Source organism: Neopelma chrysocephalum, unplaced genomic scaffold (genome assembly GCF_003984885.1).
Source record: "Neopelma chrysocephalum unplaced genomic scaffold, ASM398488v2 Primary Assembly neopelma1_75, whole genome shotgun sequence".
Taxonomy (NCBI): domain Eukaryota; kingdom Metazoa; phylum Chordata; class Aves; order Passeriformes; family Pipridae; genus Neopelma; species Neopelma chrysocephalum.
This window is the reverse complement of record NW_020897736.1, coordinates 14,546,556-14,615,851: the sequence shown is the minus strand read 5'-3', so window position 1 is coordinate 14,615,851 and position 69,296 is coordinate 14,546,556. Positions and strand designations below refer to the sequence as shown.

Here is a 69,296-nt window from a genome sequence, read left to right as displayed (position 1 = left end):
TTCTGGGCCACCCTGGGGCTGGCAGAGACACTGCCATAAAGCCACGGGCTGGTGTCACCTGAGACTGGAGCTGCCTGTCCCCACGTCGGAGCCCTCAGTGCACCGGGGACGTTGAGGTGAGGCTGGGAGGCTCGGTGGGAAGGCTGCCTGTGGCTCAGAGTGTCTCCATGCTGTCCCAGGTGGTTTGTGCCAGCAGCTGAATGCCCAGATGGGCATCAGCTGGGATGGGGCAGAGGCTGGTGGTGGCCCGGGAGGGGCAGCTGGTGGCCAAGGCCCCCTGGCAGAGGGGCACAGGAGGATGGATGTGCTGTCAGTGTGTGCTCCGGGAGCAAACACACCGGCTGGTCCCTGACTGGGGCCAGGTCCTGGCAAAGCTGCTGTTTTGAGGGTATTTTGCATTTGTTGCTGCTGGGTGTTGTTACTGTTGCTGTCGAGCCTGAGGCTCTCAGGCTGCAGCACAATCAGACTTGTGCTCATCAGGAGCACTGAGCTGGAGTCTGGGATGGAACACGGCCCCTTTCCTCCCTGCCTTCCTCTTGCTGTGGTTTCTCCGTGCATTGGCCCCAGTGTGGCTTTCCCAGCTCCCGGCACAGCACGTCTGGGTCCATGGCACGGGCACACCTGAACCCAGGAAACCCTTCCTGGGAGATGGTGCAGTGCCCCTGCCTTGGCTCCTGCCTTGGCTCCTGGCCCTGGGACAGCCCTCGAGAGCACCTGAGGTAAGGGGAACGTGCCTGTGTCCCAGAGATCCCGGTGTGTGCCGCTCCAGGGCCGGGACAGGCTCCCTGTGGAGCTGCAGCCGCAGTCACAGCCTTTGTTTTGGAATTGGGTGGGGAGTGGAAACCCAGCATCCCCTTTCCGTACAAACAAGAGGGATTCCTTATCCAGGCCCCTAGAGCTCTGAATCTCACTAATGAAGCTCCCACCCCTCTCTCCATCTCTTCTCATCTCCATTGAGCTCTCCATGGAAACGGGGTGAGCATTGTCCTGTGAGCCCCACAGCCACGCTGGCGTTGTCAGGGGTGGGACAGACCTGGGGGCTCTGAGTTGGCACCAAAACAGCTGTTCCCTCCCTGGACTGAGAGGATGTTCCGATCCCTGCCCCTTCCCTGCTCCGATCCCTATATCCCCTTCCCGGACTGGGAGTATGTTCCCACCCCTGTCCTCTCCCCGGACTTAGAGGATGCTCTGTCCTTAAGGGCCAGGTTGTCCCTTCACCTGTGGGTGCTATAAAGCAGCAGGGTGGGTTCCTGGTGCCCTCCCTGCCCAGCACTGCTGCTCCAGTGCCCTCTGACATCTGAGGGACACCAGGACAGAGCAGGAGAGCTGCAGGGCAGGGACTGCACTGTGCTGATTCCCACTTCTCCCTGCTCGCTCCCCGGATTGCTCAGTACATGAGTGATGGCGTGGGACCCCTGGGGACCCTGGGAGTGAGGAATCCAGGGCTGGCTGAGCTCCTCCTGCTGCTGGCAGCCCCCACCAGCCCAGGGCAGGTACTACTCCCTGTGCTGGAGCCCTGACCGAGCACCTCCTGAGCCCCTGCTGGAACCCACCACGGGTGAGGTGAGGATCCTGCTCCAGGAGGGATAATCACTGACTTGGGCCATCCTCGCGTGCTTCTTGGTCCAGTGCACTCAGCAATTAGCCCTTGGGAGTGGCTGGGGAGGAGCTCCTCGTGCTCCTTCTTTCTCACGGGACTTTCCCAGCAGAAGCTGTGAAAGACACCCCGTGATGTGCTCAGAAGTGTCTCTTGCCCCAGCTGAACCTGGGCAGCCTCACCTGCTGCAGGTTGAGGGGAATAAAGTGCTGCTCCCTCTGGAAAGTCAACATCACAGTGGGCTCTAATTTTACCTTGCAAACAGATGCAGTCACACGTTAGTGATATTTTTTTCACCCTGGAAGAATTAATGACACAGAAAAGTTAATTTTGATTAAGAACTGGTGTGTCACGAAGTGGGATTTCATTATTAAACAAGAGAAAACCCAGTTAGCCTAGAATGATCCCAAGCTGGTGCTTGAGCTAGTCCTTGGAGGAGATGGAATCAGCGCTGCAGGAGCAGGGGAAATGGAGGTAGGAGGAGGTGGAGGAGAACGTGCAGTAGGACTGAGCTCATGTCCCGGGGAGCTGCCAGCGGTCAGTGTGGGGACCTTCTCGTCCCTGCTCAGCCAAGCTCGGCTCCTGCACCCCCACCCCAAGACTCCTGCATCCCCATCACAGGGCTCCTGCCTCCCTCACCCCAAGGCTCCTGCACCCCCACTCCAAGGCTCCTGCCTCCCTTATCCCGGGGCTCCTGCCTCCTCCATCCCAAGGCTCCTGCCTCCCCCATCCCAGGGCTCCTGCCTCCCCCATCCCAGGGCTCCTGCCTCCCTCCCCACGGTGCCGGATGCCGGGAGCAGGTGGAGCTGGGGCGGGAGCGCAGCGGGTTGGCCCGGCAGAGCCGGTGTTTGACACAGGGGACTGGAAGTTTCGGTGGTTGACCTTCAGAGCCTGGGCACCTTCCTGTGCCACGCAACAACCCCTGCCCTCGCGAGTGGCAGCCGGGGCTGCCCGAGTGCTGTAACCAAACTCGGGAGGTGCCCGAGCGGTGCCTGGAATGTTCCCGCCGCCCCGAGTGGAAACAGGCTGGAGTGCTGGGATCAGAGTGCTGCATCCATTGGCATGTTTCTACTTTTAACATGTCAAAGATCATGTCTGTAACCTGCTCTAATTTTAGCCGTTGGTCTATCCGTGCCGGGTTCCCTGCAGGGAGGAATGAGTGCAGGTGTAAAATTAGCCGGATTATTTATGGGCTGGCGGTTACCAGTGCTCCAGCCCCAAAATGTCCCTCTCATGTCCTCACTCCTGCCTCCCAATCACCCACTGCCCTGTTCCCACCCCAGGATTAGCCTGCAATCAAAATCTTGTTATCCAGGCAGAGGTTTAGAGGGAAAGGACGCCATTCCTGAGTTTAGGAATTGATCCATGTTAGGAGCAGTTAAACACAGCAGCCTTTCATTCCCAGTGGTTTGGCTGGGAAGAGCCTGGGAAGCAGAGACTGAACAAGGATAAATGATGTGTTTCCAGTCTGTGCCATAGCTGGAGAAAAGATTATGTGAAATAACTAACATGGAAATGTTAATCAGCATTAGCCATACTCCAAATTCCATTAGCAGGAATGCTAAATACAGAGGAGGAAAGGGCTGGGATTAGGGTGGCTTGGCAACAGGCTCTCCTCCCTGATGTTTGGGTCTCGTGCTCCAGGATTTAAGCTGTAATTTAAAATCCAAGTAATTTTCTTTCCCTCATCAGTGCAAACACCAGACACATCAGAGCCCAGAGCAGCTGTAACTCAGCACACAGGGTGTGCAGGAGCCTGGAACGCTCTGCTGAGGACACAGGGATGTGCAGGAGCCTGGAATGTTCTGCTGAGGACACAGGAAAGCAGCAGCTCATTAGTGAGAGCACAAACATCCCTGCCAACCTCTGCTCCCGGGACTCCCTGAGCCAGGGACTGGTGTCAGGGAGGGGCAGGCACCGAGCGGGGCTGCAGGGGCAGGGCAGCCTGGGGGGGCGGGTGGGGCTCCAGAAGGACCTTGTGTGGATTTTTGGCTTTTTGTGCCCGAATGGGATCTCCTGGGTTTTTGGGTTTAACATAATATTACCTTGTATCAGGCCATTCAGTTCCTGGTTTCAGTGCTTTTCCTGCTTGCTTAATCCTGACCCTTGTTTATGAAGTTTTTATAGATAATATTTCTGAAGTAACTCAAGCTTCTCCTGTTTTCCTCTGGAGCCAGGCTGGGACAGCTGAGGGTGTTCACCTGGAGAAATGAAGGCTCCCGGGAGATTTGAGAGTCCCTTCCAGGGCCTAAAGGGGCTCCAGGAGAGCTGGAGAGAAACTTGGGATGAGGGGTGGAGGGACAGGACACAGGGAATGGCTTCCCACTGCCAGAGGACAGGGATAGATGGGATATGCTGTGGAGTGTGACATGGGGGAAATCCCCATGGCAGAGTTCACCCCACTCCAGCAGAACTGGAACTGGTTTGGATTTAGCTGTGCTTCTTCCCCCACTTCCACACTCCTGGACGGCTGCCTGGGCCCTGCAGGGGCTGGGGAGGGAGCAGAGCTGTGCAATCACACACACGCTGGGATCACTGCTCTACAGCTGATTGTTCAAGAGGCTCTTGCAGCACAGACCACTCTGGAATGCCTCCCAGATTGGATGCAAGGAGGAATTTGAGCGTGGAAGCTGTTCTGTAGCAGGACAGAGAGTATTTTGTGGACAGAGTTGCCACGCAGATTGGTCACTGCACTTGAGCAAACAAGTGTGTTCAAATAACAGAGCGATGGAGACAGACACTGCTCAGCAGGGCTGGAGCCTCACCAGCTAAAACAAGCCCTGAATTTAGGACAGGAGCTGCCCATGCAGCCAGGGAAGCCAGCTCCCAGAGATCCCAGGTGGGATGCCCGGGGGCACACGTCCTCTCCAGGGGCAGACGCGCCATCCCGGGACAGAGTCTGGTGTCTGCTCCCAGTGCTGCCCCCGGGCACTCCAAAAGGGCAGAGCAAAGGGCTCTCCTGGAGTAGTTCCCAGGCTTTGGATGCTATGACCCACGGGTATTTTTTCCCCTCTCCCTTGAAATGACAAGACTTTGAGAAAACCTGTCCTTGGATAGCCCTGGCAGTGCAGATCCACAGGGAACCGACTCACATTTCCCAGCAGGTGATCCTGGAGCCTGACTGCCTGGGTCCAGCACTCTGCAGGGGCAGGGGGAGTAGGACACAGCCTGCCCCTTCTTCCAGGACCGCTCCAAGGGCTGAGGCCTCTGCTCCACAGCTCCATCAGCTCCCGGATCTGGGCACAGATTGCTGCCCAGCACGAGCCAAAGCTGCTCTCCAGAACCCAATCCCATTCACAGGAAATTCAGACCCCGCTTGCCATCGGCCAGCATCCAAGAGGGAGCAGGGGAGGCAGGCACAGGATTTGTTTTGCAGGAATACCACGGACTCAGGGGTGCAGTAACTGGTGTGAGCTGACAGTCGTGTACCAGCCTCAGGTGACCCCAGGAACCCTGTTCTCCCTGTGCTTCCCTGGGGGTTGTTCATCCCCCAGCCTCCTCCTCCTCCTCTGCTGCAGCTCGTTCTGGCTCCTCCTGTGAGCCCCGGGCTGGTTTGGCTGCTGCAGGTCCAGCTGCTCCCTCAGCAGCAGGCAGGGCTTCAAACCCCACTGGTTTCCCACTGCTCAGAGCAGATGGAGAGCAGGGAAAGCACGGCCAAGATAACAAAAATTTGTGAGGCCTGGAGAGCTGTGTGGTGTTCCTGTGGCTGCAGGAGACTCTGCTGGTTGGGGTTACTGTGGGAGACGCTGTGGTTGCTAATATTGCAAATCCTGCATGCCTGGATGGTTGCTAACCTGGGACCCTGCTTGCTTTGCCCCTCATCAACCTAAAAATGAATGCAGCCTCTCTCCGGTGCCGACAGGAGTGCCCAAGAAGAGACAGAGGGTGAGGGAGCTACTGAAGGTCAAGGGGCTCTGGTTTCACTGTTGATCCATTTGAGCTTAAACAAGGCTCCAAGCTGTTGATGGTCCAACTCCAGACATCACACACAAGGATAAGAAGCTTAAGAAGAGCTTTGCCTTTGCTATTGACTCTAAAGCTTTGTAAAGTGCGGCCGGGGTTGCCTGGGAGCTCTGGTTTCCAGTGCAGCCAGCCAGCCCATCCATGAGGATGGACAGGGACGTGCTGATGGCAGCAGCTATTTGAGATGTTTTCTGGGCTGGCTCCCCACAGACAAAGCATGGTCCCTCTGAAGACCTGTCTGCAGCTCTGCCACTGTTCTGATGCATTTGCACACTGTTCCCACAGAGACACATTTCTCTCTCTTGCTGCAAGTGAAACAGTTAAACTGGAGCATGGTCACTCCCTGGCTGGTCTGCTCTGTGCAGGAAGGCATTCAGCTCTGGTTAAGCTCCTTTTGATCCTCACATTCCTTTAGGCTCCTTATCACTTCTCCTTATCCCTTCTGTTTGTCTGTCCTCCCATTGACCATATTCACGGTAAGGCTTTATCTCTGTGACCAAGTCAGTCCATGGGAGATGAGGGTTTCTCCTGCCATTGCTCTGTCACTTGGTGCAGCCCCAGAAGCCCTGGCCCGAGGTTCCCTTTGCCTCTGCTCCCATGTTCCAGGAGCTGCATGATCTGATTGAAACTCCTTCCTGCTCCTGCTGGGAAACAAAGGCAGCAGCAAAGCCCACTTTTTTTTTGTGGTGTGGGGAACCAGAATTTAATGGCAACGATTTCCTGATGGGAATGTGAGAAGTTTTTGGTATGTTCCTTGCACCCACTTCTGTTTCTAATTCTCCTTCCCACCCTCGGGTACGACCACAGCACGTGTTACAGAGTTCAGGCTCCGCAGTCTGTGTGGGACACGCTGCCTTTGGTTCACTTGGAATTCAGCTCCCTTGTACTTGTTGGAATGTGTTGCTTAATTAATATCATTTATCACACAGATGCTGTGACCACAGTGCTACAGCACAGGTTTTCTGGCTGGCTCTCACTGCTGTTGCCTCAGCACAACAACTTCACTCCTCTGAAAGTGTATTTGCTGCCTCTCAGCAGCCGAGGTGCTCGGCGAGGCTCAGAGCCCCAGGACAGGATGCCTTCACTGTACATCTTCCCTAGTGGCATTCCAGAACTTTCCCCTCACATCTGCACTAGAGTCCACTGAAAATTAAATTCACCGTTTCCCTGAAAACACGTGCGAGAGGGGAAAAACTGAGCAGCTGTTTTCAGTCTTCATCCACAACCTGAGTTTTCCCCTCTCTTGCTGCCAAACCAGATTCCCTTCCTTTGGGGTGTTTTCTTCCTTTGGGGTGTGATTCAATCCGTGATACACAGGACAGCCTGTTCTGTGGGCTGTCTTGGCAGCAGGCACCAGCCCTACTTTCTACACCCACTTGTGACCTGACATACGGCTTTGGAAAGTCGTGTCCCACCTGTTCCCATTCCCATCGCTGCACACTGGCAGCTCCCGTGAGCCTGTGCCAGGCCTGGTCTGGGCACTGCGCTCCGGGCGCAGGGCTGGGCGCTCCCTGTGCCTGCTGGGCACTGCTCCGGAGCGGCCGTGAGGAGCCAGGGAGAGCAGCCAAGTTGGCAGCACAGCCCTGGCTGAGTTCAGCTCCCAGGAGACTGGCACACGCTTTGTTTGTGCCCGGCTTGGCGCCAGGCCAGGCAGGCCCAGGAGCACAGTGTGCAAACACTGCTTGCATGGACACTGAGCCTCAATGTGCTTCCTGCCTTCGCCCTTTCTGGGAACTCAGACTAAAATTGGGGTGAAAGGCATCAAGTGAAAGGAGGTTGGAGTGAGGTGGGGGGTCAGGCCCTTCTCCCCAGGAACAGGCGACAGGACGAGAGGAAATGGCCTCAAGTTGTGCCAAGGGAGGTTTAGGTTGGACATTATGAAAAAGTGTTATTCCTGGCACAGGCTGCTCAGGGCAGTGCTGGAATCACCGTCCCTGGAAGTGCTCAAAAAACGTGTGGATGTGGCGCCTGAGGCCAAGGTTTGGTGTGAACGTGGTGGTGGTGCTGGGTTGACTGTTGGAACTGATGATCTCAGAGGTCTTTTCCAACCTCAGCAATTCTGTAATTCCATCATTCTATACAGCTTGGACAGCGGATTGCTTTGGCTATGAGCTGTTAAAGCCTTCCCCCCACCTGTTTGTAGGTCCCTGCAGCCGTGTCCCTCCCTGTCCCAGCACAGGGGCAGGAGATGAGTGGGCAGGTTTGTGCGGTCCTGGCTGGTGCTCCTGGGGATGGGGAGGAGCTGCCCTAGGGAAGGAGGGAGCCAGCCAGGGGCTGGGGGTGGGACAGTGGCTGTGTGTGTGCTCCGTGTGGGCATCGCTGCTCCCGGGAGTGCCTGGTGTGATCCTGGGAGTTGGGTCAGGGAGGCACCGGGCAGAGATGTGTCCCTGCCAGGGGCACTGCCCCCAGTGGGACCTCGGGCACAGGTGGGGGGTCAGACACCCCAAGAGAACAAGGCCTTACTATATCCTTGTAATGAAGACTGTGACTCTTCATGGGTCTAAGAGCAAAGGGAGATAAAATTATATCTTCCTCTGTGTGTGTGACTGGCATGGGGATTAATTTATCCAGATGATTAAGGCAGCCAGTGATGCAGGAGGTGGCTGGGTAATTTAATGACCCCGGTGGAAATGGAAGGCGAAGAGTGTGTTTCCCTTTCAGTCGTGTTGAGGTTTGATGTTTATGGCCCATTATGAACTGATTGATAAGTGGAACCCCTTGAAAAGTGGAATATATTCACGCTGATCCGCTTCTCTGTTGTATAAAACTGCTGAGAACCAAAGCTTGTTAAGACTTATTGGAGACAGATGTTGCCACGGGGTGATTTGTCTGGAGATTGCTTCCCAGCCAGCTCCTGTGTGGCTGCAGGATGTTTGTGAATCTGACTCAAATATTTCTTGAGCTCTGACTGGGGTAAGAGAATGGCACAAATGGTGCTCTTCCAATGGAGCAGAAACTTGGGCTGCAGCACTGTGACTGTGAAAACCCCCACCGTGCTGCAGCGAGTCCTCCCTCCTGTCTCGCTGTACAGTTTGGCTCCAATTAGTTGGTCTCGACTGCTACATGTGCAGGCCAACACTGCTTCTATTTCAGGGGGACTTGCCAGAGATTAATTAGATCCCAGGCCTGCAGAGGACCAGCCAGCAAATTTCGTGTGCCATTAACTCGGCACTTATCACGCAAACACTGCCGGGATAAGCAGCCCCTTTGTTGTGCTGCTGCAAGCGAAGGTTGTCACAAAAATGAACCGTGTGAGCAGACAGAGGGTGATCGTTTGGGAGCTGCATAAGCTGCTTGCTGAGATAGATCCCAGCTCTGGTTGCTGGGACGGCACTAAGTGTGTGTCAGTGCAGGCAGCCGTGCCCAGAGCTCCCACCATCCCCACGGACACGGCTGCTGGGATCACAGAATCGCCGAGGCATGAGCAGCCACCGCACCCTGAGTCTGCACCAGGAAATGTGCAGCGTCAGCCACTGCTCCAAGGACACTCGTGGGTTGAAGGAGAAAATCGAGAGAAGGAAATCATGAAGTTGAGGAGGCTGGGGAACAAATCTCCAGCAGGAGCTCCAGGTGTCTGTTTGGGAAGTGTGAAGTGACCTTATCTCACCACCCTCAGGTTGCGCTCCGGTCTTTGTGCCCACGCACAGCAAACATGAGCCACGGCACGTTGGCTTGTATTGGCTTGTCTCACTTCCAAGAGAGCTGGGAGAACGTCTGGGCAGACAATGAGGGGACAGGAGCCAAGAACCAGGGATGGAGCGATGGCGAGAGCACGCTGCGGAACAAACACAGGGACCAGGCTGGATGGGGCCTGGAGCAACCTGGGATAGTGGAAGGTGTCCCTGCCCACGGCAGCAGGGGGGACTGGATGAGCTTGAAGGTCCCTTCCAACCCCAACCAGTCTGTGATTCCATGGTTCTATATTTCTAGCTTACAGGCGAAAGGAATGGGATGTGGAGAGGGGTGATGTAGTGGGAACTACATGCCAACAGTCTGAGCAGCAGCAGCCTGAATTTATTTGGAGAGCAAAGTGAGAAGTGTGGATAAAGAGCCTGTAGGAGATGTGTCCAGGATGAGGGAATAGTTCTGGCACCGTGGTCAGGGAAGGGCCAGACAGGGACATCTGTCCAGACTGCACTGGTCTGGCCTGGGCTGGAGAGTTGGAGGTGGAGCTCCAGGAGGGTTATCTGTGCTCCCTGAGGCTGCAGGGCCGGGGTGCCACTCACACAGACCAGGCAGGCTCCGGGAATTTAATGTGAAATACCTTGTTCTTGTGCTGACAGGTAGGGCTGGAAGATGGTGTTCAGATAGGGAACTTCCAGCTTTGACAGCAGGAAAAACATGGGAATGCTCTGCTCCAGCTGAGCTGGCCGATGGCTCTACCCTGGCTGGAGATGGCCAGTGGGGACATGCTTCCCTCAGGATTGACTCTGTTGGAAGGGAGCTGGATCACAAGGCAGATACCACCCTCTTACTGCACAGAGACCCAGCTGGCTGGGGCAAACACATGGATGTGTGTGATTATCTGGGGACAGGGATAATGGAATTGGCTCTGGAATTGGCCGAGCACTTGGAACTGCTGTGTGCAATTCTCGGCACTGACTCGAGAGCAAGGAGTTATTTTTAAGATTCTGCTTTCCCAGTAGGGGGGTGACTCAGAAGGAGCTTCCTTTAAACAGCACAAATTTGGTGGGAAGAGGAGAAAGCCACTGCTGTGAGTTTGAGCCTGAGAATCAGACAACATGTTGTTAAGCTGAGACTTTTGTAATAAAAGCTTATTTTTAATGAACCAACTATTTTCTGTGACAACTCGGCAGACAATGGTTCCGATCCAAACAACTCAAACCAGTTCATCTGCCCCAGGTTAGGCTGGTGCTGGGGTTGGGCTTTTCCCATGGATTCCTGAGTGGATGTGAACGTTGCTGTCTCGTGTTTGTGCACATCCCCGGGCAAACACCCCTGTGACGTGCTGTGCCTCGGGTGCGCTCGAGGAATTCGCTTGTCCAATACCTTTGGAAATAGGAAGGAAAGAACAAAGGAAACCACTTGTGTCGTCAGGGTAGAAAACAACCAGGGAATCCTGATCTCCACTGCTGCTGCTGTGGCTTTGCTCTGTGCCAGGCAGCTCAGATTGTCTGTGCCAGGGTGGCAGTGCCAGCCCGGAGCAGTGGGAATTGGGGTTCCCAGGGGACTGACAGCTGCGAGAGCCATGTGGGACTGCCCGGCTGAGGGACAGGGGTGTCCGGAGCTGTCGGAGCTGCTCCGAGGAGGTGCTGGAGGTTCTGTCGGTGCCTGGGAAGCACAGAGGGATCCCTGGGGGAATGGAATGGAGATGGCTCCTGAAGGGACAGAGGCCGCCTGAAACACGGCTCTTTAGGGAGAAAAACACCAAAAACTTTAAATGGCATTCAGGGCATGAATGTGCCTCCCAAGAGCCCAGATCTGGGATTAATCCCTTCAGATGAGTTTAGGCTGGAGTCAGATCCTCTGAGAAGGGTTTAATTTCGGAGCACGCTGGTGCTCCCCAGCCACCCTGATGTGCGCAAAATGAGAGTTTGTGTTCAAAGACACCACTCTCTTTCCCTCTAAACAAGCCACCAATAGAGAAACCGAAGTGTTTGAGCATGGTTTGATTAAAAAGCAGTGACATTTATCTCCACACTGACTTATATTGGAGATACACTGGTGGAACAGCCCCGTTCCAGCTGTAATAAGCAAGGTTTTAAACACAGCCCGTGGGCTGGAATTAAGTAAGTCTCAAGTAAGTCTAAAAACCTTGAGTGGCCAGTGCTGCATGACAGGGCTGTGAGTAAAATGGGGTGAGAAAGTGATGGTAAATGAGACTTGGGATGAACAAAAGTGAATGGAAACTTCCACTTTGGACACGCTGAGGCTGGGAGTGAATGGCGATGTTTAATATGCTGCCTCTGCTCAGCTCTGGTGCGATCCCTTTATTCTCTTGCACATCAGTGCCGTTAAGGGGGATGAGGGCTCCAAACCCTCCTGCAGATATCGGGAGCTCTGTTCTCGGACGGATGGAGGCGGGGTCTTCCCGGGGCCAGGTCCACCGGGCCCCGACCGTTCCGGGTCGTTATCCCGGCGGTTATCCCGGTGGTTATCCCGGTCCTTTTGCCCCGCTCCCTCACGACTCCCCGCCCGCCCTCTCCGTGGTGCCCTGAGGGGCCGCCCCGGCCCAGAGCACCGCCCCTCCCTCCGCGCGCCCCCTGCCGGCCGGGCGGCTCCGTGCCGGGCCACGCCCCCACCGCTCCCCTTTCAAGCGAGGAAGTCCCTCCCCGCCCGCCCCGCTCGCTGATTGGCCGTGGGGCCCGCGCGGGTGGGCGGCGATTGGCTGGGCCCGGCGCGGGGCGGGGCAGCGCGGGGGTGGGCGGGGCCGCGGTCCGGCCGTGGCGGCGGCGGGAGCGGGAGCGGAGCCGAGCGGGGCCCCCGGCCCGACATGAAGAGCCTCAAGTCCCGCCTCAAGAAGCACGAAGCCGTCATTGGGGGCAGCGCGGTGGGTGCAGGGAGGGGGCGGCGGGACACCCGGGGGGCTGCGGAGGGGTTCCGGGTCGGGGTGAGCAGAGCACGGGGCGAGCTGAGCACGGGGCTCCCGGTTCTTGGAGGGGCAGAGCTCGGGGGGTCCCGGTTCTTAGAGGGGCACAGCACGGGGGTCGTGTCTCCCCGGGAGGGTCCCGGCTCCTCGGGGAGGAGGTGCTGGTGTCCCGGCTCCTGGCGGGGCAAAGCAGGAGGTTCCCGGTTCATGGAAAGGCACAGCCGGAGGGTCCCGGCTCCCCGGCATCGGGGGCTCCGCTGTGCGCAGGGAGCGTGGGGGGCAGAGCCCCCCGGATCCGTGGGTAGCGGGGTTTGGTGGGCTGGGATCGCTGGAGGATCCCAGGGGCCGCGGGGGTTGGGGGGCAGGGACCCGCGGTGGGCTGGGCCAGGGCAGGGGGCACAGCAGCCAGGGGATGGATGACATTCCCTGCCCCCGGCTCTCGTTCCGGCCGCCCGGCGTGACCCCCGGCTCGGAACACGGGCGTGCGAGCGCACTTAGCGCTGCCTTGGGCTCTGCTGCCCGGCCCCGGCAGGAATTAACACCTCTCTTTTCCATGGGAGCCCCTGGAGCCGGTGCAGCCCCGGCTGGCAGCCAGCCCGGGGGCTCCCGTGTGTGCTCGGCACGGGCAGCGGCTCCGCGGGAAACCGGAGCGTTTGGGAAGCAGGATTTGCTTAGAAAGTGGGCAAAAAGCTCTCAGGGCAGCTGGTCACTGCACAGCAGTGATTCCTGATCATCCGGGCTGGAATGCTGGGCCTGGGCGAGGCAGAACCTCTGGAAATGCACCTTTGCGATGGTGCAGTTGTCTGTGCCTTGTTCTCTATGTCTTCCCAAATGCAGGCTGCTGTTAACTGGCTTTGCTGGGCTTTATTTTTACTTCGCTCACCCCTGCTGATGACTTTTGGTGGGGGAGGTCTTTGTAACCGGAGAAAGCTGTGCTGGGAAATCGCTTTGTGTGGTAAATCACCTTTAATTGTGACTGTTCAGTGGATTCCTCCCCGGGCATCCGCCGTGGCAGTTGCGCTGCAGAGCTCGTCCCTGCCTTCCTTTGCCCAACTTGCCGCTGGCACCGTGGGATAGCGGGAAAAGGGCAGGAGAACGCGGGACGCTGCCTTTTTTATCAGCTGTCCTTTGAAATATTGGCCGTCTTTAAAATCCTCCTGCGCATCTGCCTCGGATCCGAAGCTGTTACCTGCGAATAATAACTCGTTGGAAAGAGGTGTGGATGCTGAGGTTTGGGAAGCGCTGAGTGCGGTCCCTGCCAGGGACGGCTCCGGAGCATTCCCGGAGCACGGCAGTGATTCACGAGGCAGTTATGATGATTTGTCATGTGTAGGCTGGCGCTGGCTTGTGCTCATCAGTTGTCCTGTACTTTTAGAGCTGTTTGTCATTCTCAAATTAGCCCACGATAATTAAGTCTCAACAAAGACCGACAGCACCCGTATTTGTTTTGAGTAGGCATGGAGATTTTTCACTTCCATAGGTGAGGGCTCAACAAACCTTGTCTTCAAAGGAGGTTTGAGTAGTTTTAATTCTTTTAAGAGCTGGAGTTATTCTGAAATATGTGAAGGGAAATAGCTTTCAGCGAGATCCTTTAAAAACTGGGCTTTGTATCCATGATAAACTCATTTCCCCTGTTTATTACATAGTTTGGTTACATGATCACTCCACCAGCTCATCAAATACCAACCTATAACCTTCTATGTGGGGGGAAAGAATCCATCCCCGCGGATGGGGGTGTTAACAGTGAGGCCGAAGGGGGATGAAGGGATGAAGCCGGGTCTCTGTTCTGCTGCTGGGGAAGGAGGGAAGTGGGTGGGAATCCTGCCAGCGGGAGCTTTACAGATCCTGCTCAAAGGGGAGTAAAAGAGTTGCCTGTTTGAGAAACTTCATCCCTCTCTCCTCTCCCCACCCAGTGCTATTTCCTGGGGGGTGGAGAGAAACCTAATCCATGCTGCTTTTGGAAATCTTCCTCCAGGTTAAGGGAGTAATTACGTGCCTTCTGATGGAGATCTGTTGGAAATGGCTTTATTACTGGGCTCCTGATGGAGGGAAGCCACAAAAAGCAAAAGCAATAGTTATTAACAATTCCACAATTATCCCGAACGTTTTGCCTGAAATGAAATTACCTGGTTTTGCCAACTCCAGCTGGCTGATGGTGCTTGGAAAATCATCTGAGCAGCCTGTTCAGTGCTCTGAATAGTGAGACAAATGCTTGTCTTTAGCAGGAGTGTAGGCTGGAAGCTTTAATGTGAGACTCTGTGGAGCACAAAGCCATGAGGTCAGAGGTGATGCCTCTTTCACCAGCAGTTACAGAAAAGACTTTAATTAATGTAGTCAGTCCCACTGGGTGCCCACAGCAGCACACACTGCCCGTGTTTCTGAGGTTCCAAAATACATCCTGGTACTATAAATGTGAGTTTGTGACCTGGTTTGTGTTTAGGAAACGTGCTCTCCCAGCAGAGGCAGAAGTTGTGTGTGCAGCTGTCTGTACAAATGAAATGCTCACTGCTGGGCTTCTCTTGAGAAGGTGGTTGGGGAAAGTTTGGTTTGTTGTTCCACAACGTTACTTTTGGTTCAGACCTTTGCAAATGGACTTTCAGTGGTGAGGTTCTGACTGTGGCCTCTGCAGGGGAGGAGGTGCTTCCTTGTTTCTGTAACGCTTGGGAAGTAGCTGTGGGGGTGTTCTGTTAAACCTGAGCTGTGTTATCTCATTACTGTGGGGTTTTAACCTTTCTGCCCTTTGTGATGGGGCCTGGAATTTAGGGAAGGGGGCTCCTGGAATTCCTGGGAAACACGGGATTCCTGGCAGTGCTTTGAGCAGAGCTGCCACTGAGCAGCAGCAGGTCTTTTTTCCTCTGGAATTGTTGCATCCCAAGGTGTGAGGTGGAGCTGGTGTGAGACCCACAGGTGGTTCAGAAACCAGCAGTGCTGCCTGAGATGGGAATCACCTGCAAAAGATGGGAATCACCTGCAAGAGATGGGAATCACCTGCACGTGGTGGCAATGAGCAGATATAAAACCATGTGAAAGCTTCTACCAATCCTTTCTCCTCTGGGAAAAGTGATGCTGGGTTTTGTTTAATTAAGAGAACCCGAACCTCGTCTATAATTAGTGGGAACCATTGTGCAAGGAACAAAGGTGGACACCTGAGCACTTACCCTGCTATGATAATCTGTGATTATTAAATTAATATCTGCACAGGCTCTGTAGTTAGTGACAGCTGAACTTGTTCAGGGTTGTGTCAACAGTTTTTTTGCCCATGGAGGCTGCCCAGCTCTGTTAAATGGATGAGTTTTCCTCTAGGGAAGGAGTGGAGCTTTGTGGGGTGACCCAGCACGCAATTACACATCCACTCCTGCCCTGTCAGCACCAGAGAGGGCAGGTACCACCTCTTGTTCTGGTCTGACCCATTTTATTAGGGGAATGAAGAATACTGTTTGAATTTGCTAATTCATCAGCAGCACTATCTCTTTGTACGTGCAGCAGAAATGTGTTAAAAATGCTTTGTAGCCCCAGTGTGCTGCCAAACACACATTGGTAACTGAAGGAACGAAATAAAAAATAGATATGTGATAATTTTAAGCCTTTAAAGATTGAAGATCACTTCTGAAAGCACAGACAAGCCCCGTGCTGCTGGTGGCACAGGGTGGTTTGTACACGAGGGAGATTTTTGGGGTGTTTGTCACCACTGCCCCGTGCAAAGGCAGAGCAGTTTGGGAGCCACTGCTCCCAGTGCTGGGAGGCAGCAGGAGGGTTTTTCCAGCCTTGCTGCTCTTGGCCAGAGCAGTCCCTGTGCCTCCCTCGGGCAGCCTGGGGTGACTCTGTGGTGGCACCTTGGAGAACCCACAGCACTGCAATATTCCAGTGGCATTCCTGGCCGGGCTGGGGTTGTTTTTCACAGCGCCTTTGGTTCCAGGAACCTTTATTGAGGCTCCTGCTGATGTGTGTGCTCCTTGGAAAAACCCCTTTGTGATTCGTTTGCATTTAGTTAACTGAAATTAGGTGTTTGTTCCAGTGATGTTTGGGGTTGATGCTGAAGGAACACAGCAGGCAATTTGTGGTCCAGGAAAAGCTTCGTGGTGCAGCCTCTTTACAGGTGCATTGTAATTTTCAGGCTCTGTAGAAGAGAGTTTCAATGCTTTATCACTTTGGAATGTGGCAATTAAAAATATTTAAAAGAGTGGAGGTTTAGTGAGTGCCTGTGAGTTCAATACCCTGAGCTGATTTGCAGACATAATGACACAGATAAGCTCCATGGTTTATCTGGTTTGAGTTCATCTGACCTTTGGTGTAGAAGCAACTTATGGAGTACTTTGTCAGTATTTAAATATTAATATGAGTAAGCAAATGCTTGAACATCTGAGGCTGATACTGTCTCCATGTTCTCATCACTTAATGGTGACAGAACAGGGCTGAGGCTGCAGTGTGTTATCCCTTCCCTGTGCACATGTGCTTGGGGCTGATCCCTGTGTATCAGTGTAATAATCACGTTGTGTTTCATCAGCCCCTGATATTTCCTGATGCTTTGTTAATAAATGGAAGTACACAAATCAATGGGGCCTTGCTGAGGGCTCATAATTCCAGCTAATGCTGTGCCCGGAGTCCTGGGAAGGCAGGTGATGTGCTGCCCTTCCTGGCAGTGCAGGCAGCTGGACTCTGACCTTGCTCCAATTAAAGGGAAATATTTTCCCCTGGGCAGTTGTGGGGTGAAGCTGGGATGGGGCAGCAGGACTGGGCTCCTGTAGCTGTGAGGTGGGAGCTGTGGTGCTCTCCTTTACTGTAGAGGGTGTGATGTGCTTTGCTGTGTGTGAGTCTGGCCTCAGTCACCATAAAATGGACTTGACAGAGTTTTAAAAGGAGCTACAGAGCCACTGCTTTGTTTGCAGAGTGCATAAGCAGCTCTGATCACTTTTATTGGTGTCCAAGTCAGTCTGTGTCTCAAGGCTGGGAATTTGAGGCTGTTTTATCAGTAAAGTGCACTGTGGTTGTATGTTGGCCATGAGACACGAGGAAGCTGTTTCAAAACAAAATTGAGACTATTTTTAATTTTTTTATCAGGGTTTGCCTCCTTTGGGGGTTATAGGCAGAGTCCTTTGACACTTCCACTGTACCTTGTGAGCTCTTGTGGCTGGTGCTGATGGATTTTCCCCTGTCCCAGCCATGTGGAAAAGGGAGGCTGGCAATGCTGGAGGGACCTGTTGCTCCTTGTAGGTGGTGTGTGCAGGGTTTTTCTAGGCAAATGCAGGTAAGGCAAAATCTGCAGAGTAGATGGGTGATACTCTGCAGTGCAGGGGAAACTGCACCTGCTGAACATCTTTTGAAAAAAAATAGTTTCACTAGTCTAACTTACCCTTTCATTCTGTCAGTCTGTGCAGTTTCCAAATAAATCAAACTACTTCAAAAGCATTTGTCACTTAGTGCTGTATGAAATGCAGGGTGTGTCTGCCAGACCTTAGTTTTGATTACAAATGTACTCTGACCTCTGGAGAGGGAGCAGGAAATCAGAGTGGGCGGCCTGACAGATGTGTGAGCCTGCCCCTGGCATCTGAGACACAGCAGGGTTAGGTTGGCCATGAGGAAGAAATCCTGCCCTGTGAGGGCGGGGAGGCCCTGGCACAAGTTGCCCAGAGAAGCTGAGGCTGCCCCTGGATCCCTGGAAGTGTCCAAGGCCAGGTTGGACGGGGCTTAGAGCAACCTGGGCTGGTGGAAGGTGTCCCTGCCCATGGCAGGGGTGGGATGGGCTGGGCTTTGATCCCTTCCAGCCCAAACCAGTCTGGGATTCTCTGAAGGCCCATTGATAGGTTTGTGGGTTCCTGCTGTGGTGGTGCTGGCAGGGTGTCCCCAGAGCTGTGCTCTGTGCTGTGCTTATGTCACCCACTAATGGCATTAGCGGGGCCGTGTCCCGTTTGGGGTTTGCTGGTAATGGGATCAGCTGCCGGGCCCAGCCGTGACAGGACTGGGCTCACTTTCACAGCCTTAGCCCAGCTTGCAGGCTGAAGGGCTTAAGAGCTTCTTTGAATTACAGCTGGTATTTCTGAACTGGGTTGGGTGACCTTAAAGCCCATCCAGTCCCACCCCCTGCCATGGGCAGGGACACCTTCCACTAGCCCAGGTTGCTCCAAGCCCTGTCCAGCCTGGCCTTGGACACTTCCAGGGATCCAGGGGCAGCCACAGCTTCTCTGGGCAACCTGGGCCAGGACCTCCCCACCCTCACAGGGAAGGATTTCTTCCTAATACTTAATCTAAATCTCCTCTCTTTCAGTGTGCAGCCGTTCCCTTTGTCCTGTCACTGCATGTTGTTATGTAGTTGAGTTGTACAGTTCCTTACCCAAGGCTGTCGAGGATGCTCAAAGCTCACCTGGACTTGAGGAAAAACTGGAGAAGTCAATACAGTGATTGGTTCAGGATCATTGGCATGTAGGTAGAATCCCTCTAGCCTGGAAGTTTCAGTCATTCCCTGAGAGCCAGGAGGGCACTTGGAGCAGTATCCTGTGCCTGCTCAGTTCATGTTCTCTCTCTGAGCAGGGTGGTGTGAACATGTCTCTCCATCCCTCCCAAGGGTGTGGGATCCCAGATGGATGCACAGAGTGTGCAGACACCCAGCGTGGCTGCCTCAGATAAATCCCTCAAACCGAGAGCACACCAGACACAAACTGCTGGGAACGAGGCTGCTTCTGATCCTAACAGATGGAGGGGATGGGATGCTCCTTATCTTTGGAGACCTGGAGTTGGGAAGGATTCCTGGCAGGCTGAGCTTAAAAAAACAGTTGCTCTGTGTTAATAAAACCCGGGTAATATTGGCCTTGGCCAGGCATTTGTGGGTGGTGGGTAGGGTAGCACCCCCAGGGATCTGCACTGCCGGTGTCTGATGATGGTTCTGGTCTTTGTTCTGATAAACAACTCTGAACGGGGCTCTAAACTTTGGTTACACTGAAAGAACACAACATGAGCACGTTTAAGTTGTTTCTACCCTTCAAGCCCCCTGGTTTCACTGCCTTGGAGGACAGTTTAGTCAGTGGGAGTTGTAGCTGTGCTGTGTTTCCTGGTGCTGCTCTGTGCTGATGGAGCTGGGCAGGGCTGGGGAATGTGGTTTAGCAATCCTAAATCCTGTGGTCAGGACTGTCTCAGGAGGATCTCCAGCACAAAGGGGCTGCAGTCCCGAGGAATGCCTGCAGGCAGATAACATGGAGACGAGTGAAACCTCTGGGATAAATACTTTGGAGAAGACTGTACACCTGGAAGCCACAGTCTTACCTACACTTCTCACCAAACTGATTTTGGTTAAATGGGCCTTTTCTGTTGCTGTCACTTGTGAAGTGTATTTATTTTTTCCCTCCCCCCCAAAAAAAGCCATTTTTAGCTTGAGGAGACAGACTTGGTTCTGGTCAGAAGACGAGGCAGTCACTGCACTTTTTTGGAGTGGCTTTGTCACATGGGTACTGACTGCAGAGAGGGCTTGGAGCATTCTTTGGGGAAACACATTCTTTGTGGTGCTGCAAGGCAAAGGCTGCTGCTCACAACAGGGGATGTGGGATAGTTCAGAAATTACTGGGAAGGAGTGAATTAGTCCAAATATGAACAAGTGATTTTTAAAACTCTTTGCTGAGAAGATCCATTTATTAGGCTATTTGCAGTCTCTCCTGTGTGTCCTCCAGGGTGTGTGTGTGGATTTTCTGGCCCTGGACCAGGTTTTTCTTCTGCAGACAAAACAGTGCATTGCTTGCCTTGTTGACCTACTCCTCTAAATATGGCACTTGGGAGATCTCCATTTAAATTTAAAACTTGTGAAAGGGGACTCTCCTTCTCCCCCTGTTAATCATTGCGCTGTCACTGAATGTTTTCACAGCCTCTGTGACTCCTCTTGTTTCTCATGTTGGGAGACAGACTGGCAGCAGCAGTAAGCTGAAACCAGGTTCTATTCAGAAAGGGTTTCAATGCTGTAAAAGGAGAATTTTTTTAAAGCAGAGGCATGTGTGTTTTCTAATTTGAAATGGGTTACATTTCTGTCAAAATAGGATCATGCATTCCATCTGCTCCGCAGTTGTAACTGTCTGAAGTCTGAGCCTGAGTCTGGTTTCAGCTCTGTGGCCTGGTGGAATGGGGGAAAAAGTGACTCCTGGGAGTATTTCAGTCCTCGTGTGTTATTAGTGGTGATAAGCGTGACTTTCCCCGTGTCAGTGCACAGTTAATTTGACTAACGTGTTTGTTATTTTAGAGCGAGTGTTTGCCTGTCTGCAGAGCACAACAACACTGCAATAGGGTTTCCTGCGTGCCTGTCTCCTCAGTTAACACCAAACCTGCCCCGCATTACTCAGGGCACGGGCACGCCGGGAATGCACTAATAGCCATCGCTTTCTATCCTGCCCGGCAGGGACTGGGCTATCAGAAAATAGATCAGCCTCAGGAGACTGTCTACGTATTGTTTACAAGATCTGCGGGGTCTGGGCAGTATTTCCCTGGGAGCCCCAGTGGCTCTGGCACTTTGTCCCACACGACCCACAGCTCTGGAAGGGTCCTGGGGAGCCCCGAGCGCGGCCGGACCCGCACACGGCTCCTCTGGCCGGGAGGTTTCCAAGAGTTATGAAGTCTGAAGATGATCCTGAAGATGGGGAGAATATCCTCGGGGATCCAAGCTAAGTGAGGGATGGAGCAAGATGAATCCAGGGCGGTGGAGAGGAGCCGTTTCTGGAAGCAGCCTGTGTGAGCAGCGGGAGCTGGTGTGAGATAAACTGATCCCTCCTGGCAGCACCAGGCTCAGAGTTCAGGATGATCTGTTGGTTTTCTTGTGCAGCCAAAGACACTGTAGGTATCTGAGCTTTTGTATCCCTGGCAGTCATTTACAACTGTAAAAATGGGAAAGCTTGAATTGTGTAAATGTTTTATAGTGGGTACTGTTTAATTAATGTGTTGTGTCTCTTAAACAACTTTTCCTGTGAGGAATTTTCCTTAAATGTGAAATGCATTTGTTAAATGGGTAATGATTTAATCATGGAATGTTTTGGGTTGAAAGGGACTTTAAAATCATCCTGTCCCACCCCTGCCATGGGCAGGGACACCTTCTGCTGTCCCAGGTTGCTCCAAGCCCCGTCCAACCTGGCCTTGGACACTTCCAGGGATCCAGGAGCAGCCACAGCTTCTCTGGGCAACCTGTGCCAGGGCCTCCCCACCCTCCCAGGGAAGGATTTCTTCCCACTATCCCATCTATCCCTGCCCTCTGGCAGTGGGAAGCCATTCCCCCTTGTGCTGGCACTCCAGAACATCACAGGCCATGGATACAATTTACTGAAGTGTTATAACCAAAGGGAAAAAATATGAAGGTGATGGATTTGTTTGGTTTTCTTTTTTAAGTAATGCGTCTGTTAGTCAGAAGTTTTATTAAATGGGAGCAAGGAGGGGCTGGGGAGGGTTTTCTGTAGGTTTGAGTGAGTTTGTGGTAGCAGGTGTGAGCTGCAAAGATGCAGTTGGGCAATCCCGACCTGGTGACAGACACTCAGGGTGGGATCCCTTTCCTGGGAGGATGGGAATGTGCCATGTGCAGAAGAATTTAGAGAGCACAGAGCTTGATGCTGTGTGTGCCCAGTCTCTGAGGTGTTTGAAATTAAAACCTAAACCTGAGGAGGTGGCTTTGCAGAGGAATCGTGTCCAAGCTGGGAAGGGACACCGGCGTTCCCGGGCAGTGCAGGCAGTTTGCTGGCACTGGTGGTGTCACCAACACAGTGACTTCATTAGGCCAGGCTGGCTTGGCTTTCAGGCTAATGGATGTTTTAATTGATTGACAAATCAGTTCTGCACTTCAGCTGGGCAACACTGGTGGTAGTCATTAGTGGTCTATTTTTATTACCTCATGTCACTTTTAGCAAGTGTTGTACTGAGTAAGCTGTTGCTAAGCCTTCATGATTACTGTAATCTTGTTTGTTGTGAGAAAGGGGAGTAAAGATAATCACACAGAATCGTTAGGGCTGGAAGGGCCCTCTGGAGATCGTCCAGTCCAACCCCCTGCCAAGGCAGGGTCACCCAGAAAAGTGACACAGGAATTCATCCAGGTGGGTTTGGAATTTCTCCAGAGAGGGAGATCCCATGCCCTCCCTGGGCAGCTGTTCCAGGGCTCTCCCACCCTTAAGGAAAGGGTTCCAAACTCATGTTGAGGTGGAACTTCTTGTGGTTTAGTTTATGGCCATTGCTGCTTGTCCTGTCAGTGGGCACCACTGAAGAGTCTGGCACTATCCTCTGGCACCCCTTGGAGATGTTTGTATGGATTGATGAGATCCCCTCTCAGCCTTCTCTGGTCATGATTGCAGTTCCATTTTACAAATCACTACAGTTGCAGGTGGTGGCAGTGGGTTTTTGGTTCTGTTCTTTTTTGTGTATTCTCTTTTCCCTGGCAAACCCTGGGCTGGGGTTACCTGTTTTAATGTTCTTTATTTGATGAGGTGTAGAACTTCTGATCCACAGTGATAAGTAACTTTGTGTGCCTACAGGCTGCTTGTGTCTCACTGTTATCAACAAATTCTTTTGCTGTGCAGGGTTAGATTTGAATATAATACTCCTTTTTAAGTCTTGTTCTTCAGTGTCCAGCTTGGCCGGGAGGTTTCTGTCACAGAACAGAAATTCCTGAAAAGCCCAAAGCCAGTCAGGAGGGGTGGTTTGGCAGTGAAGAGAACAAACTCTGTATTTTGGGGTGGGAGGCTTGGCCAGTGGCCTGAAATTCTAAATGTGAAGTAAACAAGGGAAAAGTGGGGGCTGACGACTGTCTGGGGCTGAATGTGTGGTGGTCTATTTATAACTGCCTTGGGCTTCCTTTGCCCTCTCCATTGCTTTGGGAATTGCAGGCTTTGAACTTTGAATTTCTTTCTTCTACAGCTCAGTTCTCTTGACCATCACACTGGGGTAATTTCTGACCCACTGCACAGTCTGACACAGCCACGAAAAGCTGTGTCCTGGTGCCTGTTTTTAGAGCATCCATTTGTTGTCGAAATATGAAAACTGAGCAAAGAACAAAGCAGGATGAGGAAAACCAAAGGAAGTTTGATCCTGAAGGTCTCCTTTAGGACAGAAGTGGCTTAACCAGGCTGCTTCTGAGCACTGTTCAATTCTAACAGCTGATTGAAATGTTCCAGTGATGTTGTGCACCAATAACTGTGAACAGTTTGATGGGTGTGACTCCCTTTGCAGACCAAAGCAATGCTTTGTTGTCTCCCCCATTTGCATTAAGGTTCAACCTCTTCCAGAGGTGCCCTCAGTGGATTGAAGGTGCCCCACAAGCTCACTCACGTTTCTGGTTCTCTCCTGCACAGCTGAACCCAGACTGGAGCAAATACGATGACAGGTTAATGAAAGCAGCCGAAAGGGGAGATGTGGAGAAGGTTTCATCCATCCTGGCCAAGAAAGGAGTCAGTCCCACAAAGCTGGATGTGGAGGGGAGATCCGCGTAAGTGACCTCAGTGCTCCAGGAGGTGCTGGAAGCTACTGAAAATTCCTCAATTCCCAACCTTCTGCTTCTCTAAAAGCCTTTTTTGAATGCCTAAATCTGTGTAATACCACATGTTCAATTCCAGCATACTAAACTGGAATACCAGCTGGCTCGGATGGGAAATCCTCAAACTGCCTTCACTTCCAAGTGAAGATCAGTATTCAAATACTTGCTCTTGCCAGGTTTGAATATTAAAGAGAAATTGAAGCCACACTGGTCTTTCACCTGGTTCACTGATTAGATAAATAATGGTTGTTTCTCAAGAAAGTTGTCTTGTTCCTTACAGTAATATCTGCACAACTCTCACCTGGATTTGGACACTGTCCAAAGCTGGGTTTGTCCTGTGTAATGCTTTCAGTGTGCAGCTGTTGGCTTTGGCTTTCCTGGCTAATATTGCCATTTTTATGTACAAAACAGCTGTGCTTAAGCGAGGTGTTTTCTCCTTTACAGATTCCATGTTGTAGCATCCAAGGGAAACCTGGACTGCCTGAACACCATCCTCGTTCATGGAGTTGATATCACGGCCACTGATGCTGCAGGTGGGCTCCCTCAGGGCTCCAAGGGCTGCTGGAAAATGTTCTCAGCTGGGTTTTAATTTGGAATAGAATTAAGCTGAACCACAGGATAGATCTTTCTTCTTTCTACAGCTGGCAAAAAAATTGATTTTCTGTGTGACTTGAAAACAGGAGAATTACAGAACTAACCTGGCTTCCTCCTTTCATGTGACAGTTTATTTTTGAAATGCTTATGTGGAGCCATTTGCAGTATCTTGAGGTTAAGTTCACTAATGAACTTGAATCCTTGGTTGCAGTTTCTCTAAAATAAGCAAAGACTGTGACAAATAGTGAGGTGTATACAAAAGGGATGACTTGGTTATAGGCAATGGGGTGGGGGACTGACACAGAGGGACTGTTGTATCTAAAATGATGTGAATATTCATTGAAAGTCCATTCAAAACAAACCCTGGATTGCTGTTGATCTGTTTTTAGGGAGGAATGCGTTGCATTTAGCTGCAAAATATGGACATGCCTTGTGTTTGCAGAAGCTCTTGCAGGTACTGAAAAATCCAGCTTGTCTCTTATTAATGAGAGGGGAAAGGAGGTATTAAATACACTGATTCAAAATTGGGATATGCCTTTCTTCTGTGGTTTCTTTTTTTAACCAATTAGATTCTTTTTAAAAAATGAGACAGTCATGGGGAAAAGAGCTTTAATCTTTCATTAATGAAACAATATTGAGGGTTGTCTTCTGTTTGTGTGATATTTATTTTTGCTTCGTTTAGTCCTGGTCAGTTAATGCTCATTTGATTTTTTTAAATTTTTTTAAAAATTTTTAATGGGTTCTTTTAAACTTCTGTTTATTTGATGCATGTCTCCATGCAGATATAAGTGGCACGTTTTCTTATTTTGACAGTACAATTGTCCAACGGAGAATGTGGATCTCCAGGGAAGAACTGCTCTCCATGATGCAGGTGAGGGTTTTGCTTTTCTGGTAACTGTATATGAAACTAAGATTAAATTAATGGGTTAACTTTCAGATGGGCAGAATTCTTTTAGTTTTGATGACTGTAGTAGGAGAGGGTGATTTATATTCTCATGACATTTGTCCTCAGTGATGAAGTTAACAATCTTGGGGGCTGGAGGTGTGAGAATCTCTTCTGATGCCTGTGAATTTTCTAGTGTGATGTTCAGCAGGAACCACGAGCAGAGTTTCAGAGCAGAGCTGTCAGTAGGATAAGATTCCTCCACTCTGGGTTTTCTGCCCTCTCCTGGTGCCCTACAGTGTCAGGGTCAGGAGGGTTTGGTTTCCATCGGGCACTTTTGGGGACGGGAGAACAAAGTTGCAGAGCCTTGCAGTGCTTTAACTGAGCTGTGTGAGGTTTTGTGAGCCAAATCCCCCCAAGGAAGTGTCTGGGGTTCCCAGGGCTGCTCTCAGCAGTGTGACTCACCCTCTGTCTCTCTCCAAAGCCATGTCAGACTGCTCCTCCAGCATCCAGCTCCTGTGCGACCACGGCGCCGTGGTGAACTCGAAGGACGGGGTGAGTCCTGCTCTTACCCTTCCCCTGCACAAACCCTGGGGCAGCTCTTGTGCTTCCTCTGCTTCCTCTCCCTTTCCTCATGTCTTTCCCCCTCCCTGTCTCCAGGATGGGAGGACACCCCTGGTGCTGGCCACTCAGATGTGTCGTCCCACAGTCTGTCAGCTGCTGATAGACAGAGGAGCAGACGTCAATGCCAGGGACAAACAGAACAGGTAAGGCACACAGAGGGTTGCTGGAGTAACTGCTGGCGTTTGAAGGGTGGAAAGCTGCCCCTTAGCTCTCAGGCTGCAGAATACATGTGCTAAATTTGGGGAGAAAGAACCTGGGGTTGAGTTCAGAAGTAGATGTGCCAATTCAACAACGCAGATAAAACCTGGTCTTATGTTATTGCTTCTGTTGCATCTAAAACACACCCAGGCTCGTTCCTGCCAGCAGAGAACCTACAGTTGGTTGTTTTGAGAGTTTTGTGTCCAGAGCTGCATCTTGCACCCTTTGGGATCAGTGTGCAAAATGGGTCATGACAAAAGGGGGGCTTTGTCAAGAACTCCCGAGTCCATTGGAGCTCCGAAGGGACCTCAAGGCCTTGAGGGGTTTATTTCTGGGCCAGGGGAGGGGGTTTCTCTTTGTAGCTGCTGCTTCTGCCAGTTATTTCTTGGAGGATTCCTGCCTGGTGGCCAAGGGATGTGAGGCTGCCATGGGACAAAGCCTGGCTACTCCCATGGCACGTCCTGCAGTTGGGGAGTGTTTGGGAAGCATTGCCAGGGCTCCCAGGTGCTCCCCTCTCCAGACTTTGTCTAAACTCCTCGTCTTGTGTTTGTTGTGTCTGCTGAGATTTGTGTCTAATAGAGGAAGCCAAAGTTTTCAAAACGCTGGGAGACTCTCAAAGGCAGCACATTCATGAAAATACTGTTATTATAGTGGGTTTGTTTGCTTTTTAACAAATATTTAAACGTTGACCAAATGACTTTTTAAAGCTGTTTCCTCTCTGGATAGAGGGAAGGTGTCTTGGCTGTGATTAGCCATGAAGGTACAAGGGATTCTCTGTGTAAGAGCTGCTCCCTCCAGCGAGGGCTGCCCAGAGCTGACCCCCTGTCTCTCCCCCAGGACTGCCCTGATGCTGGGCTGTGAGTACGGCTGCAGGGATGCCGTGGAGGTTTTGCTCAGGAATGGTGCGGATGTGAGTTTGACTGATGGCCTTGGGCATGACTGTGCTTACTATGCCAGGATTGGGGACAATATTGACATTTTGGCTTTAATAAAAGCTGCCCTTGAGGACTCCGGCAAAGGTAGGGGGAACCTGGTTGTGCCACTTTTGCTCTTTGGGTTGAACTGTGTGTCCTCACTGCTGTGCCTGCAGGGACTGCTTTTGGTGTGGTCCTCTGGCCACAGAGCTGATAAACTGCCTCTTTGGGGGGGGGAAAGAAAGTTTTTGGGGTTGTGTTTGGTTTTAGAAAAGCTTTTAAGGTAAATGCAGGCTCTGATGCCTCGAGGGGTTAACATTGCTGAGCCTGGCATTGCAGGATTGACTACTGGAGTTTTCAGCCTTATTTATAGAAAAACTTTGCTCTTGTGCATGTTTCCAAGTTTGATTAACTGCGGGGTGGTGAACTATTTTTTTTTAAATGTCCTCCCAGTATGGAAAGTGGATGGAATTAGCTGAATGTGTTGCATTGTTGCATGAATCTGAATGAAATGTGTTTTGTAACCTCCTATTTTTGTGGTGCTTTTTTAGGAAGAGACAGCATGAAGAAAGGGCAGGCTGAGCAAAAGGTAAGTATCTGATTAGGATTGTGCTGTGATACAAAACTATTCAGTATTTTATGATTCTAAACTTTATCTGTAGCTGGGATCAGACGGTGTGGCTGGTTCTGTGTGAAAAATATTCCACAATGTGCATATTCAGGATTAGAGTTTTGACAAGCCTCCCATTTGTGTGGGGATGAGATCATGGGTGACCTCTTGTTGTGAAGCAAGCTGTCAAAATGGGAATGTTGTGGGATTGCTCCCCATGGGAGCTGAGAGGGGTGTGGGAGCAGCCTGTTATCCCCAGAAAAGGGTGTCTGCAGGACACCACAGGAGCACAAATCCATATTTCACTGCTGTATTTACAGATTAGCAACATGTCACAGAAGTGGAGTCGGGGGTTTGTGCAGGAGGAGGTGAATGTCAAACTGTATCAGAAGGAACACAGTGCTCAGGTAAGAGGAGGATTCCTGGGACTTGGGTGTTCCCACGTGGATAATGAACCAGATGAACTAAAGAAAGATGAGCTTGCAAAGGAAGCACTAATGATTCCATTAAGAAAGGTCATATATTGCTGTTTACTTAAAACTTAATTGCCTGACTGTGGAATGTGGCAATTATGCAGATAAGCTGGAAACTTCTTTCAGGAAGAATACTTTTTGTGTAATAAATAGTTGCAAGTCTCCATAACCTTTCCTACCTCTGTCTCTGCAGTAACATCAGAGTCACAAACCAGCAAGATTTATTTTTTCACCACTCTCAAGAGATGTATGTTTGTGTCACACTCAGAGTAATCTGTGTCACAGTTCTACTAACCAGCATTAATTTCCCATCCCCTTCCTATGTCATTACAGTTTTCAAAAAGGTAAACAGCGTTTTAAGCCATGGGGAACAAAGCCCTGAAAAACTGAGGCCTTCATTCTGAGATGCTTTGTAATGGGAGGATAAAGATCTCTGTTCTCTGGGGGGGCTAAAGCAGCTCCACAGTTGATTTCAGGCAAGAGTTAAAGGTGCTTTGTGTTGGCATGTGAGCACTGACAGACTGAGGCACAAAGACCCATCACTGGGTTGGGTTTGGCTGTCATTGGGGTGGTTCTGGTGGCTGCTGGAACAGTTTCACACTGAAAGGCTGCTCTGCTGCACAGGCTTTCCCAGGGCACCTCTGGCTGCAGGGGTTGGTGTTGGGAGCTGGTTTAACAGGAGTTGTTTGTACGTGTTAACACACACAGATAAGCAGCTCTTGAGGGCTGTCAGCACCCAGGGTGACCCCACTCTGCTCCTCCTTCCACAACCTGTGTGTGCACTGACAGGAGTGAGCTGTCTGGAGCTCAGGGGCCTGAAGGCTCAGGAGCTTGTGCTTGTGTAAACCTTCAGAACACTCCTGACCTGGAGAGAGGCCACAGAACCATCAGGGCACTCCTTAGGCAAGGCTTGGAGCCTTTAGTGGCTGTTACAACTGCTGGTTCAGGTTCTTTACCTTTCCCAAGGTGTGTGTAGTGTGGTGGTCTTTATTTATTTATTAATCTCATGTTTTACTTTTAAGGACTTGGAGTTGGAAAACCAAGATCTGAAAGACCGGATGAGAGAAGTGCAGGAGGAGCAAAGGATGTTGCTGGACAGAATCAGTGGGCTACAAATGCAGCTGAATGAGGTAAACCAGGGCTTGGAATAACCTGACTTGAAAGCTGGAATAACCCCCTGATGCTGACAGTAGGGGTAGAAAGAAAAGTACATGAAATTAGGACGAGGTCTTCGTTCCTTTCCTGAGAATTACTGCTTCCTGTCACTCATTTTCTGCTGCTGCAAAAGCCTTTGGTCTGGTAGTAATGTTCAGGACTTGTAGTAATATCCAAATTGTGAGCAGACCTGTTGCAGTATCACTCACTGATACCCACAAATTTGAGCAATAACATTCCTGGCTCTGCCTCACAATGCAGCAGGAGCCTCGGGGTGTCCTGGCAAGCTGTAATTTGGAGACTGAACCTCATCTGCCCAATTAAATGTAGGTGGTGTGTGGTAGTACTTTACCATCTGCTGATTTTCCAGCTGTTATTGTAAGTGGAAGCAGAGAGGAAAAAAATCTTCAATTGGCAAAAAAACAAACCCAAAGTTCTCAATGGGAATTTCTCACGCAATTTTTTTTTTTTAAACCTTGTTTTTTTAAAAAAAAAAAAAAAAATCCCTCTCCTTAGAGCTGAGCATGACCAGCAGAAAGAAAATAAAACCAGGATTTTTTTGCTGGTTTTTTATTTGTGGAGGCTCATGTTTGTTTCTTTACTGAATTTTACAGAGGTACATTTGTGCAGCTCTTCCTAAATGCAGCACATGGATAGAAAGAATTTCTTCTTGGAATCACTGCCTTGTCTGAGCTCCTCTCTTCAGCATTGCCTTTATAAAATAAACTTCTTAACAGTCACTTTCCAAAATCAGCAAACTTCAGAAGAAGTTGTACTTTTCTGCCTCAGTAGTGTCTGATTCAGATAATTGAGGAGTGTTCCAGTTTATAGGGACGTGGCTCTGTCAGACATCCCTAACTCCTGTTTAACCTCTGCCAGGAGAGATAAAGCTGGATGGGGAGCATTAGGAACTGGGGTGGATTTCTCAGCTGTTGAACTGTGTACAAGCCCCTTAAACATCATTGAAAAAATGATTTGGGGGGGATTTTTTTTTGTTATTTTCACAGGAGCAAATGTTTGCAGATGATCTTGAGAATGAGGTACGATATGTCACCTGCAAGGGTAACAGGACTGGGAAATAGGGGAAGCAACTCTCTCATTTCAGTAACGTATTTAAAACTATAGAGGAAATAAAAGCTACCTAAAAATGCTAAATGAAATATCTACTGCTCTGTGTCAGTTTATACAGCTGCACAGCATCTCTACTACTACAGATAATATATGTCATTCCTGTGGCACTTTTAAAGCAAACTTAATATTATAATTATCTCTAGTGACTTTCAGTAATGCAAGACTAATAAGTGTGAATAAATTAAGCAACAGCAGATTATGTTGGTGCATATTCTTGACTCATTCTTCAAGACTCCTCTTGTAGAGAAGCAGTCTTGTGGAAGAACTTCAACATAAAATTTTTAGGGGTTCTTTCAGTGCTGATCTTGGTTGAAGTTCTCCCTATAAACTCTTTAAAAAGTTGCTCGAGATCTTACAAATCTGTCCCTTCTTGTGGCTTTGGCTATTTGGCACTTCTTTCTCTTTCAGAAGGATGAGTTGAAGAAAATCCTCACCACCAAGGAGAAGCAACAGGAGGAAAGCTTGAGGACTATTGAGGCTCTCAAAGCTAAACTCAAATATTATGAAGTACGTTCATTGAAATGCGATAGATCAATTGATATTTGCAGCAGCAAACACTTAAACACTTTAAATTGCTGAAAGTCCTAAGTGGTTATCGCCTTGTAAGACCTTTCCCTGCCCTTTAATCCCTGGTTTAACACATACCAAAAGTTTAAAGCAAATTTTCAGCTTCATTTTGTGTTTCTTGCTGTTTGATTTTAGGGGGACTCTGCGGGGTCTGGAAGTAACTTTGGGAATAGTAAGTACAGTAAATTCTTAAAGCTTGCCATGCCTGGGGCAGTGTTAGAACACACAGACAAAGGGGGTTTTTTGTCATCTCTTCATATTGTTGGCCTTAAATCAGCCAAGCATCGTGTGTCCCCCCCGAGCCCTGGGAGCAGAGTGAGCTGGACACTCTGTGGGTGTGTTGGTGGGTGGGTGCCAGGGCACTGCCATCAGTCTCACTCACAGTGACTGGCCTTGTGAAATGTGAACTGTGACTCTGCTGCATCCCCTAATAACGTGAAAAACAAGCTGAACAAGATCCCTGCTCCCCATGGAGCTCCCCTTTCCATCCCTCATCCCTCAAACAATGCTCCTGTCTGGCTCAGCACCAGCAAACTGGTCAGTGGCAAGGCTTGAGTGGAGCAGGTTTGGCTTCAAATCACGAGCCCTCAGTTTACACTTCTGTCAGAAATAATTCCCTTTCCACAAACTGGAGTCTTTTGCATCCAGCTTGGTCACAGACCTGCCTTGCACTTGTGTAACTAAATGGCTCATGACAGATTAAATAACATTTTGAGAGCTGTTTGGCTGCCTGTCAGGAGGAATCATTTCTTTGGAGTGCAAGGAGATGCTTTTCCCTGGTGTGCTCATGTGCAGACCTGCAGCTGGGGGGAAGTGGCTTCCAGGGCACTTTTGCAGAACAATTTACCCAGCCTGGCACAGCAGTAATTTTTCCAAGGTTTTCTTTTCCTTAGGAGGGCTTTGTCCAGACTTTTTATGTGACTCATTTAAGGAGGAATTGTTTTAATACCAAGTACTTAAACACCAGCCTCCAGCCTTGCATGACCCCATTGGACAGACTGAAATTAGGAAGGAAAATCACAGTTCTTGTGATTGTGTTACTGTTTTTAACCAGAACCTAAATGCCATTTGCTCTGAAAATCTAGGAAAAGAAGATTCAGTAGTTAAACAAGGCCAAGCATTTGCCGTGGAATCACAGGTAAGAAATATTTTACCACTGGAGAGAATCCTAAGATAGTAATGCTGGGAAAGCTGAACATCCTCATAAATGTATGTTTGTTGAGCATTGCTTCTGAACACAAAACTTTGAGGCATCCTCGCTCTTCCATGTTTATTTTTAACTGCTGGTGCCCTCTAGAGTCCTGTCTGTGACAGGGCTTTTAAATACTGGGGAATTTGAGTGCTGAAGGGTCTGGATCAAATGTCACAGGGTAAAGTGCAATTGGGTTTCCATCTCCATGATTTTTCTCTGCTTTAAATTTGGGTAATATTCAGAAGATTTCTTTTTCCTGCCAGCTATGTGATCATTTCCTGACAATTCTGTTTGGTAGCTGTCAACTTTCTAAAGCAACAATTCCAGTGCAAACAAGGCCAGTCAGACCCTTGGGGGTGGAACGAGATGGTCTTTAAGGTCCTTCCCAACCCAAGCCCCTCTGGAATTCCAAATGACTGTATTCCTCAGTCTTTTCAGCAAGAGGGTTCTGTTAACCAGGGCATACTCTGCTCAGATTCCTTATAAAATTATTTTCACGTGCTTGAGGGATGGGGATGAAATCTCTTAATAAATTAAATTTGTTCAGGCAGATGAGTGATTAAATATCAATAGCATAACAAGGGGAATGGAATGAATATACTACACCTGCACTTTAATGTCAGTAGGGTCTGATGAGTTTGGATTTAGGTTCAGATGAGATATTGGGAAGGAATTGTTGGCTGTGAGGGTGGGGAGGCCCTGGCCCAGGTTGCCCAGAGAAGCTGTGGCTGCCCCTGGATCCCTGGAAGTGTCCAAGGCCAGGTTGGACAGGGCTTGGAGCAACCTGGGCTAGTGTTGGGATGAGATGGGCTTTAATGTCCCTTCCAACCCAAACTTTGCTGGGGTCCTGTGGTTGGGAAACAATAATGTAGAGCTATATTCAAGATTTTTACTGTTAGAAGCTGAAATGCCTGTTCTGTAATATGGGCAAGAATAACTTAGTGCAATTTTAAGGGAGAAGGAAATCTCTTGTACAAGTTATGCTCAGATGAACAGGGATTTAAGACAGTTCTGTATGTGACAATTCACATATTAAAATGTGTTAATAATAAACAATAAACACATGAAAGTGACTTTTCAAACTTGTAAACACGTGTTTTTTTGTGCCAATTTCCCTCCAGTCCAGGTCTATGCTGAGGCCCCTGGAGCTGTCCCTGCCAGTCCAGTCACCCAGTTCAGAGAAGGAAACCTTAAAGAAAGAACTTGACAACCTGAGGAGCTGCTTTGGGGCAGCCAAGGAAGAAATCAGCAAACTGCAGAGGGAACTGTCCCTCAAGGCATCAGAGTGTAAAGCTTTGGCATCAGAGTGTGAGAGAACCAAGGTGGAATCTGACGGGCAGATAAAGCAGCTGGAAGATGCTTTGAAAGATGTTCAGAAGAGGATGTTTGACTCTGAGGGCAAAGTGAAGCAAATGCAGAGCCACTTCCTGGCTCTGAAGGACCACCTGACCAACGAGGTGGCCTCAGGGAGCACCAGGGTGGCAGAGGAGCTCAGGGAGCAGCTGAAGGAGATGAAAACCAAGTACGAGGGGGCCTCTGCTGAAGTGGGAAAGCTGAGGAACCAGATTAAGCAGAACGAACTGCTGGTGGAGGAATTCAAGAGGGACGAGGGAAGGCTGATGGAGGAAAACAAGAGGTTGCAGAAGGAAGTTGTGAAGTTGGAGATGGAGCGAGATAAAAGGGGGAGGAACGTCACGGAGTTGGAAGGGCAGCTCAAGGAAACGGCGGCCAAGCTGGCCCAGTCTGTGGCTGCAGAGAGGTTTGAGAACATGAAGGGTTTGCTGTCAAATGAGGTGAATGAGAAAGCCAGGAGGTTATCAGAGGTGGAAGGAGAGCGGGAAAAGCTGCAGGCAGAGATTGTGCTTTTAAAGAGGGAGTGTGAGAGCCAGAAGGCTGCCCTGGCTCAGCACGTCAGGCCAGAGGAGCACGAGCACGTGAGGAGTGGGCTGGAGCAAAGGAACCAGGAGCTGGGGAAGGCAGTTGCTGAGGTGTCACAGAAGAACGAGGCTCTGCAGAAGGAACTGGAAAGATTGCAGGCTGATAACAAGGTGCTGAAGCAGCAAGTCCAAGTGCTAAAAACTGAAATTAAAAGCCAGAATGTGCCTTTAAAAATTCATGAAGAATTGAAGAAAACAAACGATCAGGCTGTGGGGGACCTGACCAAAAAGCTGTTTGAAATAACAAAGAAGTACAATGAAAGCAAAGCGGAAGCTGAAAAGTTGCTGGCAGAGAAGAACAACTTAAGTGAGAATATTGACCACTTCCAAGCTGTGTATGTGTCTCCAGAGCAGCACAAAAAAGAAGTGGAAGCTTTAAAATCTAATGGGATCGAGCTTGAAAAGCAGCTCGTTGAGCTTCAGAAAAAATATGATGATGAACAGGCAAAAGTGAGCAAACTGGTGTCTGAGAACACAGTCATAAGGGAGACCCTGAGGGATCAGTATGTGCTGGCTACGACACACGAGGAGGTTAAATCAGTCCTGAACAACACCCTGGAAAAGACCAATGGGGAGCTGTCAGACCTGAAGGGGAAAATTGGGGAGATAAAACATGAATTCCTGAAGGTAAACGAGGAAAATGGAGCTTTGAAAAACAAGGTGAAACTCTTACAGAATCAGTTAAAAACAGAGTATATAAGTTTAAAAGATCACGAAAGTACAGTAAGTGCTTTAAATAAAAGTGTGCACGAACTGCAGGAGAGCAATGCTGCGGTCAGGGCTGAGCATCAGAGGGGGCAGGAGGAAATTTCACAGTTGCACGCGGAAATTGAGGCCCAAAAGAAGGAGCTGGACACAATTCAAGAGTGCATAAAGTCAAAATACGCCCCGGTTGCCTCCTTTGAGGACAGAGAGCAGAGCTTTGAAGCCACGGTGAAGGAATTGAGGGCACAGTTGCAGGAACAGGAGCAGAAGCGCAGGGAAAGCGAGGAGGAAACCAAGAAGTTCAAAGAGGAGAATGAGAAGCTCAAACATGGCTTTTTGTCCATCCAGAATGACTTGCAGCAGAATTACATCCTGGCTGAGAAATCCCACGAGATGGAGAAGATGTTTGCCAGCAGGATGGAGGAGCTGAACGAGCAGCTGAGAGGGTTGGTACGGAAATACACGGGGCAGGAGGAGCAGGGAGGGGAACTGCAGGAGCCCAGGGCTCTGCAGCCTCAGCACCTCTCAGGAGAACACATGGAGGCCTTGAAGGAGGCTCTGGGTCACACTGTGGAGGACCTGAAGGAAGCCCTCAGGAGTAAGAAGGAATGTTACGAGCAAGAAACACTAAAAGTAGGAGAGCTGCAGCAGGAACTGTCAGCTCTGAAGGAGTCTTCAGTACCTCTGGTGGAACACACACAGATGAAGGAAATGCTGGAACGAGAAATGGCAGCAGTCAAAGCCAGCTTGAGAGAAAAGGAGGGAGAAAACCAAGTGAAGAGCGAGGAAATGTCGAAGCTGCAGGCTGAGCTCCAGCTGAGCCAACAGGCCCTGGCGGAGCTGGGGAGCAGGGAAGTGGTTGGCATGGCAGAGTACACCTCCATGAAGAGCTCTCTGGAGGCCCAGATCAGCAGCATAGCTGAAAATCTGTCCAGCATGAGTAAGAAGTACGAGGAGGCGTGTGAGGAGGCTCTGCAGGCGAGGAGGAGCGAGCTGTCCCTGAAGGATGAGAAGGAGCTGCTCCAGCTGCGGAGCTGCAGCATCGAGCAGGAAATCAAAGACCAGAAGGAAAGGTGTGATAAATCACTGACAACCATTATTGACTTGCAGAAGAGAATCCAGGAGTCTGCAAAGCAGGTGGAAGCCAAGGATAACAAGGTGGGATGTGGCAGTTAATGCTCCTGATGCTCTCAGTTCAGCAGGGAGGGATCAGGCTGCAAATGCAGCTCCCGAGGTGTTCCAGCACGACCTTGTGCTGAGCATCAGGTACCCAGGACGGGCCCAAATCAGATGAATTCCTGGTTTTGCATTATACTAAGTTTTTTTAAATCCCTCATATATTTTGTACATCATGTGTAGTATTTAAATTCTGTTAAAGCTTCAGACTTTTGGAGTATCAGGTCACTCTTCCATTGGAGCTGTGTTTGTTGAGCATCTCTGGCTTGTCTTCTGATGGTTCACTGCTCTCTTTAGAAGTTAGGCCTAGAATATCTTTAGCTACTCACTTTTTTTGTCACTTCTGTTGCTGGCTGACCTCCAGGGCCCATACCTGACACATCTCAGTGCCAGGAGCACAATGTGACCCAGCACGTCATGAAAATAAAGTCCTTTGTCTTAGTGAAGTCTCTTAGCAAGCTGGGACAAAGACCCTTCAATGCTTGCTGGTCTTCATCAGACTACCAGGAACATTAAAGAACATTAGTTTTTGGTGAGACATCCTTAAGTGAGGTGTTTTTTGTGCTCTTTTTAAAGATCACAGAGCTGCTCAATGACGTGGAGCGGTTAAAGCAGGCTCTCAATGGGCTGTCTCAGCTCACGTACACCGGGATCCCCTCCAAGAGGCAGAACCAGCAGGTGGAAATGCTCCAGAACCAAGTGAAAGCACTCCAGCAGCAGCTGGCTGTAAGTACTCACCCAAGGTGTTGTCTGACGTGCGGTAGCAGTGCTCAGTTCCTCGGATAAACAGGGAGATGTGGCTGTGGCTGCTGGAGCAGGGGGTGGCTGCAGGCTGAAGCTTTGCCACTGCAGCATTCATTATTTTGTTCTTTTTTGTTGTTGTTTTTTTTTTTTAATTCCCCTGAGTTCTTGCTTCTCTCTAATTTTTTTTTTTTTTTTTGCTTTCTTCTGCGTTTTGAGTCACAACATTTGGGAGCTTTTCCAGATGGAAAGGACACAAACAATTTAGAGAGAATTTGTGCTTGGAGAGAGAATTTGTGCCTATGAGATGCTCTGCTCTAGTTCACACCAGGACCATTTCTGAATGCAAGCTCAGTTTTAACACTTCCTTGCAGAAACCAAACCATGTATTTTTTCTCACTTTGAAGGAGCGAGATGGTCCTTTTTTAATGTATTTTACTTGTGTTCCCTTGGCTGCAAACCCTGAAGTGTTGCTTATCATGAAGTGCCGCCAATGAGGGGGAGCACATCCTGCTCAGTGCTGGGATTTGGTACACACGCAGGTTTTTGGCCCCTGTGACTTCAGAAGAGCTCATAATTAAAGCTCTGAGTGTGAGCAAAGTTAGTTATCCTTCTTCTGTACAGATTTACAAGCACATCTTTAATACTATTTGCTGGGTTGACCCTTGCAAGGCAAAGAGTTCTTAAATTGGGTGGTTTTAAACAAATAGCTGATGCTGGTGATAAAACAAGTGTGCAGGGCCAGGAGTTGAACTGTGATGATCCCAGCAGGTCCCTTCCAACCTGGGATATTCTGTGATTCCGTGATCTCAGCCTCCAGGCTGGCTCTGGCAGCCTCTCAGCAAAATTGGTTTGCTGCAAGTAAGAAATAACAACAACAAAAAAAAAGAAGCAAAGACTTTTTTTTCTTGGTTAATGGAGGGGATATAACTTTGACTTTGAAATTCAGCTTTGGCTGGTCTGTCAGGGCACAAAACCAAGTGCCCAGAGTTGGCAGTGGGCAGGAGCAGATGTTGAATGCCTGATTTTCCCCTCTCCCTGTCTCTCCCAGGATGCCAAGAGGCAGCACCAGGAGGTGGTTTCGGTGTATCGGACACATCTTCTCAGTGCTGTGCAGGTACGACTGTCCCTGGCACTGTCCTGCTCTGTCACCTGGGTGTGGGACACTCCTGGGGGTGTCTCTGACTGCAGCACCCCTTGGGTGCCTGAGGGCACTGAGTTTGTTCAGCTGGAGGAGGCTGAGGGGGACTCGCTGGGGCTGCAGCTCCATCTCTGCTCTGGGAGCAGTGACAGCACCCACGGAATGGCTGGAGCTGTGTCAGGGCAGGGTCAGGTGGGATCTCAGGACAAGGTTCTTCCCTCAGAGGGTGGTTGGCACTGAACAGGCTCCCCAGGGCAGTGGGCACAGCACCAAGGCTACCAGAGCTCCAGGAGGGTTTGGACAACACCGTCAGGGGCAGGGTGGGATTGTTGGGGTGTCTGTGCAGGGCCAGTGGTTGGACTGGATGGTCCTTTTGGGTCCTTCCAACTCAGAATAGTCCATGATTCTGTGACCTCAAACTTGAAACTGGCATCAAGTGCCTGCTTTCATGTGGAGAGTTTTAATTTAGAATGGACTGATCCAACAAAGCCCCAAACCCGTGCCATGGGTGAGACTTATTGATGTGTTCTTAATTCTGCTCCAGCCCAGGGAATCCTGGAATGGTTTGGGACGGTACTTTTTTTCCCACATGATATTTTCATAAAGGAAACTGCTGTGTCAGAGAGGTCCATGAGGGAAAAAACACGGGATCCCCAAAGTATTTCAGATTTTCCCAGCATGTGGTGAAAACACAGAAATAAGTCAAGACTTTGGGGTGATTTTGAAGAATCTCCTAATGCTGGTGGTGGATGGTTGGTGTTTGATGGAATTTCAAATATTTTTGACTGAATGTTTGCCTCTCCAGGGCCACATGGATGAGGATGTCCAGGCTGCTCTGCTCCAGATCATCCGGATGAGACAGGGGCTGGTTTGCTGACCTGCTGTGTCCTGTGGGAGTGCTGTGGCTGTGGGAGTGAGAACCCCCATGAGATTTATATAATGGTGATGATATAGCTGCAATTAGAACCTCCAAATATGAAACAACTTACAAAGCTGAAGCATTTTCTTCTTGTAAAACACTAAAAGAGGGCTCCATTTCAGGCCTGACTCCTTTTGCATTAATGAATAAAAGATGTAGAACATCTTTTAAAACTGGTGTCAAACTGACTGTCAAAATGATGACATGGTAGCTAAATTATTTTAATGTCTGATTGACCCTTACTAAAGCAAGGCCTACACCCAGAGCCTCCACTTTACCCTCTGACTTGAACTCTCGTGGTGTGGTTAAAAATAAACTTCACAGGAGCATGGCTGAGTATTGGGGCTGTATCTCCTTTAATGATTAAGAGAAGGTAGCTAATTGGTCACATTAGCTGACCAGGGTGTGCTGTGACCCAAAGTCAGCTGCAGAGGTAGACAGAAGGTGTTTAGGTGTCTGTTGTAACTTGGCTGGCCAAGTTACAGCCTTTATTTAATATATAAGCTTAAGATTTAGTGCCTTTGCTTTTTACAAGACTTAAAAATCAGGTGTTTCCATCAGAACACTAACACTCCCCTTCCCCCCTCCCCCAAAATCTTTCCTGAGTGCTTTAATACTGATTCCTGCAGGCTGGAAGAGTGGAACTGGGGTGTCCTGGTTTGTGGAACAGCGTTTTGATTCCAGTGCCACAGTCCTGCTGCTGGATAATTTCATCCTTCATTAGGCCTGGGGGGTGTGGGCTGAGCAGCTCATTAAGCTGCACAACAGTTCAGGTATTGGATTTTCAGCTCCCGGAATTTTAAGGTGTAAATTATGTACTGTAATCTTATTTATGGGGGAAGATGCCAATAGTGAGGATTAATGAAAGGAGAATTTTTAATTGCTTGGGATCTACCCATTAAACAAGGCTGCATTTTTAACTGAAGGACGGTGCTTCCACAAGGAAGTTTAATGAAAGAAAACATGAAATTTGGGACTGTTTGAAGGAAGTAATTGAAAAATGAGCCTGGTAATGAATGGGGCTGTTTTAAACTGAGCAAAGCCTGTGCTGACCTCACCCTACTTGGTTAAAGCATTTGCTGATAACCACCAGGTGGGAATCTGGCATCCTGAGGCAGAAGAGACTCCTCCTCTCCCATAGTCCTCAAAAGTAAGGACTGAAGTCAGAGTGCAGAGTTCTCTGCTTGGTTTTAACTGGGCTCCCCAACCAGCTGCACCTCCCAGGCCTCCCTTTTTTACAGTAGTATTATGTTTCTTTCCTTTTTTATCCCTTTTTGGGCAGAGTCTTGTAGAATTGAAGAGGCAACTGCCACGTGGAGACTCCAGACAGTGAGGGATGTGCAGGACAGTTTTTATTCTAGAAATACACTTAATATATTTACTAAATATGTGTCTGTAGTTGAACAGATCTGCTGCTGCTTTCCTTTAATTTCTTAGAGGACTATTACAGAAAACATCTCAGTGTATAGATGTTCCTTTTTAGCCAAACTCTTTTATGATTGCATTACTTGAAACTTTTTGGAGAGGATTTGTTTTGTTATACTAACTCTGGCATATTTTGGTATTGTATCAAAATGTTCCTTAACCGGGGGGTTCTCTGTGAGTTTTTCTAAATCTCTCCCATTTTACATCATCAATAAATTGTTTTCTTCTTTTTTTTTTGGTATAGTCGTGGTCAATTCTCTTAAAGGTAAAGAAACAGAAGTAGTTTGGCAAAGTAGGGTGGGTGTGAAGGGTGTTGAACCGGCCTGGATGATCTCAAATACCAGGTAACACCTTTGGGGTTTAAATTCTGTTGGGGTTATTGTGCTTTTCTGTCTGTTTTCAGAGTGAGTTTGGTAAAATTTTGGTGACATTGGTCAAGACCCAGAACTTCTACAAGTTAATTCTTCGGGGTAAATCCACTCTGATCACTTCTACACCAAGTTGTCTGTCAGTTGTTAGATCTGGGGGTGAGCCAGAGAAGTTTTGTTACTGCTTTTAATGAAAGAATATTCACTGAACTTACCCTGCTGCTGGTTCTGTGTTGAGCCATGTCTGCAAATAATTTCTTGGCACCTCCAGAGTCCCTTCACTTGGTGGGACCTGAAAGGGAAGGGCTGTAACTTCACCATCAGCTGAATTCAGTTTCGGGATATTCGGATTATCTCATCCATTATCTCTTCCCATCTGGGAAGAAAGTCCTACTTTAGAAATCAATACAAGCTGAAGTGTCACAGAAATGAGAAACCAAAGGTGAATTTCCCTGGGAATGCTGTAGTTCACTATTCCAGGTGACACCTGGTGGCTCAGACTCTTCTGTTCCCTCGGTGTGGGTGATCCTGGAAAATCAGCATGGAGAGAGCAAACTTTTGGGCTTTAACAGGTGTGGATTGTCTAAATCCTGTACAAATGGGGGTTGTCTCCAGGCTCAGAGAGGAACAAGTCCCTTGGCAATGCTGAATGAAAATGTGGGGGTGAATGGACTCCTGGAGGTGAAGGTAAAACCTGGGCTGTGGCTGTGTCAGTGACATTCCCATGGCAGGGGTGATCCCATGGCAGGGATGATCCCTGTGTCTGGAAGAGCCACCCAGGAGATGTCCCCTCCATGGGGAAGGAAGCTTTCCATTTCCATGGGCAACAGTGCTGAGGAGTGAACGGAAGAAAGGGGAGGGCCCCAAAATATCCAATATAAATGAAATGCACCTGAGAGGCCTCCCAGGGCGTTTGGGATCTGTCCTTGGGATCTGTCCCTGGAACAGCAGAGCAGCATTACCAAGGTAATGGGGCCTGGAGCTGATTGCTGGCACAGTGTTCTGTTGTGTAACAGCACTTTTCAAAGGGAATTTTGACTTCTTTTTTTTTGTTTTGAGTAGCTGACTTGGAAGTGTCTCTGAGTGTGGAAAGTTGAAGTTTTTGCTGCTTTTGTCATCTCGTGCTTGTGTTGCTCTGCCAACGCAGAAAATTACCTTGGAATAGAAAAACCACACATGTAATTGTCCCAGCCATTAGATCAGATGGGTTTTACATGAAGTGAAAAAGATGTTGAGCATTTAAGGGCCATTAAACTGTGCAGGTTTTTATTGGTGGGCTTGCAGCCTTCAAAGCAGCACGACGCTGAGAGGAATATTTATTTTTACATTTGCAGAGTAGGGGGAGGGAATACATTGTAAAGGAAAATAGGAGAGGAAAATGTGCTGGTTTTCCACTTGGTGAACAGCGAGTTTTATTTCATAATAATTAGTTTTACACTTCATTAAATGTTGGGGATTTTGCTTATATACTTTTAGAATACAGTGGAAAAGACTTCAAAAATTCTCAGCAGGGCATCAAGTTGGAGTTTTATAATCTAAGGGGGAATTTCAGAGTAAGGTGGGAGCTTTCTAAGGAGGATCAGGAGTGGGATAAGAATTATTTGGGGTACAGAGACACTTCTGTTTGGTCTTGTCTCCTCACACAACTTGCTGGAGTTCAGGGCTTGTGAGGTTTTGACTTCTGTAGCAATGGCCAAACTCACAAATGGTGAGTAGAAAGGGAGTAAAGTTGTAGTGGGGTCTGGCCATGACAGGCTTGGACAAGGGACTTGTCTTCAGGAAGCTCTGGGACTTGAGAAATAGGAATATTTATGCCTTGGGTTTTAAAAAAATTGTCTATAAACGTTCCAGCTCTGAAAAAGGGAGGAATTTGCAAGTCCAACCTGCAAATTCCTCTGAAAGAAGTCAAGAAGGAACCTCTGAGGGGAGCAAGGACAGGAGAGGTGAGGTAGATGACTTTTTGTCAATGAGAAATTCACCAAGAAAAAGCAAGAATTTATAAACTGTAGCTGACGCTGCAAGACCTTTAAATGCTGATTTCCCGGGAGCCAGGAATTCCAGCATGGGCTGCAGCAGGGCCTGGATTTCCCAGTGGTGACATCCACGTTGTCTTTGCCTGGAAGGGATGACCTTGTCTCCTCTGGGGAGCCCTGGGCTGTTGGCAGCTTGTTGTGAGCTGGAGCTCCACAGAGCTGTCAAACCCCCGTAAATGCAGATAAAAGACAGCTCTGTGTGTGCTCAGCTCTCCAGGCTGACACTCTCAAGCTGTTGGAGGTTTTTTTGGAGGTGCTGTGCTGAAATCTTCCACACAGACACAGAGTGGGTGTGAGGCACTCGGAAAACACGGGACCTTTGGTGTCCCTGCCTGTTTTTGACAAGAAATCGGGCAGAAATAGGATAACCCTGTTCCTGGTGCCTCCTGCAGCCCCAGGCAGTGAAGTCTCTCACATCCTACTCTTGCTAAAAGGTGAAAAAAAAACGTTAAAAATCAGTGGGCATTTAAGTAATGCCACACTGGGATAAGAGGGAGTTCTTTGGCAAAAAGCAAAACCTTGCAGGAGGTTAAGGAGAGGGAGAGCAGGGCCTGGGAAAAGGGTGACAGGATTCTTCTCCTGGGTTTTCAGCGTTTCTTGGGGAGAGGGAGAGAGGTCCAAAAATACATTAATTTGGGCAGTTTTGAATTCTGACAGTCTGCTATTTTTTCTCCTCTGCAGAATGAGGATATAAAAAGATCTGGGGAGGGTGGTGCAGCTCCCCCCTGCATGGAGGGGGCTCTGGAGATTGCCTGGGGTGTATCCACAGGGAAAGGGCTGCTGGTCCTTATAAAGGGGGGGATAATTTGCTACACTCTGTGGTGTCCAAAGATTGCCCAGAGAAGCTGTGGCTGCCCCTGGATCCCTGGAAGTGTTCCAGACCACGTTGGACAGGGCTTGGAGCAACCTGGGCTGGTGGAAGGTGTCCCTGCCCATGGCAGGGGGTGGGACTGGATGGGCTTTAAGATCTCCTCTTCCAGCCAAACCATTCCAGGGTTCCATGTAGAGCTCCACCAGCTCCAGATCATACAGGTCTGCCTTGTTCCACTTCCCAGGTGCTCCCTGAGCCTCCCAGCCAGGGCTGCCTGCAGCATCCACTGTGCTCCCAGCTGGAACGGGGGCTTTCCAAGGTCAGAGTAGGATTATTTAAACCCACCAGCCCAGCCCCTGCCCCTCATCCCCGCAAGCCTGGCTGATGCTTTGTGGCCTCTGATGGAGCTCGTGATTTAAAAACTTCCCCGGTCACCTTTGCAGTATCTCAGATGCAATGGATGGGGAATCCAGGGACACATTTGGGAGGAAATTACGTGGAACAAATAAACCAATCTGTTTCTAAAGTGCTCCTGTGCCTTTGAAAACACCGACACTGACTGTCTGCTGGGGTGTTTAAGGGTATTTTTATTCATTCTAATTGCGTTGTTGCCTTTTTTTCTTTTTAAGGTCAGCTGAGCAAAACCCACTCCTGTGCTGTGGGGTCTGATGAGAGAGTGTTCTTGATCCCTCAGGGCTGCAGTGGCAAGCAAGGAAAAGTCTCCTAAGAGCCCCTTGGGGCAGTTGTCCCTTTGCTCCAAGCCCCATCCAACCTGGCCCTGAGAAATTCCAGGGATGGGGCAGCCACAGCTTCTCTGGGCAACCTGTGCCAGGGCCTCACCACCCTCACAGGGAAGAATTCCTTCCCAATATCCCTTCTAACCCTGCCCTCTGGCAGTGGGAAGCCATTCCCTCTTGTCCTGTCCCTCCATCCTTTGTGCCCAGTCCCTCTCCAGCTCTCCTGGAGCCCCTTTAGGCCCTGGAAGGGGCTCTAAGATTTCCTTGGAGCCTTCTCTCCTGCAGGCTCAGCAGCTGTACCTGTTTGTCCTGGTGTCCCTTGTCCCTGGCTCCTGGGCTGAGCAGAGCTCGCAGCAGAGCCGTGTCCCAGGTGTTCCTGGGGCCGTGTTCCAGCTGTTCCTGGCTCTGGGATAGGGATCCTCAGCAGTGCTCCCGTGCCATGGGATCACCCAGCAGTGCAGCTTTGCCTCCAGCGCGATCCCGTCATCGCTGATCCCGGAGCCGCTGGAACAGGCAATTCCCAGCTCCCACTGTGCTTCCTGTGCCAGCTGTGGGAGCAGAGCTGGGACCTGCCCTGGCACCAGCTCGGCTGCAGCAGGGTGAGGACAGGGGTTACCTGCCCTGGCACTGAGCCTGCCGGGGCAGAGCTGATGTACCGACACTCGTGGAATGTGTTTGAGCTGGCTCAGGGAGTTTATCCTGGATCAGCACTTCTGGGCTGCACTGGGAGTGTGTTTCCATCCTGGCTCAGACACCTCAGGGCTGGAAGGTGAGTTAAACGCTTCAGAGAGGGTCTCCAGTGTCGTCCACCTCTGGCTGTTGTGTTGCAAAGCTGGTTTATCTCTGTTCTCAGAGGTTTGGAGGTGACGTTTCTCCGGTGCAGGTTTGGGTTTGGCCCTGTGGTAATTCCATGATAGTTGTCCCCACATCCTTTCTGGGGCCTGGAGGGGCTGGGGAGAGGGGGGTGGAAGGTTGTATGGATTTCTAGTTCTAAGATAAAGAACTAGAAAGGGCTAGACCTGGCCTAGCAACGTGCCTGCTGGACTGTTGTGTGGAGAAGGCACCTGCCTTGTCACATCCGAGTTCCTGTGAGATCTGGAGCAACCTGGTGGATCTGTCTATCTAATGACCTATCTCCATCTTCCTGATACCCAAACTAAACCTCCTCTCCTTCAGCTTAAGGCTATTCCACCTTCTCCTGTCATTCCAGGCACTTGTGGACAGGTTGTGCATAAAGGTCGCACAAGAGGCATAAAAGTGATTTCATTTAAAAATCCTTTTTTTTAATCATCAGAACACCTGGATCCTGGAACCTGCCTGGGAATCTGAGGAGCAGCAGCAGCTTGTTCCCTGCTCTCTGCCAGCTCCCCCCCTCCTCCCCCAGCAATTACTACGTCACATTGTTCAACAAGCCACAGAAAATAATATTTTAACCCGGCCTTGCTCCCCCCCCATCCCCCTCCCGCCCCCGTGGTTTGTTGGTTCCCTCAGTAGCTTCCCATGCCATGTTCAGCCCTGATTGGAAACACCAGCCACGGCTTCATTACAAGCTCCGTGGCTTCCCCTGCACTTAACATACCGTACAAATTGTTTGCTCAACTCTGGCATCTTGCCTCCGAGGAATTTGTGTCATTCGAAGGTTTCAGCGAGCTATTTGAGCCCTCACAACTGTAAATAAGAGGCTGTTAGCTTCGGAGAGAGCTGCTGGCTGGCATTTCAAACCTCTCCGAGGGCTCAGCACGCCGTGTTGGAATCCCTGTCACGCTCCTGGAGCCGAGCGCCGCTGAAGAAACCCCAAAACTCTGCCCTGGGAAAACTCGTTTATAGGAACGAGCGAAATGAATCGACGTCCTCAGCCACATGTTCTTCGTTTGGGTTTTATTGCTTTAACATGTCTCCCCTGGCCCGCCTTCCCCGGGAGGCTCCCGGTGCCAGCTGCACACCTGGCTGGGGATGGGGAGAGCCAGGGCCTGGCCTTTCATCTCCCCTTGCTCTCTGCTGGGAGTGCAACCACGGCTTGGCCCCGGATCAGACACAGGGGGAGTGAAAACCATCCTCGGAGCCGGTTCCTGGAGGAAGCCTTGTAGGGCTGTGTGTGTGTTTGGGGGGGGAGGATTGGGGGTAGGGATTTTTTTTCCTTTTGGAGCTGTTGTATCAAGTTTTTATGTCCTGGCAGAGGCAGGAAACCATCGTGCACAATATGGCAACCAGAGCTCGCCGGCAGCCCGGCCAAGGGCTGTAAATTATGGCTTTAATTTCTGGCTTTATGGGCTCTCGTTGACTGCAGATCAATAGGAAAAAGGTGCACGGAGCCACCTCTTTTAATTAAAAGGCTGCTGTGATTAGGCTGCAGTGAGGGATGGGGAGGAGTGGGAAAGGGATGTGCCTGGAAGCAGCTGCTGGTTCCCAGTGTGGGGTGTTGAGTTCCTCTTCCCTGGGTTTGCTGCTCTTGTTTTCCAGAGGCCAAGTTCCTCGAGGAGAATCTGACCTCATAGAATCAGAGCTGGGAGGGACCCACAAGGACCATCCAGTCCAACCCCTGGCCCTGCACAGACACCCCAGCAATTCCCCCCTGTCCCTGAGGGTGTTGTCCAAACCCTCCTGGAGCTCTGGCAGCCTTGGGGCTGTGCCCACTGCCCTGGGGAGCCTGGTCAGTGCCAACCACCCTCTGGCAGCGCAGCCAGAGCTGCCTGAACCTCCTCCTGCCTGCTCTGTGTTTGCATCCTCACATCCTGAGCCAGCAGACCTTGTTTTCCATAGGAAAAAAAAAAGCCAGTGCATTTCAGTGGAATCTTATTTTAAAATAACTCAAATTCCATTTCACCCCGAACTCGGGACACTTCCCCAGATCAGGATTTTGCCTCTAACAGGTGCAGCAATATTTTTCTTTCTGAAGAATTTCCAGAGCGAATCTCACATCTGCACCAAAGCTCATCTTTTCCTGCTCATCGCCCTCCGACACGGCCGTAATTAAATGCAGATCCCAAACCCCAAGCCCAGTTTGTGTCCCATAATTCTTGGGAGAACGACCCATCGCGTGACACTTGTTTGAAGTCTTAGTTAACCTTTAATCATTTGATGCTGAGTCTGGCTTTGATTTTGCTGCAGGGAAAAAAAAAAAGGATATTTTGCAAAATCTTCAGGAAGGAAATGTGCCAATCCTGTGGCATCTCTCTCATCCTGCTGGGAATGCTGTGTTTGGAATCTCTTCGCTGGTGAAGTCTGTGGAATGAAGGCTTTCTCCATTCCCATGCTTGGGTTCTTTCTCTTCTAAGACTGGTATCCAGCATCAGTGCTGCTACGGCTAATTAACGGATTAATTAATGCGTAGTGGAGACCCTGTATGAGTGGGATGGCTCCATGTGGATCTCAGGTATGGAATTTCCTCAGTGCTGAGCTATGCTGAGTAGATACCTGAGGAACCACTTCCAGGTGTTGAGAAGAGCAGAACTAGAACTGTTAAACCTTCAGCACATTCCAGGATAAAAGCGGCAGCCAAGAGCTCTCCAGTGTTTGTTTTTCCCGGTGGGAGGTGCTGGCTGGCTCACACAGGGCTCTGAGATAAGCCAGGCAGGGAAGAATTCCCCGCTCCCACCCGGAGCATGGAATGGGAGCCGGACCTGGCGCCCGCTCAAGCGCCTGTGAAGGCTCTGCCTCGCTCCGTGGGCTTGGATCGGTGCCGCTGCCGGGCTTCCCAATCCCTTGGCTGCTCCCGGCTCGTGCAGGGAGGGCAGGCAGCCAGGTGCCCTGGATCACACCAGACCTGAGCAAACCAGGCCTTCCAGCACTTCCGACCTCCTGAACCCTCCAGCCCCGTGCCGGCAGTCGCCTTTCACCACAGTTCCTTCCCCAGAGCTCTCACAGCTGTTTCCTTCTCCAAAGAATGAGAAATAAACTCTCCGGGCTGGGGCCAAAGCCTGATCTCTGCAGTAAGTGGCTTGTCAGCAGGGGCTGCGACAGCCGAGGGTGTGAGTGAAGGGAAGGTGTTGCCCACGTGCTCCCACGTGCCTCCAGCTGGCGCTGGAAAGCTCATCCCTTCTCCATGGAAGAGGCTGAGCCTGCATCTGCCACGGAGCAGGTGAACCTGCCAGGCTGGTGGATCACAGAGCGGGCTTGGGGACCCCTGGACGTGCTCAGATCCAAGTGTTGCCCGTGGGCTTGGCCACGGGATGTGCAGCTGGAGGAAAGGTCCAAGGGAGGGCTGTATGGGCTTGTTCTCCCCAAAATGTTCTCTTCCTTCCTTTCTTCTGCTTGGCCTTTCACTTGCAGCTTGGACATGAGAACAGAGAGAGGTATTAGGAGGGGGGAAGAAAAAACCCTACTAGGCTTGATTTGGGACTCAAGGCTCTGTCAGTGGGTACATTCCTCCTCCCAGCACTGACTGAACCTCGTGGGACATCTTTCAGCCCTGACTTACAAACCCTGTCATGGGCAGGTTTTGGCCTCTGGACGCTCCTGCTGAGCCCTGGTGAGAGCTGGGCACCTGCCCAGGAGTGGGTGTGGGAGCCCCACGAGTCACCTTGATCCTTAGAAACGTTTATTTACACCGTGCTGAGAGATCTGCAGAGGCCATCCTGGTTCTCTGTCCCAGAGGACTGTGTGGGGGAAGCTGGGAGGGAGGTTTTTGGGGTGGCTGAGGCAGGGTCTGGTTTGTCCCCAGGTCTCTGCCCGGGTGCTGACGATGGAAGCGCTGCCGCGGCTCCCGGGGCAGGAGGATGAGCACTCTGGAGATCTGTGGAGAGCTGGATGTGATGGGATTGGGGCTGGCCGAGGCTGAGGGAGAGCTCTCTGCTGACAGCCCCGAGCTGCCCTTTCCAGAGATGCTCTTGCTGGTTCCCTTTGCCTCCCTGAACGAGCCTGGGGGGGACTTGCACGGGAACAGGACGGAGCATTCCTCAGGGATTGCCGGGCTGGGGGGATCAGCCCGCTGCTCTTCTGGGGTTAAACACACGGTCTGAAGGTCCTTCTGCTTCCCACGCGTCCTTCGGCTGTTCCTTCGGGAGGGAATTGTGCTGCCGATGGCGCTGCCACCTCCAGATGGTGCCAGAGACAGGGACAAGAGCGCGGGATGTGCTGCGGAGCTGCTGCCCCAGCCCGGCTTTGGGGGAGCACAGGGAGAATCCGGAGGTAATGCTGGGAAAGGAGCGGAAATTGAGAAGGAATCTGCACTGAGAGTGTTCCAAAGTTCAGGGAGAGCTGTTACAAAACTGCCTTAGGTGGCTGAGGATATTACCTGGAGCAGGAGGAGCACTGAAAACAGCACTAAGATGTGGAAAAGGTCCCCCACTGTATATGAAAATTCTTTCTATCTTCATCACTGTGCATCGTGTCTGTTCCAGCACCGGGGAGGTCTGATCCTGGACCTCATCCGTGGGGAGGGGGATGATGGATGCAATGGAAGCACCAAGGTTTGCTCTGCAGTGCCCTGTGAAGGAGAATATCTCAAGGAGCTGCACCTCCACCATCCGTCTCAGGTGCCAGAGGTTTCATGTCAGATCCCTTATCCATCCTGTCTCTATTTAGGTTGGACCAGATGACCCCTCTGGTCGTCCCTTCCACCCTTAATCATTCTGTGTTTCTGTGTTTTGGCTGCTCCATGAGCATCTCCCCTGGTTCTGAATATCCTTGGAGACACTGCTATTAATCTCTCAATCTCAGTGTTCCACACAGTTTAAAAATCCATAAGGACAGTCAGGCAGGCTGTTGAATTATTCTTTCATGGAGAAAACAAGGCTGTCTGGAGAGCAGCAGAGGATCTGCCATGGTTCACAGCCATCACAGGGCTGGAACACTTGATCTCTTCATTTCCAGAGATGTCACACTGACTGTTTGTTTTCCTGTTACAAGCAGTTGTAGCTGGTGAGAACTGGGGGTCAGCTACAGGTTCTGATAAAAGAAATCCCTGGTCCCTCCTGCTGCTTCCAGCACAAGCCTGGAGTGAGGGCTCTGTTCATACTGGAACCAGTGGACCTGCTCAGCTGAGCACAGTTAGGGAGGTGTTAATTGGAATTTTTAATTGTGATTGTGGGGATATATTTTTCTCTTCTGAAAGAGGTGAAGCCTCCCGCTGTGTCCCCTAAGACCAGGACCTCTTCCTGCTGATGAGCAGGAGCAGCATCTCTGGAGGGAGCTGGGACCAAGTGGCTGCTGCTCGTGGCACTGGTGAACTGGCAGAACCCAGCCAGCCTTTGTGGATGTGCATTCCTTTGAGAAAACACGTTCCTGCCCCATAACACGTGTCCACCATGCTGGTGGCTGGTCCTGCCACGTGTGAGAGGGATGGTAGAGACAGGGACTGACTCCTCTCTGCCTTTGCAGCAGCCACAGGATGGAATTCATTTCCTGTGGCCCATCCAGCTGGTTCCCCCACGGGGCACCTCGCGGGGATGGCGCTTCCCTTCTCAGCTTTGGGTTCTGTTTCTGCAGAGGTGATAACTTTACAGAGGAGACTAATGACCACGTGATGCTGGGACACTGCTGGGAGCCCATCTGGAGCTGCCCTGCCTCCCTGGGAGCAGCTGGTGAGCAAAGGCAGCAGAGGGAGCTGCCCCAGCAGAAGTGGAGGAGGTTGACCCCGTTCCTCCCTGACAGGGCTGTTAGCTTTTTAGGATCAAAGCTTTTCACATTTGGTCCCTGTACTTGAAGGAGCTCAAGTGTTTCCAGTGCAGACATTAGTGATTCTGGCTCTGCTCCCTGCCACCAGCCCCGGCTCCGCTTTGCGAGCCTTCTCCTTGAAACTGGAGTTTACAAAAATAAAACCTAGATTAAAGCCAGTGCAGCTGCCCTGAGGTTTAAATCGATGCTGGTATGATGTGTTGCCAAAGAGAGAATTACTCAGGAGTGTGGATTAGAGCTGTTTGTCTCCAGGAAGACCTGGTCTTCAAAGCCAGGGAATTTTCCCAGCTCTAGCTGGTGCATCTCCAGACACGAGGCTCTGGTGCCCTGCTCTGTGGGCACCAGCCCGTCAGCTATCTCGTTTTTATCTCAGCTTCTTCATCTCCTTTCTTCTTCTTCATCTCTTTTCTTCCTGTCTGGTTTGGTATTCTCCCATGCTCCTACTTTGGCTGGAATTTGCTGGCCAGGGCTGCCCTCCAGCCTTCCCTGTGCTGTCTCTCACCAGCTGTAAAAACTTCAAGGCTTTAAAAAATATTTTTCTTCCTGTTGGGAGAAAGGTTCCATTTTTTTGTTGTGTTTGCTTGTTCTAAACAACCCACGCTCCTGCAGCACTGCTGAGGGTCCACATGCTCAGGGAAGGTTTAGAAGCTCCAGTTTTTGGCCTCTGCTGGGTCTGAGCTCTTGCAGGACTGTCTGTACCATGTGGCAGCGCCCCAGAGCAGCAGGACTGGGCTCCTGTGCTGGGCTGCTCGTGGGGATGGAGGAGGGATCGAGAGGGCAAAGGGCTCAGGGTAAGGCTGGCGTTCAGCAAAGCACTCGAGGGAAGTTTTCCTTCCCCCCAAAGCCCCGACAGTGCCCGTGTAAAGAGCCCTGGCCTCAGTCCCCTGTGCCATGGGGAAGGCAGGGGGATGCTGGTCTCCCAGAGATCCCTGGATTCCTGGGCTGCATGGAGCCTGCTGTCCTGTTCTCCTTGTGCCAGACACTGGGGCCCTGAGCTCACCTGGGGGACTTCAGCTTCGGCCAGAGATGTGCCTGCTGAGGTTGTGAGTCCTGACCTGGCTCCAAACATCAGCTCTCTGTAATTGCCAGCTGGGTACTCTGCCTGGAATTAGGATGGGATTGTTCAAGGAGCCATCTGACCCGGGGCAGGGGGGAGGCACAGCAGGGAGGGTCACAGGACTGGCAGAAGTGATGTGACAAACCAACTGCCCAGGGTCCCCCATCCCTTGCCAGGCCTTGTCCTGTCACAGGTGTGACCCAGGGCCTCGGGCTGCACCCCCTGCCCAGAGAGTGAAGACAAAGAAACGAGAATTTCCCACTTTTGCAGGTGCTCAGCCCTGGCTTTGCTGGGATTGCTGCCTTTGAAGGGAGCTGAGCCTTCCCCAGGAGGATTTTGGACAAGCTTGGGCTGTGGCTCAGCAATGCTGATGTGAATAGTTCTCCAAACACCTGTATTTCTGGGGGTTCGTGTCTAAAATACGTTAGAGGAAGGGAAGGAGGATGAACCCAGGGAGCTCTGGGTAGTGCATTCCATGGTTCCATCCACAGGGCACCTGGAACTGGAGCCACTGGAAAGAAGCTGAAATGTGTGTGATGGGAAGGAGCTGGTCCCAGCTGGCTGCAGGGAATGGTGGAGAGGAAGGTGCTGGGGAACACCCCGGAGTGTTTTCAGAGAAAGAATGATTGAGGCAGTGGTGGGTGTTTTGACGGATTCAGGCTTTGGTTATTAATGTTCCATTTCTGGCTGGTTTGTCCATCTCCTTAACAAGGTCATGGCTGTAAAACAAAAATAGTGTCCATGAGGGATCTCAACCTTCCCTGTGAAACCTCTTTAAAAAAAAAATCCAATCTGGGTCTTTAAAAATAAAAACGCAGCCTGGCACAGGGGAAGGGTGAGCCACCAGATTCCCCCCTGAACAGCAAATTTCTCCCAACAAATGAGGACCTGCTTCTTTATGTGTCGAGACCCCAGGATGGTTTAATTTCTGTGTCAGTGCTAATTGATTGGAAGCAACAATTTTGCCAGACAAAGCTGTAAATTAGTTTCAAATGGGGGAACCAGGCCACCCACTGCCCAACTATCGTATTGCAGTAACAACATTAAACATGGAGCAAACCATAACCCAGGGAAGGAAAACCCAAGTGAAACCAGATTTCCACTCATTCCCTTTCCCCAGGAAAGTGGAACCAGATGGTTTGTGGCTTTGATAATAAGTGAGGCTGATTCTTTCAGATACAGCTTAGGCTAAGTATCACACAAAGGGATGGGCTGAGAAGCAAAACCTCACAGGCCCGAGCTGCGCCTCCGGAGACCATCGGCATGTAAAACCCTCCCAACGAAAACATTACAGAAGATTGTCTGCCTAATTGCAGCCGAGCCTCTCTCGCTGGGACGGCCCCTCTCATCGCCTCCTGCGAAACAGCAGCGCCACTCCCACCGCTTCCAGCCGCGGATGCAAATCCCTGCCTGTGTCCGCAGGCAGCGCTGCCCGCCCTGCCCGGGAGCGGGGTCTGGAGCTGGGCAGAGGGAATGATGGTCCCCAGAGCCAGCTGTGGGATACCCGGACCCTGCACCCACCTCTGCAGCCAGACTTTGGGACTGTCACAGGATCACAGGATCATTTGGTTGGAAAAGCCCTCCCAGCCCATGGAATTCCCCCTGTGCCCGATGCCCACCTTGTCCCCAGCCCAGTGCCACGGCCAGGCCTTCCTGGGACACCTCCAGGGCTGGGGACTCCAAACCTCCCGGGGCAGCCCCTGCCAAGGCCTGACCACCCTTTCCAGGAGGAAATTCCTCCTGATGTCCAACCTGGCCCTCCCCTGGCACAGCTGGAGGCCGTTCCCTCTCCTCCTGTCCCTTGTTCCCTGGGAGCAGAGCCCAACCCCCCCCAACTTCCCCCTCCTGTCAGGGGGTGTTGGGGTGAGGAGTTCTGAGCAGCTCTGAGGTTGGCCCACAGCTCTGTGGTGGAGCTCGAGCTGACTCATATCTCCACAAACTGGGAGCTCTGCTGCCTTAGAGCCATTTCCTGCATCACTTGCTGGCTCTGGGTCTGTGTCAACAGCCCCGTGCACGTGATGGGCTGTGGGGTTTCAACCATGAGCTCTGAGCTCCAGTCAAAACTCATGAGTTCCATGTTTGTTTGCTAAATGGTGAGCTTTGTCCATCTTCTGTTCACGTTGGCTGGCTGGAAACAACCAGCAGGTCCTTCTGAAGGACAGGTGGAGTTGAGCATCAGCCCAACAAAACCTTTATTTGATCCAGGTCTTGATATTCGGGAGGTGAAATTTCTTCCTGATAAAGATCTCTTGGCTTTTTGTCCCTCATGGAGCAGAAGGAAGAAATCCATCGTGAGGAGCCTCTGTCCTGCCAAAGACAGCCCTGCCTGTGCTGTGCTGCTGGCTTGGTCCATGTTTATGGTTGGACTTGATGACCTTAGAGGTATTTCCCAACCTTAGCCATTCTGTGACTCTATTTCCTGCCCTAACAGGGACATTCCAGCAGCAGCAAATGCTGCAGAACACAAGGAAAGTCCCCAGAGGGACGTGAACGTGTGAGACTTGGTTCCAAGTTCAATTATCCACATATTCCCGTAGCATCTAATGCCCTATTCCTGGGGCAGCACACTGGTGTGCTGGGGACAGATGAACTCTGGCCTCTACCCTGGAAAAGCTGATGGAAATTCCGTCTGCCTTCCATGGAGTTCAGTTCTGGGCACAGAAAACTTCATCTGGGCTGGGAAATCCCCTCTTCTCCAGGGCTGGTGTCTCCTCACGGCCACAGCGGCCCTGGAATGTGGAAGGGGGGGGCTGAGGGAAAAGTTTTCTGACTTTTCCCTTATTTTTGGTTTTGAAATGTTGCTTTTTTCCGAGCCAAGTCTTCCCACAGCCACCCTGGGAATTGGCTTGGCAGGGGGGGTTTCCTCGTGCTGGAGAGGAGCAGGTACGTGGTGGAGCAGCAACAACGAGCTCCTGTGGCAGCTTCTGGGAAGCAAAGGGTTCAGGGGAGCTGCCTGTGCGTGGGGCTTGGACGAGGGCTTTAAAAAACCATCAACAAGTAATTGCAATTTCCTCTTGGCCTTGTGGTGAGGCAGCTCCGAGCTGTGAAACCGCTGGTGTTTGCCGTGAGGATACACAAAACAGACACCCCCAGCGAGTGCTGTGCAATCCCTCCGAGCTCTCTGTGGGCTGCTTGAGCCACAGATGCAGAGTCTGACATCCAAACACACAACAGAAGGTGGGTAGGAAGTGCTACACAGCCCTACATATGTGTGTGTGCTGCTCGTGGGGAGGGTTTCTTTCTCCTCTTCTCCCAGTCACGGAGAGGCAGAGCTGTAATCCTGGTGTTCCTGCAGGGATCTGCTGGGCTTTTGGCCGTGCTGAGGGATGGATGGGGCTGAGGGGAGGTTGGGTAGCCAGGCCCTCGAGGAGATGGAGTTGGTGCTGCTTGGTGTCTGCCCTCAGCTGTGCTTGTGCTACTGCACAACCTTTGCTTTGGTCACACGTGGGGACAAAGGCAGGACATGGCTGCGGTCACTGAACACCCTGCAAGCCCTGAGGGTGGTCTGGCGGGTTGGATCCCTGGGGAGGGAGGGTGGTCTGGCAGGTTGGATCCCTGGGCTGGTGCTGGTCTCAGCCCCTGTGTGACTGAGGCACTCCCATCTCTGTGTGCTCCTCACAAGGAGGACACTGAGGGGCTGGAGCGTGTCCAGGGAAGGGGATTGAGCTGGGGAAGGGGCTGGAGCAGCAGGAGCAGCTGAGGGAGCTGGGGGGGCTCAGCCTGGAGAAAAGGAGGCTCAGGGGGGACCTTCTGGCTCTGCAACTCCCTGACAGGAGGGGGAGCCGGGGGTGGTCGAGCTCTGCTCCCAGGGAACAAGGGACAGGAGGAGAGGGAATGGCCTCCAGCTGTGCCAGGGGAGGATCAGCTTGGATATTGGGAAAATTCCTTCCTGGAATAGAAGGAACATTGGAACAGGCTGCCCAGGGCAGTGGTGGAGTCCCCATCCCCTCAGGGTTTTAAAAGCCACGTGGATGTGGCCCTTGGGGATATGGGTTAGTGTGGCCTTGGCCATGCTGGGAGAACAGCTGGACTTGATGACTTCAGAGGGCTTTTCCAACCGAAATGATTCCCTGGAATGGGGCAGGGCTTCCACTGCCAGCCACACCTGTCCAGGTGCAGCGTTCTGGCCTCTCCCAGAGCTCTCTCTCCCTCCACACACGTGGACACTTCAGCTGTCGCCTGTCTGCAGGCCGGGGGATGCCCTGGCCCTTGTACCTCCTGCACCTCACCCTCTGCATCACTCCTGGGTCACGTCCTGGGAAAACCCAGGAAACAAGTGCCCTTGTCCTCGGGGCGGCCGAGCCGGGCTGTGCCTGAGGAGCGGCAAAGCTGTTCCTCTGTTCCTCTGGCAGAGGGCTTGTGAAACACGGGATGACACAGCCTCGGAGACGCGTAGGAAATTCCCATCACAACCGGAGAACACCCCGTGGTCCTTGAACTTGTGAGGACTCGCAGCTATCATTATGCATGCGGCATCTTCCCCCCTGGGTGCCGGTGGAATTACAATGCCGGGTTCTCCCAGGCTAATCGCTGTTTTGAACAACAAGATTGATTGCTTTCTCCTTTAATTATTTGCAGATCACTGAGACTTTGCAGAATGCTCTAGGTGACATAAACCGCAGTTTAGTGTGTTGGCATTTGCCCATCTTGGGGATTTTTCCAGCTTAGCCACCAGCCGGGCTGTGGGAAAGGAGTGCAAACATCCCTGTCCTCTAATGACCCGACTCGCATACGTGCATTAATTCTGCCTTAATGGGGTGCTTTGGGGAGCAGACTGAGTGTCTCGTCCCTGTCCCCATCCCTTTCTGATCGCCGTGCTTGAATTCAAGCACTTAAGAGCTTTTGGCTGCTAATTTGCAGCTCAAAACCGTCGGTAGCAAATCAGACGGTGCCCATTTGTGTGACACTCACAACCTGGATCGGGGCTGCTCCAGCGGCTGCTTCCCGGCGGCAGCGCCTCCAGCTCCGCGTGCCCGAGGCCGTGGGGCTCCGGCTCGGCCGCCCTCGCCCTGCTCGCTCCTGGGGGGGTCACTGGGCTGCTTCATCTCTGCTGACCTGGAAACCGGCGTGTACGAGCTGTCTGGCAGCGGCTGTGCCTGCGAGTCGTCGTGGTGTGCTATTTAAACCTCGCAGATCTCTGCCTTCTTAAAAGGTCACAATATCTGCATCGACTTTTACAGCTCAGGCTGCTGGAGGGCTGGGGAAGATCTTGTGCTTGTCGAGTCACATTCGGGGAGAGCAGCTATTCCCGGCGTCACACCGAAATAGCTGTTCCCGTTCTGGGAAGGACGTTTGGCTCTCGGGCTGCCGAGAAAGAAGAAATGTGGGGCTCGTTGAGGCTTCACAGCCACGGCAGCACAATGTCCTGCAGAGCTCCCGCTCGGCACCTCAGTGCCAGCCCTGCCTGTCCAACTGACCGAGTCCCTTCCAGCATCTCACATCCACCATCCAGCTCCTGTGGAGTGCAGGAAGGAGTGTGGGGATTCAGAGGTCCCCGGGGTGCCCCAGCTCCGAGCAGGAGCAGGAGGACACATCCCAGGCCAGGCAGGAGGATGCCGAGAGCCACCTTGTCCACTTGACTGAGGAGTTTTTGTGCTGAAGAAACAAACGAGCTGTAGAGAAATGCACGTCTGCTGTATAATTCCAATTAAAGCACAGCTTGGTGCTGATTAGATCTAGAAGTTACATCAAGAAAAGGAAAAAAATGTAAATAACCAGTATTATTTTTCCCCCCTCGTCCTTTCGACAGATGGAGCCGCGCTGATTAACTTATCTGATCTCTGGTGAAAGAACAAATTGTTGATGGGAAGCTCGTTGTGGGTTCTCGCTCTGCCCCGGTGACGCTGTGTTTGTTCCCCGCACACGGAGCTGCTTCCTCCGGCCCCGCAGGCGGCCAGAGCAGCCTGCCCTTGTCCCCACACTGTCCCCACACCATCCCCATCCCAGCAGCCATGTCCCTTTCTGCTGGTGATGGGCTGGCTCCGTCTGCTTTCGGGAATAAGGTTTTTCTTAAATGAAATCACTTCCTTGGAGTAATTACATCAGCTAATTAGGGACCTAATTGGCTAATAAGAGAGAAGTGGCAGTTTCTTCCCTGCACGGAGAAGGAACACAGTGTAATGGCAGGAAATCTGCGGAGCTCCAGGCTGCCAGGGCCTGGTAGGGACAAGTGGTGAGATGCTGGTGAGGCATCAGCCCGTGCTGTCCTTTGGCTGCTCATCAGCCTCGTCTGCAGGGACACGAGCTCCAGGCTCCAGGAGCTGCCAGCACAGTCCTGGGGACGTGGGAACGGGGGCTGTGGGTGTTGGATCAGTGCAGAAGGTCTCCTGGGGAAGCAGGAGATTGGTTGGGCGGCATCAGCCTCCAAAGACTGAGCCCACAGAGTCAGGGAATGCTTTGGGGGGGAAGGGACCTTGAAGCCCTACTCATTCCACCCCCTGCCATGGGCAGGGACACGTCTCACTAGCCCAGGTTGCTCCAAGCCCCGTCCAGCCTGGCCTTGGACACTCCCAGGGATGGTGAATCCACAACCTCATCCTCCCTCCCTCTGGGCTCGGCTCTGCTGGTGTTTCTCCCTGGGAGAAAGGTTTGGGAAGGAACAGAGGGAAAGGATGGGTTTTACTTTCACCATCTCTTTGTTTCAGACGAAGGGAGCCACGAGCACTGCCCGGGTCTGTGGTTTGGCTTGGCTGCCTCCTCGGGAAGCCCTTGGATGTGGTTTCCTTGCCGAGGGCCCGGGGTGTGAGCTGGAGGCCTGGATGCTGTTCCCCACTCTGGCACTGGCTTGGTGTGGCCTCGAGCAAATTTCTCCACAACCCTTGGGCTGCTTTTTCTACTCTTTGCCAGCCTTGCCTTATAAGTGACTTCCTTGGAGCAGAACCATGTCTGTGTGTACCCACAGCAGACTCTGGTCTTGTCTGGAGCCACGTCGACTCCATCCCAAAATGACTTGGGCATCTAAATACGGCCTTACTATTCCTGTGAGCATCCAGTTGGGAAATTTAAGTCCTTATTCATGTGTGATTGAATAGCTGCTGTCTTGGGATTCACAGACTGGCTGTTCCTCAGTTGTCATCTCCAGATCCACGAGAGCCAGAGCAGCCTCTGGGGCAGCTTTGGGAGAGCAGAAGGTACCTTCTTACCAAATGCAGGTTGCAACATGCACCTGGAGCAGCTGGAGACTGGATGTACCAGAGAATCATGGAATATCCTGGGTTGGAATGGGCTATCAAGGATCATCAGGTTCAACCTCAGGTACCTTCAGTCTCCTGCTTAGAAAGGTCACACTTTGCAACATATGTGGCTCCAAACTGCTGGTTTCCAAGGTGTGTGGTACAACCCCATGTTCTTTCATCCTGAAGCTCTAGATAAGCCAAAATCAAGGCCCGGCAAGAGCCAGAAGTGTTCCCAAAGTCCATCCTTCCATCCCTCTCATTCTCTAGAGTTATCCCGAGCTCCGTGTTGGTGCCAGGTCTGGCTGAGCCAAGGAGGGGTGGTGGGATCGGGCTCTCAGCTGTGGCTCTGCCTCTTTCCATACGCCCAAAGCCGCAGCCAGCCGTGGTTGCAGTGGCTGCATTTCATGGGAAAGCCCTGCAAAGTGGAATTTCTCATCATCTTCACCCCACAGTAAAACCAGCTGGCTGAGTTCGCTCTTCAGTCGGCCCCTGTGCAGATTTAACCTGAGCTGGGAGTCCGGGCCGAGCCAAAACCGAGAGAATTTTGTACAGTTTGGAGTTTATTGTGAACATTTCAGCAGGTTCTAACACAGAGTTACTCTTCTGGTAACGTAACTGCTTATTGGGTGTTTAAATTACAGCCCAGGATACTCCCTGGGATGCTGTCACACACTCCACAGCCTTCCCAGCCCTTTGTGAATGTGCCACGAGGTGCCATGGAGCGGCCCTCCGGCGGGACAGCCCAACCTACTCCGGGGTGTTTGTGCAGCTGGAAGAAAAAGGCCTTGTAGCACTTAAGGATAAGTCGGTTTCAAAGTATTTTTGTAGCACATAAAAGAATATTTTATATATAGAGAGAAGAAAACAGGCAGGGAAAGGATGTTAAAATCCTCCAGTAAATTGCTCGGGGAGTTTTTGCTCCACTCTGATTCTACCGGAGGGAAAATCTTGCCGTGATGATGATGTTGAGCACCAAGCAAATGTCTCAAGCCAAGAAGAGCCCAGGCTGCCTGTGGTCCCCAGGGGCTCGAGGGTGACAAGTGACACAGCCAGATGAGGGTGTGTCTGGGCAGGGGCCTGTGGAGCACAGGTGATGCCTTGATCCCTGTGGAGCCCTTGGGGACATGGGGACAATCCCAGCCCCCTTGGATTGCCCACTGAGCTTTCCTTCATGGGATGAATTAACTCAGGAACCAGCATCTTCCTGGTAGAATTTTTTTTTTTAAGAAAAATACCCTTAAAACTGATTGTTCGCAGAATTTGGGTTTCCGGGGGTGTTTGCTCAGCAAATCAAGGAGAAACCAGTGCTCCTGAACAAGCCTGTCTTGTCTCTCTTACTCGAAATAGAATTTTGGTTTCTGAAGTAAAACAACAAAAAAAATCAGTTTCAAATCGACGTTTTGACTTGAAATGTCATTTTGTTTTTAATTGAAGAACCAGACTGAAATGACATTTTGAGTCAAAATGTTAATGTTTTGTTTAGACATCTCCCATGGGAAAATTTAAATGTTTCAGCAGGGCTGACATTTCGCTGTGAAAGAATCCCCAAAAATGGGGGGTTCTCTCCAAACAGGGGTGAGAAGGGTTCCAGGGCGGGTGTTTGCACAGGCTCTGCAGGGGAGGGTGGGGTTCAGAGGGGCAGGCAGGGTGTCCATGGGGGTGTCAGTGCCCAGACCTCTGTGCCTGCTCCTCGTGGCAGCGAGGGATGGGCTGAGGGCTCTGGCAGTGGAGCTGAGCCGGTCACCAGGCTAATGCTGGGCTGTTAAGCTGCTGCATCTCCACCAAATCCTCTGGCACTTGAAATAATGAGCTCTGGTAATTCTGTGTGTTTTATAGGCCCTCGCTGGGATGGGGAGATCCTGCCTCTCCTCCGCTCATCCGGCTGAGCGCTCCGGCCCCAAACCTGGGGATGTCACCGATTCCATCCAAGGAAATGGAGCAGAGGGGAGCTTTGCTGGAGGCCCCAACCCACAGCAGCCCCTGTGCAGCAGCAGATGTCCCTCCCGCAGGGCTCCAGCTGGGCGTTGTGGCAACTCCAGGGAGCAGGGAGCAGGAACTCCGAGGTGGGGAAGAGTATTGCTTGCCCCGTGCCAGCGGGGAGGTTCCCCAGTCCCACTGCACTCCCGGGGCACAGTTTGCTCTTGCTCCAGGGACACAGTTTGCTCTTGCTCCAGGGGCACAGTTTGCTCTTGCTCCAGGGACACAGTTTGCTCTTGCTCCAGGGGCACGTCCACGCTGAGCACGGAGCGGCTGCGACAGGCAGGAGCAGGTCCCGGCTGTGCCAGGAAGGGCGAGGGATCGGGATGAGATGGGGAGTGACACCTCCTGGCACGGCTGCCAGAGCCCAGCACCGGGCAGGAGTGATTCCTGACTGCTGGGGGTCCCACAAGGATGGGGAGGGGAAGCTCCCTGGGCAGCTCTGTGCAGGGGATCAGAGGAGGAGCAGAAGCAGAGCATCCCCGAACGCTGCCTGGTGTGGGGAGAGTGTGATGGTCTGTGCCCAGCCCTCGGGGCCCCTGCTGGGAGGGGTCCCACTGAGTCCTGACCACAGCTCCACCTCCTCTTCCCCCCTCTTGGGTAGCTGGAACAGAAATGGCAGGAGCGTTACCCAGGGGGGCTAAAAGAGGTTTTGACAAAGTAGATAATCTCTGTGTTAGGATCAACAATCTGGAAGTGTTCAAGGGCGGGAGAGGGGAGAAATGCTCTTGGGAAAGGGCATCTCCTGTGGGATCTAGAGCCGTGTGTGCCTCTGGGGGGCTGCTCTGGGTATGGCTTGGAGCAGGGAAGGATGAGACATTAGCAGTATCAACATCCAACATCTTGAGCTGGACCCTCACTGTGCTCCCAGCTCCTGCTGCCTTGTGCTGGACACCTTTGTGCAGGTGATGGGCTCCTGGCGTGATGCCAGGGGCTGCTCCCCCAGGGTGAGCCCACAAACTGCCCCCCAGCGATAGCAGGGAGCCAAATAAGCCAAAATACCACCCCAGAACAGAGCAAAAGAGGCCCTTTCCCTGCTTTTCTTTCTGGCTAAGTTAGGGAAAATGCCACAAGTCTCTGAAGACACCGAGGGATGGCTCCAGCAGGAGCAGAATCAGGTGACAGGTTTGTCTGAGTCTCCCAAAACCACCTGGTTTGGGTAGTTTTGGCTTCTCCACACCCAGGGACACGTGAGGAGGCGGCCGCCGGCTCCCAGGGGTGGTGCTGAGCCTCTCGGGAGGAGATTAAAACCACATGGATTCTCCTCCTCAGACAGCCTGCCCGGGGGTTAACACAGTGCCTGTTTTCTTCCCCCTTAACCAGAAGGAAAATAACTTTCAGAAAGCTCTGGTGGTTACTGTGTCTTGGCAGCCTCTGTGCCGTGGGATCGTGCTGGAGGGCTGGGATGGGCTCAGGCAAGAGCTCCACGTCTCCCTCTGGCCTCAGCCTGGCACAGGGAGCGCAGACACACGGCGTGGGGACAAGGGACATTGCCCCAGGCTGCTCAGGGCCCACCTTCTGCACAGACCCACGTGCAGCCTCCAAAGGAGAGTCCAGTTTGGAGCAGGCAGATGCTCCCAGCACAGCCCCCCGTGTGCTCTCCAGCCTTGCCAGGGCTGCATTCAGCCTGGGTTCGGGCTCTTCGTTGCTTCCCAGCACAGTGGGAGCGCTGTGGCTCTGGGCTCTTCCCAAGACACAGGTTTTCCATTTCTCTCCCCTGGTTTTGTTTTGTGACAATAAAAGCCCTGCGGCGACGCAGAGCTCTGCAAGCAATCCCTGCTGGTAAAACACGGCAGCCCGCGGAGCATCCGCCCGCCAGGGAGACGGGGCTGTGCCGGGGCCTCGGTGTTTGCTCTCGAGGTGTTTGCAAACACTCAAATTATCTTTAATTGTTGCTGAAAACCAACCAAACAACATCTCCCGTGTCAGACACCGCTGTGTCCCAGCGGCGTTCCGGTGTGCGCCGGGAGCTCGCGGGAGCTCCCTCGCTGCCAGCGGGACCTGAACCCCGCAGGGGAGATCGGGAGGAGGCTTTGGCTCGTCACTTCGTGGGGAGCCAGGCTGTGGTGTCTGCCTGTGTGTGTTCTCCAGGGTTTTCCCTGCCTTCCCTGTCCCCTCTCGGAGCGGGAGGACGGCGGGATGTGCTGAGCAGAGGCGGGAGCAGGGCAGAGGGTCCTTTTGGCCATAGCAGACAACCCTTAATGTCAGCTGAAGGTCCCTGGGAGCCCTGGCTGGCTCTGCTGCCAGCACCGACCGTCAGCTCGTGTTAAGGACCCGACAGGGCCAGCCTGGGCTCCTCTGCAGGAGCAGCCCCCCAGCCCAGCTCCCATGCCACATCCTGCCCCTCACGGGCCGCAGGGCCGGGGGCACATTCCCAGCTCCAGCCGGACATCTCAAGGTTCCCATTACCCAGGGAAACCACAGACCCGTCTGTGCTTGGGTTTAATTGCTGCTTCTCTGAAGCACTTCAAAGAATGTTTCTAACCGCAGTATGTGGCACATATTATTAGATTTGTTTTTGGAATATAATGATAAACTGTTGCCATTATGGAGGTAGACGTAATTATCTGAAATCTATTTTAATCTATTCTGCCTTTTAAATATTCTGTGTTCCCTTTTAATAAGAGGTAGCATCCACCCTTTGATGTTATAGCGGAGGTGTAGAAAGCTCTCCTCTCCTTGCTGCAAATGTTAATTGAATAGCCTCCCTTTCTCTTCATTAGCCGCATTAGCTTGCATTAACACCTTTTAATATCTCTTTAAAATCTTGTTCAATTTACTTTCTTTAATCTTTTCCTTTCCCAGAGTGTTGCATCACTTTGATCCTCATCTTCTTCTTTTCTTTGATGACAACTCCGAGTTTAATTTGTATTTGAATTGAAATGGAAATTTCCTAATTCCCCAGAATTCAGCAGGCATTTTACAGGGGTTTGGCATCTGCATTAGCATTTGGGGCTGCCCATGCAGGGAGGGGGCCTTAGGGGAGGGACCCTGCAGCCCCCCAGATTGCTGCCCTCCCCTCTCCCCTCCTCTGCAGCTCCTGCTGCTCCACTGGCAGATGCCTCGGGGATCACAGACAAGGTTAATAAAGGGCTTCTGCAGCACCTTGTTCCGGGCCTGCCTCCCAGATTGTGGGTGTTCCTGGTCGTGCTGAGCTGTGTCAGTGCTCAGCACCACGGAGGATGTGCCACGAGGGGCAGGAAGATCCCCCATCCCTCCACATCAGTGGGGCAGCAGCACTCAGGAGCAGCTGCTGAGCTTGTCAGAGATCCCGAGAATCCTGGAATCCTGGAATGGTTTGGATTGGAAGGGACCTTTAATGGTCATCCAGTCCCATCCCTTGCCAAAGGCAGGAACATCCCAGGTTGCTCCAAGCCCCATCCAACCTGGCTCTGGACATTTCCAGGGATGGGACAGCCACAGCTGCTCTGGGAAACTCAAGGCCCTCTCCATCTCTTCTGGAGCCCCTCTAGGCCCTGGAAGGGGCTCTCAGGTCTCCCTGGAGCCTTCCCTTCTCCAGGTGAACTCCTCCAGCTCTCCCAGCCTGGCTGCAGAGCAGAGGGGCTCCAGTCGTTGGAGCTTCTCCATGGCCTCATCTGGACTGTCTGATTATATTTTTTTTAGGATTGAAATGTAATGAATCAACTCTCTTTAGAAAGAAATACTAATTTTTTGAAGACTTTATTCCTGATGCTCTTCATCAGGGCACTTGATATTTGCTAAAAAACACCTTGGTGTTGATTTTAACAATAACATCAGAGATGAGTCACTGTTTTCTGAGCACTTTAAATGGTACTTGGTGAATCCAAAAGGAGACATTGTTGATTGGTACATTGTTCTCAGGGTTGAATTCTTGATTTCTACAAATCCTTTCCTTCTCCCTGTGCATTTGCCCGGCCTTTCAGAGGGGAGACTGTTACCCTGGGCTGGGTCCATGGCTGAGTCTTGCTTTGCACTGGGTGGCTCAGCAGGAAAATTGAGGGGCAGAGAGGACCCTGTGATCCCCCCTCTTCCAACCCTCAGCACCAGGAACAGGGAGATGGTTTGTGCCAGCGTCCAGGTGACTTGTCCCTGTGTTACCCACCCCTGTGAGTGCCCCTGGCACAGCGAGGGGCCAGAGCACCCACGGGCCTGGGTGGAGGGATCCCCTGGAGGGATCCTTCCTTTCTGGCTGGAGCTGATGTTGTCCATCCTAAAGCTCACAAAGAATCACTGTCTCCAGTGTGGAAAGGCATTGATCTCAGATCTCCAGGGAGAAGGTGTTCTGGAGGGGGAGGACTGTGCTGTGCTGTGCTGCCCTTGTCAGACGACTGCATGTTCTCAGCTCCGCAGCTCTGCCTCGCAGAGATGGGAATTCGTGGGGTGTTTTGCATCTTTTCCCTTTTAAATCCCTGTAAAGGAAGCTCTGATTTTTGAAGCGTTGCTCTTTTCCTTCTCTTCCTTTTCAGGGAAGAGGAGCTTTGCTTGGAGGCTCGTGCTTTGCGGATGCTCCTGGGGAAACGGGAGATTTGTCACTTCCCAATCGCTGCATTTCCACCCGCGCCGTGTGATCCTCCATTTAAACCAGAGGCAGCAGCTCAAAGCACCTCCCAGGCTGGCAGGGAAGAGCTGTGTAAGATGGAAGGATACAGGGAAGTGTCTTTAAGGGATCACAGCTTATCAGGGAGAATAATAAATTCCCTGGCTGGGGAGGTACCTTGATGTCGGTCACGGAGCACGACCTTCCCCCAGGCACCTGTCCCTGAGATGGCAGAGCACGAACACGTGGTGGATGCGATGGGGAAGGAATGAGACAAACTGTGTCAGAGAGCCAGAACTCACAGTGTTCTCTGTCCTTCCTCAGCTCCTCCTCCTCCTCCTCCTCAGCATAGCTGGGGTGTATGTTCTCCTGGGCACACGTGTGGCCTCCTGGATGAAACAGTGTGAGATTGTCCCCGTGTCAGGTGAGGTCTTCTCACCTCTTGCACTATTTCTGGGCTGAAAGGAGCCCGGGGATGTTACTTACACTGGTGTCTTCAAAGGGCTCTATTTGGGACAGTCAGCAGGGATGTGCTGTCACAGCTGAACCTTGGACCTTGCTGTGCCCCCTCCCCAGCCAGGTCTGGGGGGCTGAGGACCCGCACCCAGTGCCACCTCCAGCAGATCAGGCTCACCCTGCTCTGCCTGGCTCAAGGGTGCAGGGTGAGGAGGTGGGGGTGGTATGTGGACAAGGCAAACTGCTGTTTCCATCCCAATTTTCCATGCACCTGGTGTGTGCAGTGCTGTTTCAGCTGGCTCAGGTCCTCTCCACTGCTCCAGATCCCTGGGAGAGAAAAACAGCCTGAAGCATTGTTGGTTTTCCTCCCTTTTTACGTCTTGGGAGAGATTTGTCTGTACACTGCGCTTGATTGAAGTGGACCTTTATCTTCCTGCTTATTTTTCCTGTCTCCGACCCCCTCAGCAAACCTCCTGTGCTGGTGAAAACCTCCCTCTGTGAAACCCCAAAGAAACCCCCGCCCTGGAGCCTGGGTGGCACGGAGGGACACAGGGTTGGGCAGGGGCCGATGCAGCCTGGCAGCCCCTCTGTGGGTGTTGTGGGTACCTCGGGCTGCCCTTCCCACGGCCCCACAGCGGGGGATGAGTTATGGCCCCTCTGGAAAAAACCACACGCCCGGTGGTGTCGCTTGCGCAACGTCCCGTAACAAATTGCAGCAGATCCAAAGCCCAGCCCGGGAGTCTCCCGTTCCAAACACATGTTGCTGCCTGATCCTGCCCGCCGGGCCCGGCACTGTGCCTGGCTCTCGTGGGAGCTTGGCATTAACGAGGCCCTGTAATTCCAGGCCATTTCATTAGGAGCATTAGGGGAAGGTCTGACGACTCCGTGTCGTGAGAAGCTTCTCCCGTGCGACGTTTGCGCCACTGCTGAGGCTCCGTGTTGTGCTTTTACACTCGCTGGTATTTCCCTCATGGTTTCCAGTACAAAAAAGAAAAGACAGAGAATGTGAAAACCAGCCTCGGTCGGGTTTAATTAGTTTATAGATTGGGAGAACAAAGAGCTCTGTGGTGCTGAGGACCACAGCAAATTAAAGCCTCGCTCGCTGTGGCAGAACCGGTGGGGAGGTGGGGAATGGGATGTGCCAGGGATGCTCTTTGCCTGCCCCGCTGCAGCTGCTGCAAGGTGCCCTTATACCCCTCATTTCTGGGGTTTGACTGAAAACTAGAGCAGGATCCTTCTGTGTCCATGAGCTGCCCAGTGGGATTTGGGATGCTGGTGGACCCAAGGACCGCGCTGTGCCGGGAAGCTTTTGGGGGAGACAGGCTTGGGGATCTCTTGGAAAAAGGCCACAACAACGCAGCTCCTCAGTAATTTTTGAGACTACAAGGAGATTTAAATAGTGCCAGGAGGTTGTGCCCACATGAAGGGAAATAAACCCGGTTTTCCATGTGCTTTGGTCCAAAGAGCAGCAAGCATCCAGCACAGACTGCGCCTTGCCGGAGAAGGATGTCTTCTACCAGGGTGGTTTGACTTCAGAGGCGTATGCACAAGAATGATGAATATTTCCCATTATTAAATCCAGTTTTATTTGCTTATAACTTTGCAGTTCGCTCGGGGGGGAAAGCTTTCTGTGGGCAACGTCTGCTTTAGGTTGAAACTTTGTATTTGGGAAGTTTTGGCGAAAACAATCCGACCACATCTGAGAGCGCCAGGAGGGCAGCAGTCTGCTTTGACATGTTCCAAAAGCCGAATCAAACGCAGGCGGGAGCCCCGCTGACATGCTGGGCTGCACGGCCGGGGCACGGCAGGAGCCCAGTTCCGAGCTGGGAACTGGGAGGATGGGGGAGCCCCCAGCTCTCTGACCCACGGGGCTCTGCCCCCTTGTTTGCTGCTCCTGGGGACTGGATGTGTCCCAGTGCAGGGCACGGGCTGAGCTGGGCATTCCCTGCTGCTGGGGCGGGAGGGACAGCCATGGCATCACCCCCCCATGCTCATGGGAGGCTTCCTGGAAGGGGGGAAGAGAAGACAAGTGGAAGGCAAAAGGCTGCAGAGGGGCAGGACATGGTCCTGGATGCTCCAGGAGCAGCACTCGGGGTGTCCAGTTCCTCCTCCACCCTTCCCATGAGACTCCCAGAGGAAAGTACAATATTCTTGTATTGCTCAGGCATGCAGCCAGGAGGAAAAGGTGCTCCCAAATCTGTGTTACCATGAGACAGCAGCAAGTCCTGCAGATACTCAGTCCTTTGGTTGTTTGGGGTAATGTGGGCCCAATCTGCCCCTCCCAGGGCTGTGGGTCTGCTGCCAGGGTTTTTCTGTGCATCCCAGGGATCTATCCCCCTGTCACATCCCCATGTGCACAGGGACCCTCGGAGGTGCTGGGCACGCCCTGCCACCCCTGTGCAGGGGACAGCAGGGTTAGGATGGGCTGTGCCACAGGAGGGCAGAGACCTGCTCTTCTTCACCATACGGTAGTTTGTGCTTCCCCCCCTGTTCTGTCCCACTTTGCAGTGGTGGAAAAGTGGGATTTCTTAGGCTGTGAGCCAACTCCTGCAGCTGGGGCTGCCAGCACAAGTAACTCCCACCCAGGGCACTGCACTCCATTGGAACCTCCACCTGCAGAACAGCCCCTTTGGGCCTGTGGCAGCGTTAACACCCAGAGCCAACTGAGCTAAAACATGCCTGGGAAAGAGCAGAGCATCCCCAAGGACAGTGGTTTTGAGATCAGCAGGGCTGATGTGCAGCAGGATGGACCATGCTCTCCCAGAATTGCTGCTCCTTGCACTGGGCAGGTCAAATGGGCTTTGGTGGCTCTGTCCCATCCTTTGCCCCGGGGGGAGTCTGGGGACTCTGCCACAGCCTCTTTGAGCTGGGAGCATCTCAGGGTCAGCTTTGCTATTCTGTTCTACCTCTGTTGCCCACACCCCAGATTCTGTCCCTGGGAATGAAGCCCTGATGGTGCTGCTGGCCAAGGAATCCAGGGATCTGCAGCGGTAGCACTTCCCAGCTGCAATTACCTGATAGGTAGTTGAGGGTGGATGCTTGGGCTGCGTCTAAACAGGAGCACATCACTGTCACTGACTTTATTTTATCAGTCCCAAAATCCTCCTCCTCCCTCAGCAGCAGGAGAAAAGCCCTTTCCCATTTCAGCTGGGCTGGGTTCTCCTGGGCTATCTCTGAGCTGTGGCACTGGTGTCCATCTGAAGGGCTCACAGAACGAGGACCCATTTCTGTGCAGATATTTCAATGGAAACCTGGCAGGGTTATTAAGCAGGGAGCAGTGAATTTATTCTGGTTACTTATTATTGATAGGTAACATGACACGATTTTAATAATGTTCTCTGATCCTACTGCAGCACAGCGAGGTGGGGATGGAGCAACCCCAGGGGGGAAACAAATCTCCTTCCCATGTTGCTGCAGTGTGCTGGTTCATCTGAGAGCGCGGCTGATCCTTGGTGCTGATCCTTCCAGCTGCCCAGGTTGGTCTGGATCATGGAGCGAGCAGGAGGGTCTCTGGCAGAGAGAGTGCTGGACACAGAGAATCCTGGAATAGCTTGGGTTAGGAGGGACCTCAAAGCTC

The 69,296-nt window shown here is 51.6% G+C and overlaps 1 protein-coding gene across 2 annotated transcripts; it reads left to right on the top strand.

The window, feature by feature from the left end:
* Positions 1 to 11,962: 11,962 nt before the first annotated feature.
* UACA (uveal autoantigen with coiled-coil domains and ankyrin repeats) lies at positions 11,963 to 40,203 on the top strand. Of its 2 annotated transcripts, XM_027688320.1 has the most exons (19): positions 11,963 to 12,071; positions 23,405 to 23,538; positions 24,031 to 24,119; positions 24,570 to 24,634; positions 24,994 to 25,051; positions 25,548 to 25,618; positions 25,724 to 25,830; positions 26,723 to 26,904; positions 27,351 to 27,388; positions 27,730 to 27,816; positions 28,905 to 29,012; positions 30,045 to 30,077; positions 30,577 to 30,675; positions 30,871 to 30,907; positions 31,821 to 31,873; positions 33,049 to 35,727; positions 36,322 to 36,471; positions 37,538 to 37,603; positions 38,433 to 40,203. In XM_027688320.1, exons 1-19 carry the CDS (start codon positions 12,015 to 12,017, stop codon positions 38,502 to 38,504), a joined length of 4,185 nt encoding a protein of 1,394 aa, XP_027544121.1. In that variant the 5' UTR covers positions 11,963 to 12,014; the 3' UTR covers positions 38,505 to 40,203. The 2 variants fall into 2 exon arrangements, with proteins under 2 accessions (XP_027544121.1, XP_027544122.1); XM_027688321.1 differs by lacking the exon at positions 30,045 to 30,077.
* Positions 40,204 to 69,296: the final 29,093 nt, after the last annotated feature.

What these genes read in the sequence shown, in the direction of transcription:
- UACA (XM_027688320.1), top strand. Translation starts at nt 12,015, where the DNA reads ATGAAGAGCCTCAAGTCCCGCCTCAAGAAGCACGAAGCCGTCATTGGG. An exon ending in CACGGCCACTGATGCTGCAG is followed by an intron (nt 24,120 to 24,569) that starts GTGGGCTCCCTC and finishes ATCTGTTTTTAG; the next exon opens with GGAGGAATGCGTTGCATTTA. An exon ending in TGGAAGTAACTTTGGGAATA is followed by an intron (nt 30,908 to 31,820) that starts GTAAGTACAGTA and finishes CTGAAAATCTAG; the next exon opens with GAAAAGAAGATTCAGTAGTT.